General features: G+C 34.0%; 1 pseudogene; it reads right to left on the bottom strand.

Moving 5' to 3' along the window:
- Positions 1-29,903: 29,903 nt before the first annotated feature.
- On the bottom strand, positions 29,904-32,009 carry LOC129504343 (cytoskeleton-associated protein 2-like; annotated as a pseudogene).
- Positions 32,010-72,089: the final 40,080 nt, after the last annotated feature.

The raw sequence follows: 72,089 nt of genomic DNA, 5'->3' as shown, positions 1-72,089 counted from the left end.
GGTTTATTCTGAAATTCCACCCATGAATCAGTTAATTTATATGGAGATCTGCTAAGCTTATGATGCCATTTGTATTTCTTAATCCCTCTTTTATTAGCTATACTTATGAGAAAATTATACCATTATTTTCTTACAAGCCTCAAGCCTCAACTAATTTGTGTAATCAAAAATATTTTCAAGTGGCCTTTTCTTTCAAATTTAAGAATTATTCATACTGCGTGTCTCAGTTTGACTGAATATGGCTCATTATTCATACATGTGCACTTATTCTGTAGTAAGAATAAGTACTCAGCAAGCACAGTGTTAACAATACTCGAGGCTTGCTCTACTTGCTAGTAGTTCTTGGCCTTTATTTGTCACTGCTATGGCCTTTCTCTGTTATTTGTTTGCATTGCTTTGTGTAATGCTAGTCATTTATTAACATTATCTTTATAAAGACAAGGTTGATTTATGAGTAAAGGGAGAAAGAAATTTTATCTACTAACCTCTGGAATTCTGGCAACTAATATGACAGTTGTGGACATTTTCCAGCATTATATGGTGACAATAGAAAGGATATTTGGAAAGCAAAATTATGCCCATCAATTATTAATCTACACGCTTTCCTCATCCCCGAGCCTCTAACATTAAGATTTCATCTTCATCAATATTTGCGAAAGATGAATTTTACAGAGTTTTGTTATTCGAACTCTTCTCTTTGAATTCTAATTTTATAAAACTCCAAGGTTCAAATAACACTTGAAACATTTTATTGTTTCATTGAAGTTGTTATGTTATAGATTTGAACAGATTCAAATTCTGAGTCTCAGTAAAGCAACAGAGGCACACATTTTAAAGAGGTCTAAATATAAAAAGTGGATATTCATGAAAGAATATGTCAACTGGACCCTGCAGATCTCCAGGGGAGCATTCCAGGCAGAGGCATGCCTATTCAGCTCAAGAAGGGGGGGGGTCTCTGTGATTGGGAAAACATGGAAAAGAAAAGAATAGCAGAAGTCAAAGTCGAAAAGGTTAACAGGGACCAGTTTTTGTAATCTCTTAGAGCATTGTTTGATCATTTGGCTTTAATGAGTCATTTAGGAAGATGTTAACAAGTTTTGAGCATTCACTAACTGAAGACAGGCACTAAGTTCTATCCTATCAGAATCATTATGGGCTGTGATTGAGGTAGACCATAAACCAATTAGAATATTGCTCTAAGAAATGGCAATAATTCAAGTGAGATGATGACAGCTTTTAGTGTAGAGGTGATGAGAATCGATTGGATTCTTAATAGTTTTGAAAGATTTGCTGATAGATTTGATGTGGGGTGTGAAAAAAATAAGAGGTATCTAAGATAAATTTAGGAATTTTGGCCTGATAAACTAGAATAATGATATTGGCATTTGTATAATGAGGAAGGCTGTTAGAGTGGGTTGCATCTGGTAAAGGTGAGAAGATGTGGAGTTGGCAAGAGACTTTCTATCCAAACCTACCACTCTAAGGAAGGAAATGCAATTAGTTGACTAAGAAGACTCAGGAGACTTTAAGCCATTCAAGGTACTAAAGCTCAAAGTAAGGAAGCGTTTATGTATTAGCATATTCTGAAAGTAGATAACAGTGAATGAAGTATTAATCGAAATCCGGTTGATGCTAAAAAGACACAGAAGGATAATGGTTAGTATGGAATAATAATAATAATAATAATAATAATAATAATAATAATAATTATAATAATAATAATAAAACAGGAGAAACAGAGCAAAGGATTTTCAGGATGTCTCCAGCAATGGTCAGGGAAGAGGGTACCCTGATTATAAGACCTGTTTGGCATTCACTAATCATGCATTCAGCACATTGGTTGATCATTCATATTAGGTACTAAGGATATTATTTAAAACAAGACAGGAGGGCAGCCCAGGTGGCTCAGTGGTTTAGCGCAGCCTTCAGCCCAGGGCCTGATCCTGGAGACCCAGGACTGAATCCCACGTCAGGCTCCCTGCATAGAGCCTCTGCCTGCTTCTCTGTTCTCTCTCTCTCTCTCTGTCTCTCATGAATAAATAAATAAAATCTTGAAAAAAATCAACACAGGAATGTCCTGTCTCTTTACAGGGCTTATAGTCTAGACCATCACTGTCTAGACCATCAACTGTCCAGTTGAAATAGAATTCCAGCCTTAAATGTAAGCCACATATTTAATTTTAAATTTTCTAGTAGCCAAAATAAAAAAGTAAAAAAAAAAACATGAAATTAATTTTAATAATTTTACATAACCCAATATATACTAAATATGTATTATCATTTCAAAATTTAATCAATATAAAATTATTGATAATATCTTTTACATTCTATTTATTTTTTTGGTACCGCCTTCAAATTCTGACATGTATTTTACACTTACTTAGAGCAGATCCCCATTTTGACTTGCCATGTTGGAAATGCTCAGTGTGTTTGGTGGCTACAGAATTGGCCAACAAAAGTCTTTTAAACAACTGGAAGTTTAATCTGAATAATACTTCTGGAGCCCATTGTGAAAAAGTCCTGTGCTTGCAGTCTGAACCACATATCGGTCCTTGATGATCCATCAAGATAATACTACCGTTAGGCCGGCTTGAGCTTCTTTCATTATATATAATATCCAAAGGATTCACATGAACCGTAACTTCTGAAAACTATATGACAGTGTCACTGATTAATTGGATGTGTAAATAAAGTTGACTTACAATATCCATTCCATGCCACCATTGCTTCTGCAAACATATAGTCTTCTTTAACTTTAATATATATTAGCATATCAAATTGAAAATATATTTTGGACATTCTTCCTTTTAAGACCAATATGAGTTGGGTGGGAGATTGACTATGACTTAATCCTTCCAAAAGGATTTGGGGTTTAGAAAATACACTTCTATACCTAAAATTATTAAGGGAAGGGGAAAAGCAATTACTGAGAAATTTAAAAGCATGTTAAAAGCAACTTTGAATATTATAGCATATGTTAATATTATATAAAAGTTCTACCTTCTAATAGAAAAAAATAGTAAATATATATTTGGTTATAATGAAATAATTCGAGATTTTGAAATGGCTAAATCTTATACATTTATAAAATTAAGTTCTAAAATTGCTAAAAATTGCTTTAAAATCTCAAAATATACAAAATGTGCAATATTTCCTTTAATTCCAATTTATTGTGATAATTATGGACAGGGTGCTTATCCAAATCTGTGGAATACTGGTATGTGTTCTAACATCATCAATTAAATATGCCACAATTGGAAATAACGTGAAAGCTATTTTTTTTTTGAAAACTGTCTGTCATGTCAAACACAGAAGAAAATGGGGTGAACACATATAAAAAAAAAACTAAGCCTAAATGTAATTCATTTTTATTTTATCTATCTGATTGTCTACATATCTACCTACCATCTCTCTATTCACTAACCTTTTCCCCATCCCCAACTCTTGTTCTTACTTTTTTGTTAGAAATTTAAAACCCTGGGAAATTTCAACTAGCATAATTAATGCATGTGTGTGGGTGAGGTGGTCGATGTACATAATTTGTCTTTTCAAATCATCTATTTCCTGTAGTAAACTGGAGAGATTGTGTTTAAATTTCTTCATGGCTATGTATTTATAAAGATTGCAAGGTTACAGCTGACACTTGCATTTACTTAGTAATGCTCACAATTTAGGATAGAAACTCCATCTGTTTGAGTATGTAAAGGACACAGAAAAATGCAAGTGTTTATAAATTAAAGAAAGAAATGAGAGCCAGAAGACTGGGAAATTGTAGAAAGATTAATATATCATTGGAAATCCAATTTGCCTGAACAGAAAATCATATTTTCTGGGAGAAATATTAATACCAGAGATGTCTAAGTGGGTTATTTAAAGATTAGATTTCAAAGGATGGGGGAGTAAGAATAAAAACAAGGTCAAACAAATAAGGGCTAATATTGTAGAAACTTGAGATCTTACTGAGGATTGATTGTCACCTATTTATATACCTTCCTATGGTGGTAAAATATAAAATTGTCGAAAGTATTTGTGGAGATCATTAAGTATATTTTGTTCAAATTAGGCCAGAGATATTTAAGATACCTATGGTGCCAGATAATGGGCAAGTATTAGAATGGAAAGGGATGTGAACTTCATATACAGGTTCTCAAATCCTGGCTGTACAGGAATGACAGTGGTGGAGTTCATTTCTACAGAAATGATTAATGAATATACCATCTACCACTTCACATTATTTCATCCCTTTTAAAATGTTAACATATTTTCAGGAAAATTTATGCAGATGTTGGATGAAATCTGTCTTAATGTTTCCATATATTGTAAATATATAAATATGGTATCAGCATTCATGTTATGACAACTCTGCAGCAATTTTTAGGCAATAGACAGATTATGTTTTTCTTTTTGTAATTTCTAAATTGTTAAAGAGACTGTCTCTCCTCAAATATATTTTTAAGCATTTTGTTCATGAAAAAAGGACTTTGTTCATGATCAGTTTATTTGAAATGTAGGGTGGAATTTCATTTTATAAATATAGTCTCTCATTTTTGTAATCAGTTTCATCTAAGAATGCCAAGACAATTTGTGATACTTTATTTAAAAATTATCCAGAAGTTCCTCAGCTTTCAAATCTGCTCAAAAATAGAATGGTAAAGATACTTTTCCATAGCTAAATACCATGCAGGGCCGCTTTTTTCAACCATATCTTAGTTCTCGTGGTGTTCTTTTCCAGGAAAGTATTTGATCTTCAGTTATACCCATGCAACTTCTAAATATATTTTAAGGCCAATACCAAAAACTTTGCTAATTGTTTCAGATTTAAGTAGACTGAGCTTCCACTGAATATTTTCAAAGAAGATTTTTCTTAGCTCACTCTTTTGTTTTGAGAAATTCAATTCTATTTGTAGCTTACTATATTTGTATTTTTTGTCTCTTTACCTAGATTTTGAACTCCTTGTATCCAAGAACTAAACTTTTACATTTTTTTTTTCTTTATAGCTTCCAATAGCTAGAGTCAGTTGACTAGCTATCAGGTCTTTAGTTAATATTTGTCAACCAATTAAGACATTGATTCAACTAGTATATGTGAGGGGATAATGAATGGCATGTGAATAATTTTGCTAGTATGGAGAAAATGTGGAAATAAAATAAGACATTTCAAATAAAAAAACAACAATTTTTTTAGTATAGTTGATGCCCAATGTTACATTAGTTTCAGATGTACAACAAAATGATTCACCAATTCTATACCTTAATCTGTCTCTATACAACACTATTAAAATACAATGAACTATATTCCCTATGCTGTGTCTTTTATTCCCATGACTTATTCATCCCATAACTGGAAGTCTGTCCCTCTCATTCCCCTTTCCTCATTTTGCCCACCCCTCTGGCAGCCATCAATTTGTTCTTTGTATTTTTAAGTCTGATTCTGCTTTTTGTTTATTTGTTTTTTAGATTCTATGTATAAATGAAATAATATGGTATTTGTTCTTCTGTGCCTGAGTTATTTCACTTAGCATAATACCCTCTAGGTCCATCCATGCTGTTCCAAATGGCAAGATCTCATTCTTTTTCATGACTGAGTAATATTCCTCTGTGTGTGTGTGTGTGTGTGTGTGTGTGTGTGTGTGTGCCATGTCTTCATTATTCACTTATCTATTGATGGACTTTTGGGTTCTTTCCATATCTTGACTATTCTAAATAATAATTCAATAAACATAAGGATGCATTTATCTGTTTGAATTAGTGTTTTTGTTTTCTTTGGGTAAATACTCAGTAGCGAAATTATTGGATCATATGGTAGTTCTATTTTTAATTTTTTTGAGCAATCTCCATACTGTTTTCCATAATGACTGCACCAATTTGCATTCCTACCAACAGGGCACAGTGGCTCCCTTTTCTTTACATCCTTGATGACACTTGTTTTATCCTGTCTTTTTGATTCTAGTCATTCCGAATGGTGTAAGGTGATATCTCATTATGGTTTTTAATTTGCAAAAATTTAAAATAAAATCCCAATTTTGTGAGAACTTGGATGTAGTAAATAAGGAGAGTTACCAGTCAAATGAGTTTCAGAGTGTTTCTAGGTTTGGAAAGAATAGAGATATTGCCAACTTAAATGATTTGTAGATGACAATTATTTATTTTTGTCTTTTGAGTTTTTGGTACATCAGGCGGATTAGAATTAATTTTAAGTTTAGTAATTATCAGCAAGAAGGATGTGTTAAAGTTCTTATTAACTCACAACAGGATGTGGAGAGAAATGAGGGGCAAAAGCTACTGGAGAGCCTTATGGACCTTGTCTAGGGCATGAGGCCATGTTCCAAACTCCTCACTTGAGACCTCAATCTTTTCATTAAAAGAAGTTGTAAAGCCATACCTTGAGAACAAACAATAACAATAACATCATGAGAACAGGAAGGAATGAGAGACTGTGGCAATCATTGATGTTACAAATATACCAAGCTTAATCATAATACTAGACATACCACCATCTCAACACAGTAATATTAAAATTAAGATTTGTTGCCCATCATTCTGCTAAGATTTTATTTTATTTCATTGTCACAGTTTAATCAAGTAGGTATTGTTATTTTCCTCATTTCCTCATTAGAAGACTAGCAATCAGACTACTGGAGAAGTTGCCAAGGGGAAACCCATACTTTTACGTTTAATGTCCATAAAACATTGATCTGTCACAGCTTGCAATTACTAATCAATTTTGTCCTCATTTTAACTGTATTTTGGCTCTGTACCCTGAATTGTGAATGTTGATTACTTCCCGTAGCCAAAACAATAAGTTAAACAAGTGTGTATATATGTTCCACCTCTCCCTCTCCCTTTCCTTCCCTTTCTCTCTGTCTATCCCTCTCCCTTTCTCTAAATCTCTCTCTTATATTTCATAGAAGGTAAGGAAATTAGGTTAGTTAGAACTTCAAAACTCAGTGCAAATGTCTCTTCGGGAATACCTAAACAGCATAAAGGTATAATGTGATTATTTATCTTAGCAATTCCATTGAATAAAAAATATGTATATGATACGTGTTTCTGTGACATGTCTTCTTGACTAAGGTGTAAAGACATAAGAAGTAAATGAATGCTCTTTTAATATTTATCTCTACGCAGAGAAAAGTGTATATTTAACAATATAATGTAATTTAGCCATTCTGTCAGAGATGCTAGTGGCATAGAAAGCTTCTCAAGTGTTTTCTTACTCTTTTTGTTGGTTTGTTTTGCTCTAGCCTCCACACATGAACTTGGAAAAATACTTCCTTTAGATGATATAATCCATTTTTTCCCTCTTGCAACTTGTGGTATTGTATATCTACTTGAAAGATTGTAGTTCCTGAGGGTTAGGAGTCCAGGTTCTGAAGACAGACCGAAAAGGTTGGAAATCCAGCTGCATCATTTGCTCAGATAACCCTAAAGAAAATTTCTTATTTTCTACGACTTTAGTTTCCTCTCTTTTAAAATGGAGTGATTAATAATACTCCTTACACCACACATTGTTATAAGGATTAAATGAGCTAATGTAGTTATTATTCGTAGTGCCTGGCACATACTAAGCTTTAAATAATCAAAAGAGCATTTGGTCATAAATACTGAATGTGATCAAAATAGAAAATCATGCTAGAGGAAAGGTCCTGAATGGCATTTATCAAAAAGACAGCCCTTTGTCCTAGCCCGTGTAAACCTCCTATGGACTGAGATTCTTTCTTATAACTACATCAAAATGCTGTGCTTGCTCCCTGCTGGCATGCATACCCAAGTGATAGATATGCTCTGCTTTGCAAGTCACACAAAGCGGTGCAACCTTCCTCTTAAACCAGACCCCTAGGGAGGAGGGGTGATTCATCTTCATATATGTTAAAGAGACCAAGCAAAATGAAATTTAGGCCTTGAAGATGAGTCTACTCTATTTTTCTCAGGATTTCAGCTACAGTGTCAAATGCTAATTTATATACAAGTCTTATTTTCTGATGCCACGGAATTTTATTTTAGTGAGATGTGAGTATTGAAAGTGTAGATCATCTGTAAGTGTGGGAATCAGCATCCATGTCACATTCTGTGAATTGCATTCAGGAATATGCTATTTATTTGTCTTTCCCATCCTAAAGCTCCTAATAGAATAAAAAAATAGTATTTGTCAAATTGAATTAGCCTCTGTATACTGTATATAATACTAAAAAGAATAACAAAATGCTATGGATAGTTTTGGGAACATTCAAGTCAGTGGAAACAATTTCAGATTAGGGACACTTGAGATAATTACAGGAAGGGAAAGATCTTTCTTAAATAGATTAAGAAAGCAATTAGGCAGAAACGTTTTCTTCTTCTTGAATATTTTTGGCTTTTCTTGCACTCTTGTTATTTCTTTTACAATACATGAGGATGAGGCAAGACCATGGGTGAAGAATTTGTCTAAGTTCATTGACAGCTGCTGTTCCGTCTACACACTGTTGAAGTGCTTGTTTTAGACAAGTTGATGGGATGCAAGGATGGCAGTGAGTGAAAAAGTGATGTGCAGAGACCTCTAGAGACTGCAAAGCTCAACTACACTTAATACTCTGCAGATATGCTTCATGCTGTACAGTAATTGAGTTACTTGGGGAGCTATAACACAGCTATAAAGAGAACAAGGTACGATTCTATTCCTAGTGATGTGGTTAAAATCATTGTTCTCAAAAGCCTTATGCTTTTGGCTATTTTCCCCTTAATGAGTTAATTAAGGTAAAATATGCTTTACATTTGCTCTACTGCAGAAACAATGATTAAACAACAGATGTTCAGACCAAAAAAATATAAATTATCAATGTGTGCAGAATATTTATTTTTAGAAAAACATAGTGAGCATTTACCTGCTGCCATGACATAAGGATATTCTATTTACCTTCAAATAGAATATCTCTTTTGGTATTCTAAATACCATTTATTTGCTTTGGAAAAAAAAAAAAAAAAAAAAAAAAAAAAAAAAAAAAAAAAAAAAAAAAAAAAAACCTGGTATTGCTTTTAGTTTCCTTTCCTGGTATACGGACTCCACCTTTTGATACCTTTGACCTTTCCTGGAAAACTTAATTAGATGCTTATTGCTAGTCCTATAAGAATTTGTTAAAATGAAAATGCCAGTTTACAATATTGTAAATATATTTTACAATCAGTTGTGTCCTCATATTAACTGCTTTTCCTCTATACAGTAAATTACAAATGGAGGCTATTTCTTGCTACAAAGAAACAGTAAAAAGAAATAGATCAATTAAACAAATATAGCTTCTCCATCATCCATTCCCATTCTCCCACCTTTTCTCCCTCCTTTCCACTCCCCCAGTAGATTTCTGTGTAGTAGTGTATTAATTATAGTATATTAAGGATCTCAAAAAAAAAACAAAAAAAAAAAAAACAAAAAACAGAACCAGTAGGGAATGTGTGTGTGTGTGCGTGTTTGTGTGTCTATGCATGTGAAAGAGTGAGCTAGAGATTGATTAATTGATTGACTAATTGATTTTAAGGGATTAGTTCATTCAATTATGGGGGACTGGCACATCCAAAATTTGCAGGGCAGACTGACAAACTGAAGACCCAGGAAAGAGTTGATGCTTTAATCTCTAACCCAAAAACAGTCTGGAGACGTTCTTTTTTCTCTTGAATCTTTTAAGCCTTTTTCTCTTAAGACATTCAACTGATTGGATGACATCTGTTCACATTATGGAAAGTAATATGTCTGTGGATTAATTACATCCAAAAAAAAAAATACCTTTACAGCAACATCAAGATGGGCATTTGACTGGTATTAAGTTGACACGTAAAATTGACCATCATGCTGAGTAATTCTACAATTATTTTATGCAATCTGACTCCTCTAAATAAACCAGAACAAGTAACAGTACTCAAAACATGAATACAGACAGACACACAGACACATACAATTATATAACGATTAGTGTTTTTTAAGTTTCTTTGTATATAAATTCTAACGACAGTAAAATGTTTCTCACAATGGAGAAATTAACTAAATATCTTACAGTTATGATTTGCTGCTACCCGATGCTCAGTTTACCGTAGTGAAAATATTTTCTTACCATTCATTTCATTTAAAAAAATAAATCAGATTTAAGAATTCAATTATTGTTATAAGTCACACCCAAGTGCTAGTTTTTGAATCAAGACATATGTTTTTAATTGATCAGTTTTTTTCTATAGAAATGTTGATTGAGATATGTTTTTCTATGTTTCAAATAAAGATTGAAAGATACTGAATGCCAAATATATCACTTATTATTGACCAGGTAAAATAAAAATAATAATTTACTAATGCTCTTTTTTAAAATCTTAAGTAATATAACTAGTATTTTGTCTTATGCTGATACTAAATATGATTTCCTTAGTTAGAAATTATATTTTATTGATATCACCTGTGTAAAAATACTTGAACTATATAAATAGAGCTATCCCCAGCCACCAATATGCATTTAAATACAAACTTAATATAGAATACTAACTGACTTTGGCCTTTAAAATTTGTTAACACTATTTGTAAATAGAAGTATAGCATATTTCTAGAGTACTTTCACTAGCATTCTCTTTTGGAGGGCATTTGCATTCTCTTCATATGAAACAAATAGGATATTACTGTAGGGTCATTTGGATAATTAAAAAAAATTGCTCATACACATGAAGTAGTTTTCACAAGGTCATAGCAATTTAGTGGCACAACCAGAGATAAAATCTACTTTTACTAGTTTCCAATACAATGTTTTATACACTCTTAAAATTTACTAAATAAAGATCAGGCAGTTGGGGGAAAACAGTTTATATACTTTAATTTCTTAAACACCTAAGAAAATGACAATATAATCTTTTATCTATATATTATTGATAGTAATATATTAGACTCTATATAGATATCTGAAATAGCTAATTTATTATATCTAGAAGGGACACCTGGGTGGCTCAGCGTTTGGGCACTTGCCTTCAGCTCAGATCGTGATCCTGGGGTCCAGGGATCAAGTCTCACATCGGGCTCCCTGCATGGAGCCTGTTTCTCCCTCTGCCTGTGTCTCTGCCTCTCTCTCTGTGTGTGTCTCTCATGAATAAATAAATGAATCTTTAAAAAAAAAAAAATATATATATATATATATATATATATATCTAGAAAAACCCATAATAAGGTAAATGTCTCATAATTGTTCTGCGTTTTGTTTTGTTTAAAAGCTATGTAGATTAGTAATTTTAAAAGGTGAATTGTATTCATGATATATGATTAATTGATTGACTTTCCTTTCTTTCTGAATCTAAATATAGTAAAATCTGCATGAGAAGTACTTAAATACAAAACAAATAGAAGGTCAACATTAGGTGGTCAAATGAACCTTAATATACAAAAATGTTAAGTTAGAAACCAGAACAAAAAAATACATAGAAGTGAACATGATGATGATAAAATTAATAATAAAAAGTGTTGGGCACAAAAATTTGCCAAAATGGAAAGTGCAGGTCAGAAAATAGATCAGTTGTGAAAGATTAGGATCCAAAACAATAAGAGTAATAACGACAGCTTTCTCTTTCCTACAAAAGTAGGATTATTACATGAGCCCATGGAGTGTATACCCAGAGTAACTGATAACTAGAATAAATAATCATCAGGAAAAACAGTTTGCAACAATCACATATTTAATGATAACTGAAATCTGTTTGGCCTTGCCCAGGCAAAAGATACTAAATTTAAAAGAGTCCATTGCAATATAAATTCTGGCAAAGGTGTAACTAATAAAGAGATTTATTTCTGAAACCAGATACATGAAAGAATCAAAGAAGTTCATGGGAATAGACTTCTAACAAATGATGGAACTAACAGGTGGTTCCTGATGGTAGAAATAATAAACTTCCCTTAACATGTTGCTTAAGCTTTCCCTTACTCAGAGTGACATGCTGTTCCCTTTCAGGGAAGATCTCAAATATCTTATTTGCATTATTATCGTGTATTTGATTTTCGCATCTAGTTGAGAGTAAAAAAAGAAAAATGAAAAAAAGAAGCAGGAAGAAACTTACTTTGAGAGATATTGGCCAGATTCTAAGTACACACATATACACACTTTGGAGAAATCCTTAACTCTTGTTCTCATATGCTTACATCTCTGGAAAACTACCTTGCCGCTGGAGACACAGAGAGTAATTCTGACGCTCCAAAGTCACATTTTTATGTGATGCCATTGATTAGTTTTCACTCCTCTTGCATTACCAATTAAAGATGTAATGATGTTCCAAATTGTATTCATTTATCAGCTTCAGAGGTATTCAGCAACTTCGATGTGTTAACAACCAACCAACCAACCAAAACAAATAAACAAAAAGTAGAATAGTTAAAAGGTCCTTCTCAAGTTATACCAGAAGAAATCAAAGAGGTATGATCAGGAGAATGAGGTCTTTCGTAAAAATAGAAGGTCATGGTTTCTTGCCCAGTTTCCAGATCTGAGGAAGTTTTTGGACCTAGAACCCACTAATTTAAGGAGAGAATAGGTTCCCAGGAGAAAGAACAGCAAGGAACACATGCACGATAAGTGTTCCCCCAGTTTTCCCCAAAAGTTACTTTACTTGAGTAAATCCATATTGGATAAAAAGAACTACCCAAATATTTTGAGGACTATGGATTATAGGGTTGGAGTCGGCATTGATATCAGCTACTCAAAGAATTGTCATGACCCACTGGTTAGAATGAGAGCATATGGGAGGCAAGTAATAAATGGAGTCCCAGGTGACTCCCCATGGCATCACCAGAGCCACAAACAGTCTTCCCTAATCTCTGAATGAATAATTGGTGTAGACATACTTTGCTGTTGATGCAGCTCTCACACTTGTTCCTTGGCCTGTAGGGTAGGAACTATAATAGTAGACCAAGTGGTAGCCTTGGAAATCAATTTCTGTATCCTCAAGAGTATTGTTATTCAAGAGTAATTCATGAATAACATCACGTCTCAGAGTAGGGTGTATTAAAGAAATTAAGGCTACCTTTAAAGACATAAAAAATTCAAGCAAGTGTGATAACCCCTATCATGTCTCCATTTAATTAAAGCTGACAGATGCCAAAAATAGATGTTGAAAGATTGCAGACTTGTGCAAACTTTGTGACCGCAAAGTCTAGGTGGTAGATTCTGTTGCAATTACCATGTCAGAGGCAGTAGTATCTTTGCTAAAGTGAGTAGATATAACCACAGGTATAGAATATACAGCTGTAGAAGTGGAAAATATTTTCTAAAATTTCTGTGACAAGGGAGAATGTGAAACAATTGGCTTTAGCATGAAATGGAGAATGGCTTACATTAATGTTTTTCTTCCAGGGCTATGTTAACTCTCCTATCTGGTCATAATATAGTTCAAAGAGTTTTGGAATCTCTGGAAATCCTGTAGATGATCACTTTGTCCACTACAGTGATTATATCATATAATCAGGCTGGATAAGCAAGAATTAGCTAGTAATTTGGAAGCATTGGTAAGACAAATACATTTTGGTCAGAAGGAGACCCAAAGAGGACTTAGGAATCTCCATATCAGTAACTTTGTAGAGGTCTAGTTGGCAGGAGTATACTGGAACTTCTCATCCAAAGTACAACCATACCATTTTCCCACAAATAAGAAGGCATAATTCTTGTTAAGCTTATCTGGTTTCTGGAGACACCATATTCTAAACCTGAGGATACCGTTCTCGGTCATAAACCAGACGAGCAAAAGGCCACAAACTTTCAGTGGGATCCAGAGTGGGAAAAATTTCTGCATCAGGTCCATGTTGCAAAATCAATAACCCTTCAATAATTCCATACAACTTCACAGATTCTACTGTACTCGAGAGAATAGTGGTCAATAAACTTGCCATATGGAATCTATGACAAACCCCAGCACGAAAATCACAATGCCGGTCCCATGCTTTTTGAACAATGGAGTGCCATTGGCAGTAGAGAATTATACATCTTTTGAAAACAACTTCTGCTTTTCTACTGAGCTTCTTCAAATTGAGAACACCTGATCATGGGATACAGATTTACCCTGATTCTGGGATTGTCCATCATCAGATGGGTTTTGTCATCTCCATCAAGTTTTGGTAGGCCCAAGAATAATACATTATAAAGTGGGAAATGTTCAAGATTGAGTATGACCAAGACTAGAAGACACAGCAAACTGCAAATATGGGAAACCCAGACTCTATATGTAATCAATCACTGTTTCCTCAGTTTATACCTACCTATGGTTACATGAGAGGTCTGTTAGGAGGAAAATGGCCCATCTTGTTTTACAAATGGGTCAGCTCAAATGTGGGAGCAAGGGAAAAATAATCAGCAAAAGTGCCACAGTCTCATTCAGGGCTGGCCTTGAAAGACAAAGGCAAGGGAACTCTCTCTCAGTGGGTAGAGCTTTAGGTCATACACCCAGTAATTCATTTAGTGTGGGGAAAAAGAAGCGTTTCACAGTCAGAATATATGCTGACTCATTCTTAGTGACAAATAACCTAGCAAGAGCTTGGAAGGAGAACAATTAGATGAGGGACAAAATTGTTTAAGGTAGAGTCCTGTAGATGGACGTACGTATGGGAGAAGATAAGAAATGAAGATGCTTGTGTATATATATATACATATATATACATATATATATATATATATATATATATATATATGATAGTCACACAGTGAGAGAGAGAGAAACAGAGACACAGGCAGAGGGAGAAGCAGGCTCCATGCACCGGGAGCCCGATGTGGGATTCGATCCCGGGTCTCCAGGATCGCGCCCTGAGCCAAAGGCAGGCGCCAAACCGCTGCGCCACCCAGGGATCCCAGATGCTTGTATATTATATTCTTACCAGAGGTCACCCATGGGAGAGGCACTGAACAATCAACCAAACGAAATGACTTAAATGGAGCCAATCACAGTTGTCACCAGTGATCCCAGGACTAAAATGGTAGACACGTCTTAGAAGTGGTCGCAATGGCAGATATGGAGCTGATGCTCAAACCGAACAGCATGAGCCCTCACTTACCTAGGCTGTTCTAGCTACTGCTCCTCTAAATGTTCAACCTTCCAGCAACAGAGAGCATACTAAAATCCTTTAATGGCATCATTCTTTGAATATATCAACATGCCACTTTATGACAGACTGATATTTGATATTCCTTCCAACCTGAAAGACCAGAAATTTATTGTGATAAGAATACATACAAAGTTCAAATATGATTTTCCCTTTTCTGTATTCAAATTTCTCTGCCATTACCAGTATTTGAAGACTTATGAAGTATTTGATTCATCGGCATGGGATCCCTCATATTCCTGAGTTTGTCCAAAGGAACCACTTTAGAGTGAAGACCATAGTGAATTAAGCCATAACAATCAAAACAAAAAAGTGCCAGCCCAAAATTGCCCATTTGATGGAGCCTTGGAATGGCATGTTGAGGTCACAGTTGAATTGTCACCTCTGATACGATACTTTGAAAGAACAGAGAGGGGCATCTGGGTGGCTCAGTGGTTGAGCATCTGCCTTTGGCTCAGGTTGTGATCCCGGCAGGATCGAGTCCTGCATAGGGGTCCCCGTAGGGAGCCTGCTTCTCCTCTGCCTGTGTCTCTGTCTCTCTCTCTCTCTCTCTGCATGTCTCTCATGAATACATAAATACAATTTAAAATACGTACATACATATATACATACATAAATAAGAGAACAGAGAGTCATTCTCCAGGATATACCTTCTCAGAAAGATCTTTATGTGGCTCTTATGCTACATAGGAAGATTATATAGACTTACACATCAAGTAATGATAATAGTAGTAACCCTAATTATAATCAGTATAACTAGTCCCAGTAACTCCCTTGAGGAATTTGTCTTCCTGTCTTCCCAGCATTAAAGTCCTGGTTTCCAAAAGAGGAACATTTCTGCCTGCACCATAGCATAAGCCCACTGAGCTATGGCAACTACCAGGACCCAGGCTCATTTTTGTCCATGATCCATCCTGTACCAAGAAAGATGACCGTTTTCACAGGTGTAGTTGATTTGGATAATCAGAGGAAGAGTCACTAAAACAAAAACAAAAACACAAAGCAAAACAAACAAACAAACAAAAAATGGAGTCAGGGAGAAATAAATATGTTTGTACCCAGACAATGTACTGCGTAATATCCCTTCTCTAGTTTTGGTGTAAATGTACAACTGGCATGAGGATGGCATGGTGGCCAGAGTCCCAGATCCCTAGGGATGAAGATCCAGTTAGCCCATCAGCTAAGCCATCAGAGATGCTAGTAGAAGGTAAAGGGATGGGAGAGTAGGGACACAATGAGTATCATCACCTTGGCACTGAAATGGGCTGTCACCTTGTGGAATGTAGTTCAACCCTCTTACTTTCCTTGTCTAAATTTTCCTCAGGAAGAGAGACTCAGCAGAGTCTCACAGAACTACTTCCTGATTGTATATGTAAAATCGAATCTGAGTGGGGCAAGTCATGGGGGACACACAGAGACACTACCCAAGATCACCCTTGAAGGAAGGCTTGTTGCCACAGCTGCAGGGAGTGAGTGCTGGCAGCGGAAAGCCTTCAACTCTAGTCTCTTCAAGAATGGCCTCAGTTGCAGAGGGCTGCTTTGCCCACTCATGATCTGAGGCGGTAGGTGATACCTTGGCTCCAGTGAATGGCCCAGGTGGAAGTACAGAGTCTAGCTCAACAGGGACAACTCTCAGATGCTCTTTCAATTTCTAATCCCTCCCTGGCCGCCAAGGTATTGATGGAGCAGGTCAGGTCTGAATCTAACTTGATTTCTTTGCCTAGTTTTAGCTGCTTCTCCCTCCCTCCAAGGGCCCTTCCTTAATAAATATTCTTTGTTTTTTAATAATAGAAATAGTATTTTCAAATTCTAACTTTTTTTTAATAAATTTATTTTTTATTGGTGTTCAATTTACCAACATACAGAATAACACCCAGTGCTCATCCCATCAAGTGCCCCCCTCAGTGCCCGTCCCGCATTCACCCCCACCCCCCGCCCTCCTCCCCCTCCACCACCCCTAGTTCATTTCCCAGAGTTAGGAGTCTTTATGTTCTGTCTCCCTTTCTGATATTTCCCACACATTTCTTCTCCCTTCCCTTATATTCCCCTTCACTATTATTCATATTCCCCAAATGAATGAGAACATACACTGTTTGTCCTTCTCCGATTGACTTACTTCACTCAGCATAATACCCTCCAGTTCCATCCACGTTGAAGCAAATGGTGGGTATTTGTCGTTTCTAATGGCTGAGGAATATTCCATCGTATACATAGACCACAGCTTCTCTATCCATCATCTTTCGATGGGCACCGAGGCTCCTTCCACAGTTTGGCTATTGTGGACATGGCTGCTAGAAACATTGGGGTGCAGGTGTCCCGGCATTTCATTGCGTCTGTATCTTTGGGGTAAATCCCCAGCAGTGCAATTGCTGGGTCATAGGGCAGATCTATTTTTAACTCTTTGAGGAACCTCCACACAGTTTCCCAGAGTGGCTGCACCAGTTCACATTCCCATCAACAGTGTAAGAGGGTTCCATTTTCTCCACATCCTCTCCAACATTTGTGGTTTCCTGCCTTGTTAATTTTCCCCATTCTCACTGGGGTGAGGTGGGATCTCATCGTGGTCTTAATAAATATTCTAAACACTAAACTCTTTCAGAATCTGTTTCACATTGAACAAAACCTACAGCAAATCCTAATCCTTGTTCCACACATTTTTGCCTTATATGTTTTGAGGTTTCATTATTTAACCTGAATAATTTTATGAATACTGAATGGGTATGGTAAATTTTATCGTTTTTTAAATGAGCATCTTTATCATCTGTAGTGATTTTAACTTAAATTGCACTTTGCCTGATATTAATTTTGCTACCTGTGCTTTATTCTTTATGTTTGTTTATCCTTTTCTTTTTAAATATACACCTGCGTCCTTTCAGGTGTGTATTTTGTAGGCAGCGTATATTACGATCTTTATTTTTTTTTATTCCGATCTTTAAAAGTTTCAACTTAATAGTGCCCTTTTAATGGAGGAGCTGAATTTTTTTGTGTGTTTACAGTTGTAATTCTTATGCTTGGCATTATGGACTTATTATTGTGTTTCTCTTATTTATTCCCTTTCATTCTTGCATTTATTCTTTTTCTTCACTCTTTTTGTTGTGTGGTTTGTGTTTAGTTTTTGTTCATATTCTCCACTGATTTTAGAGGCATATGCCACTCTCACTCTTGGCAGTGGTTAACATAAATTTTAAAGTAGGCACCTCTGCTTTTCAAAGCCTTGCAGACAATATGTGGGGAAAATAACTTCATAACCAAAAGAGCATAACCAAAATATCTCTTGTGCATTTTAATTTACACTTGATCCTAAGAAACTCATTATAGGAAATGAGTTTTTAACAGTTCTTTCTTAGCAACATAAGGCAATGAGCAATTTAGATACACAAGAACATTTTACATTTTTGGATCCAAATTTTGTGATTTTAGAATTTTTTGTTTACATTTTAAAAATGACTACCACTAAACTAACTCAAATGTAGTTTGATGTTGAAAGGAATTTAGTTCAGTTTGTGAGTATTTATGCAGAATCCCTCTTGAAACCAAAATAATTTTACTGAAATCAACCATAGTTTACTTAACAACACATTTAGAAAATACTGCGTATGTTTTCCCAGCAAACAAACCATTCAGAACCCACAAATTTGATGTTTCTGCTAACCTTTTCATCAAAAGCTGTTTCAAAGAAGATGTGAGAAGATTAGCAAATGATTAGTTTAAACTTTCTATTTTAGTGTAATCAAATAGTTCACATTTCTAGATTGCATTTTTTAATAGAGCAGTATTATTTTCTTACTCAGCCCAGCTGTTTTTGACAGACAGAATAGTGTAATTTGGGAAGAAGTGGCAAGGGAAGTTTATAATCTAACTACAGAGATGGGAAATTACCTCCAGTATCAAATACGTGGGGAATCTACAAAATAAAACGAAATGCCATAATTCCCAGCAGTGGCATAAAAAAACTGGACGTGGGGAGCACCTGAGGGTTTGCTTTGACAGTATCATACAGTACATTCTAACTCATTTTTGTATAAAGAAATTTGAGGTTCTCAGGGATATTATTGATATAATGTGCATTTCTGGCATTATAAACTAAAAACTTTTGTTTACGTATCCATGATTCTAGTCAATCTCATTTCACTTTTATGTATTACTCTGAACATTATGAAAGCTCTTGGATATGCTCTAGTCTAAGTCATTAATAACAAAAAAAGTCAGACATGAAAATACTTGATGCAAAACTATCATCAGTTCTCTCTTTTTGCTTTACATTTTTACAATGTTTTATTAAAATATATTTGATCATATGGTTCTTTATTTGCTTCCACGTGGAAGTCATGTATTGTCATGAATAGAATTATATTAAAATCTATTTTTCTATTCATTCAATAAGTAGAAATAATTGCTAGTGACAATGCTTATTTTATTTTTTTATTTTTTATTTTTATTTTTTGTAAATTTTTTTATTGGTGTTCAATTTGCCAACATATAGAATAACACCCAGTGCTCATCCCATCAAGTGCCCCCCTCAGTGCCCGTCACCCAGTCACCCCCACCCCCTGCCCACCTCCCCTTCCCCCATTTGGGGAATATAAAAAGTAGTAACAGGGAATAAAGGGGAAAGGAGAAAAAATGAGTAGGAATATCAGAAAGGGAGACAGAACAATGCTCATTTTAGAGTCATTATTGACAACTCTATCTCATCTCCTGCCAATTTTTTTTCAAAAGTTATATATGAATTTATATTTTATTTATATAAATAAATATAACATTTTTCGATTATTTTATTGTGATAAAATACATTCACATTCACATAAAACGTATGATCTTACCATTGTAAGTGTATAGTTTAATGGTATGCGGTACATTCATATTTCTCTGCGACCACTGTCCATCTCCAGTAAGTAAAAACCTTACAAACCTGAAGCTGTATCCATTAAACAATTCCCCTTTCCCCCATTTCCCCAGTTGATGACGAGCAAGTGTAAACACTTCCTATCTCTATGATTTCGACTACTTTAAGTACATCACGTAAGTATTTGGATCATGCCATGTTTGTCTTTTTGTGACTTATTTAACCTAGCATGTTTTCAAGGTTCGCCAGTGTGTAGTTGAACATGATTGCACAAATATCTCTTTAGAGACCCAGTTTTCGATTCTTTTGGGTGTATAACCAGAAGTGGAATTGCTGGAACACATAGTAGCTCTACTTTTAATTTTTTGAGAAACTATCACACTGTTTTCTTGCGCAGGCTTTGACATTTTACATTCCCACAGACAGCACAAGGATTCCAGTGTATTCACATCCAATTTCTCCACATCATAACTAACAAATTATATTCTGGTTATGTTGAAACTACTGCCCAATCCCAATGAAGTCTTGGCATCCCTGTCAAAGACAATTTGACTAGAAATGCGAGAGTTTATTTCTGGGCTTTCTATTCTATTCCATTAGTCTATGTGTCTACATAAATGATAGTAGTTCATTGTTTTGATTATTATAGTTTTGTGCTTACTGGCAACTTGAATATCATCTCTAAAGAAATGTCTACTCAAGTTTTTTGCCCATTTTTGAATTAGGTTATTTGTTTGTTTTTTTTTCTGCTATGGAGTTTTAAGTGTTCTTTATTCTGAATACCAATCTCTTAACAGATATATGATTTGCAAATATTTTTTTCCATTCCATAGCTGTCTTTTCATGTTGTTGATAGTATTCATTAATGCACAATTTTTTTAATTGTTGTGAATCCCCTTTTGTCTATTTTTCCTTTTGTGCCTTTGATATCATACCTAAGAAATTATTGCCAAATCCAATGTTATGAGAATTTGCCTTATGTTTCCTTCTAGAATTTTATATTAGGTCCTACATTTAGGCCATGGGCTAATTTTGAGTTAATTCCTGGATATGGTGTTAGATAAGGTTATGCCACCTTCATTCTTTTCCATATGGATATCTAGATTTCCTAGGATCATTTATCGAAAAGAATCGCCTATCCCCAGGAAATAGCTTTGGCATTCTTGTCAAAAAACATTTATCCATTTTGTGAGAGTTTATTTCTGAGCCTCATATTCCTATTCCATTGATCTATATGTCTATCTTTATGATAGTACTACATTGTTTTGATCATTGCAGCTTTGCAGCAAGTTTTGAAATCAGAAAGTGTGAATCTTGTAGCTTTCTTCTTTTTCAGGATTTTCCTGGCAAATCAAGGTCTGCTGAAATTCCATGTGAATTATAGGATGGATTTTTTTTTTATCTCTGCAAAAGATGTCATTGGAATTTTGATAGGAATTGTACTGAGTCTATAGATAGCTGTGGGCGATATTGATATCTTGACAATATTAAGTTGCACAATGCATAAACATAGCTTTTTGCATTTATGTCTTTAATTTCTTTCAGTAATGTGTTGTAGTTTTAATTATACACCTTTTACCTCCTTAGTTAATTCACATTTTATTCTTTTTAATACTACTGTAAATGGAATTGTTTTCTTAAATTCATTTTCAGATTGCTCATTGTTAGTGAATAGCAATGTAACTGATTTTAGTTCACTGACTTTCTATCATGCTGCTTTCCTGAATTTTTAGTTCTAACTTCGGTGTGTGTGTATGTGTGTGTGCCTGTGTAAATTTTAGGATTTTGTATATATAAGACCATATAATCTGCAAACAGATAATTTTACTATTTCCTTATTAATTGGGAGAACTTTGTTTCTTAGACTAATTGCTCTGGCTAGAACTTTCAGCACTGTGAATAGTGGCAAAATGAGCATCTTTCTCTTGTTCCTGATTTTAGAGGAAATGTTTTCAATTGCTTAGCATTGAGTATCATGTTTGCTATGGATTTTTCATATTTGACTTTTATTATGTTGAGGTAGTATCCTTTTATCATTAATTTGTTGAGTGTTTTATCATGAAAGTATGTTGGATTTTATCAAATCCTTTTTCTGCATCGGTAGAGATGGTCACTTTTTTTTTGTCTTCATTCTGTTAATATAGTATCGTTAATTGATCAATTGTTGTATAATGAAGCATTTTTGCATCCCAGGAATAAATCCCACTTGGTCATGGTGTAACTCCTTTTAACATGCCACTAAATTTGGTTTGCTAATTTGATTGAGAATTTTCAAGTCAGTCTTTATAAGGGATAATGTCTGTATTTTTATTTCCTTAACCTGTTTTTTTGTCTAGCTTTGATATCAGGCTTACATTGATGTCATAAAGTAAGTTGAGGAGTATTCCTTCCCCTTTAGTTATTTGTAAAAGTTTGAGAGGGATTGGTATTAGTTTTGTTTGTTTGTTGTTTATTTTCATTTTTTTTAATATTTGGTAGAATTCACCAATGAAACTATCAGGTCCAGGAGTTTTAATTACTGACTCAATCACCCACCTACTTCTGTCTATTTAGATTTTCTATTTCTTCAAGGTTTATGCTTTATATGGTTTTGTTATGAGGAATTTGTCCATTTAATCCAGGCTATTCAGTTTATTGGCATACAATTGCTCATAATACTCTTCTATGGTCCTTTTTATTTCTGTAAAATTGGTAGTAATGGCTTCACTTGCATTTCTGATTTAGTTCTTTCTATTTTTTTTTAGTCCATGTAGCCAAAGATTTGTCTATTTTGTGGAACTTTTCGAGACCAGCTTTTGGTTTCATTGATATTCTCAATTTTCTTTTTCTAGTCTCCATTTTATCTGTCTCTTCTCCAATCTTTATGTATCTTTCTTTCTGCTAGCTTTGGGTTTGGTTTGGTTCTTCTTTTTCTTCCTTAGACTGTAAAGTTAGGTTACTGAAGAGCTTTCTTGATTTGTAATGAAGTGTTTATAGCTATAGGTATCTCCGTTTACACTGTTTCTGCTGTGCCCATAAGTTGCGGTATGCTGTGTTTTCATTTTCATTTATTTTAAATATTTTTAAATTTCCCTTGTGATTTATTCTTTGATCCATTGATTAAGAGCATGTTATGTATTTTCCACAAATTTGTGAATTTTTCAGTTTTCCTTCTGTTATTCATTTCTCACTTCATCCTATTGCAATCAGAGACTTTACTTTGTATGACATCTTTTAAAAAAAAATTAGTTGAGACTCATTTTTTTTTTTTTTGAGACTCAATTTTTGACCTAACACATGATCTGTCCTGGAAAGTATCCTCTGTGCACTTGAAAGAAGGTGTATTCTGTTTTTGAGTGTTCTGTAAATGCCTTTTAGCATCTAATTGTTTTTGTGTATATGTGTGTGTGTGTTGTTCAGGTCCTTTATTTCCTTATTTATCTTATGTTTGGTTGTTCTTTCCATTATTAAGTGTGGGGTCACTGAGTCTGTGGCTGTTGTAGAACTATTTCTCTCATTAACCCTGTCCATTTTTCTACTATAAATTTTAATATTGTGTTATTTGGTGTGCTGACAATTATAATTGTTATGCATTATTATTGTGTTGAAAAATTATTAATGTGTAATGACTCTTTTTGTCTCGCGCTCTTTTGATTTAAAATTGATTTTGTCCGATATTAATATAGTCATTCCTGCTCTCTTCTAATTACTATTTGCATGGAATATCTTTCCTCGTCCTTGCACTTTCAACCTATTTTGTCTTTTTATATAAAGTAAGTCTCTGGTAGAGAGTATATAGTTGGATCATTCATCCAGTTTCTGTCTTTTGATTGGAGAGTTTAATACACTTATATTTGAAGTAATTACTCATAAAAAGGATTTGCTTATTTAATTTTTCTATTTGTTTTCAGTATGCCTTATAGGTTTTGTGTTCTATGTTTCTCACATGACTGTCTCCTTTTGTATTTAACTGATTTTTTGGAGATTAAAATTCAGCTCTCATTCCTTTTATGTATATTCTAGATCTATTTTCCTTATGATTACCATGTGGATTACATTTAACATCCTACAATTATAGCACTCTAATTTGAAATGCTACAAGTTTAACATCAATAATAGGCAAAGACTCTGATCTTTACAACTCTATCGCCACTCTGTTCAGTGGTTGATGTCACAAATTATATCTTTATGCATGATGTGTCCAAGAACATAACAAATAATTTTTAGTATATTTGTAACTTAAACTATGTAGAAAGCAAATTCATGGGAGAAAGTTACAACAAATACTAGCTTTTGGACTAACAACTGTTCTTTTAATGTATTAGTGTCTTAAACCATGTAGAACATAAAAAAGTGTAGTCATACAACATTGTTGCAATCATACTAGGTTTTTAGATTACTCAAATATTTACCTTTATTGAGATTGTTATTTCTTTATACCGTCTGGTGTCCATTCATTTTGACCTGTAGGACTTCCTTTAGTATTTTTTGTATGGCAGTCCGGTGACACCAAATTCCCTCAGGTTTTTAAGAAAAGCTTTACTGGACCAGATTATTAGTTGACAATTTTATTCTTTTAATACTTTAATACTTTGAACATATCAGCCTGCTGTCTTCTCTTCTCCAAAGTTTCTGAAATCCATTCTTATATGTGACAAGTTGCTTCTCTTTTGCTGCTTTCAAGATTGTCTTTGACTTTCTTTTTTTTTTAATTTTTTTGTTTTATTTATTTATGATAGGCACACAGTGAGAGAGAGAGAGAGGCAGAGGCACAGGCAGAGGGAGAAGCAGGCTCCATGCACCAGGAGCCCGACGTGGGATTCGATCCCGGGTCTCCAGGATCGCGCCCTGGGCCAAAGGCAGGCGCCAAACCGCTGCGCCACCCAGGGGCCCCTGTCTTTGACTTTCAAATGTGTTTTGTATGGGTCTCTTTGATTTATCATAGTTGGAGTTCATTCAGCTTCTTGGATGTTTATCTATATGTCTTTCATCAAATTTGGGAAGTTTGGCCAGTGTTTCATCAAATATTCCCTCTGCTTGTTCACTTTCTCTTCTGGGACTCCCACAATGCATCTATGTTCCAATTCATGATGTCCCAGATTACTTAATTTGTAGTCACATTTCTTCAACGTTTTCTTTCTGATCCTGAAACTTGATCATTTCCACTGCCCTACCTTCAAATTAATTGAATCTTTCTTATGCCTGCTCACAACTGTCTTTGATTCCTTCTAGTGAAAACTGTATTTTAGGTATAGTATTTCAATTTTAGAATTTCTCTCTCTCTCTCTCTCTCTCTCTCTCTCTTTTGGTTTTCTATCTCCTTACCAATATTTCCATTTTGTTCTTGACAAAATGTTTTCTTGACATTATCCATGTCTTCCTTTAGTTCTTGAAGCATCTTTAAGACAGTTTAAAGTCTTTTCTAGTAGATCACCATTAATCCTTTTCATGCACATTTTCTGTTTTTTTTTTTTTTCTTCGAATGGGTCATATTTTACTGTTTCATCCTGTGCTTTCGAATTTTTTTTGTTGTTCTTGTTGAAACTGGACATTTCAATTAATAATGTGGTGATTCTGGAAGTCAAATTCTCCTTCTTTCCCAGGATTTTCTATTGTTTGTTTCTTGTTTTGTTTGTTGATTGTCATTTGTGCTGTAAGGATTATTAGCCTAACATGTAAACTTGAGGTTTTCTCAGGTCCGTTAGGAACCTACACCTTTTTCTGGGCATTCATGGTCACCTTCAAATTTTTGCCGTACATTAAATTGCTTTTGAGTGTCCCAGTTTTTAATATCTGTTTCCTAATGGGGGACTTTTAAATTTCCTGGAAGTCATATCAACCAGAGGGGGAGGGGCTTGCAACAATGAGAGGAAGCATAACATTAGCTGCTGCTTCTTTGTGTGCATCCCTGTAATCAGAAAGAGCAATCTACAATCAGAACACTGATCCCATATTTGGAGGGCAGAGTCTTTTTTGTCCACTCTGGTTCCCACTAATTGTGTGCAAGCTGCTCTTGAAATGCATGCACTGCTGCCTAGCATAGGGCTGGGGAATGGGGAGGATGTGTAGCTGCTACTGTACCACTATAACCGAAATAGGTTAAAATTGACTATAGTTTACTCTTTGAGCTTTCCCCTGGAATTTTCAGGGTTCCAATCATTTCTAGAGTTCCAAAATATTATGTGAGACAGATTCTGTTAATGGAATTATCATCTAGGTGGAAAGACATATTCCTAGTGTTTCCTACCTTGTCATCTTCCCAGAATCCTCTGCTATATATAATTTTATATAACAAATACAAAGTGTGTAATTAATATAATTAAGCTTTTAGTAGGTGCAGTAGGCTAATCAATCAGCAAGAAGAATTTATATTAGCTTATTCTATGAAGACAGTAAATAGAGAAAGAGGATATTGAGTACATGTAGTGAAAAAAATGATTCATTGTTGACAGGAGAATAAAAATGAAAACAAGATAAAAGGATGCTTTTGAGGGCCTCTTGTAACTTTTAATAAGTTTTGACCCTATGAAATGTTCTTCAAAGTTTATTCTTTTTCTTCTTTGCACTTGCCAATAAGTGACATGCTGATTTGTTTATTTTATAATACTTGTCTCTCCAACTAGAACAAGAGCACTGTAAAGGCAGGATTTTTCTCATTCCCTATTGTATCTCTATGGATTAGGTTCTGAGAAGATTATTTTCAGTGAGTAAATCTAAAAACAGATAAATTTACTCAATTCAGTGTGCTAAAAATGTATGTATAAAATGTAATCTCTTAAACATTCTGATACAGAGTTAATATTTTGTTGGCAGTGGGAAAGAACCAGAATTTATAAATCATTTTTCTACCCTAGATTTTTCCTTTTTTACATTTTTATTATTATAACATGTTTATTGAATATATTGAGTTACATTTATGAAGAATGAAACACTGTCTTCACAAACTAGATTTAAATAAGGGAAAGAATGTACTAATAAAACAAGTGACACAGAGAAGTTACCCTAGGTTTTTGCTATCACATAGAGGCTGAAATGTTTAAGAGTCAATTTCTCATTCACTATGGAGGATTATCACAATTTGATAAATGTTATATTCTCAGAGATTTTAATAAAGATTTTTGATAGTTTGGAAATTATCAACTTAAACTGTATTAAAGATTAAAAAGATTCAGTGTTTAATTCCACTTAGAGAAGTAAGAGGTTAGTTTTTAGATCTCTCAAATCATTTAGAATTGAAATCACACTTATTTCTCCATTAGACACCAAATTCTACAATTCTTCTTTAGAAAAATAGAAATTATTGTTTTAGACAAATTCATATTAATAAAAGCATTATTTTCTAAGTATACTGTGATAATATTATTATCTAGCCTGCTGAAAAATATTGGGATAGATTGCACTTTGGTGAATGTCACTGAAAGATTCACATACAGAAAAAAATAACATAATTAATTAATCCTAAATAAAAATGGGAACATGCACTGAGAATGTTCTTTGAAAAGAAAAATCTAAAGAATTATGTAGGACTTACTCATATATGGTTATTATACTAGTTTTCCACTAATTGCAAAAGAACCACTATTTTATTTCATTTCCCCTGCTGAAGCTCTATTTAATGTCTTTCAATCAAAAAAATACATACAGGTGGAGGAATAATGAGACAGGGTACTTTCAGATTTTACATTACCCCTTACTGAGTAACATAATATTTGAGCAAGTTTTTATATCTCTTAATTTGTGAGGAAATTAGCTCAAGTACATATTAGTGACAGAAAGGAAGTCGTCATACTGAGAACAAATAATTTTGTGTGAGACTCACAAAAGAAATAGCTTATTTAATCAGCAATTTAAAGGTCATCTGAAAGTTTGATAGTTTTGGTGACTTAAAAGAAATTGCAGTATGTAACATTTACAATATTTATTTGATTATTTGAATAAGTAGAAACGCCTTTACATTGACTTTACAGTACAAAATCATATCTGCTACAAGTCAGACTCTGCTTTAGAAAAAATAATGAGTAAATGATGAAAATGATTTGGGGGTTAGCAAAAAAAAAATACATGTACAGATGGTCTCTAACTTATTCAACTTACTTTTTTTTTACTTTACCATGGTCCAAAAATGATACACATTCAGTAGAAACTCTACTTCAAATTTTGAATTTTGATTTTTTTTTTTTTTTGTGGACTAGTGATATGTAGTACGATACTTTTTCATGACAATGAGCACACAACTCCCAGCCAGCCATGTGATCGTGAAGGTAAGCTATCAGTACCCTTACAGCCGTTCTATACTCATCCTTTTTCACTTTCAGGACAGTATTTAATAAATTAGATGAAATATTCAATACTTAGTTAATAAAATAAGCTTTGTGTTAGATTATTTTGCCCAAATGTAGGTGAATGTAAGTGTTCTGAGCACAGTTATAGTAGACCAGGTTCGATTATGATGTTCAGTAGGCTAGGTGTATTAAATCCATTTTGACTTAGGAGGATTTCGCTTACGGTGCATGGGTGTATTAGAATACAGCCCTAATGTGAGTAGAGGAAGATCTGTACACAATTTTAGTTTTGATATTTCATAGACTCATGAAACTGAAAGAAACATTAAAAGTTACAAAATTCAAAATTCTAATTTTTCAAATAAGAATCAGAGAAGTTTATGTTAATACTAGAAAATGTGCTCGCTGATAGATGCCACATCTGTAATAACTTAAATGCATGCAAAATTTGGGGTAAATTCCTATAGTTTGTGAATTGTGCACTAATGTGTGTGTGTTACTGCTATATTTAATTTTTTTTTTATTTTAACAAAGTTGTCATCTAGCTCTTGTTTTTAAGCCTCATGTTGTCTGCTCTATGGACATTTTCCTCTTCAGTATCCAAGCAATTCCTATTTGTCACTGGAAGACCAACCCCTATATGTCACTCATCTCCTAACATGGTTAGTAATTGCTCCCTGCTCTGGGTTGCCATAACATCGGGCTTAAAATCCTACGATAGTGCATGCTATTTTTTTAAAGGATCGAACAAAGGATTGTTTTAGATAATATTTAAATAATAACAAAGCTAAAATATAAACATTTAAATATAAACATGTTAAATATGTTACCTAGGTTTATCTGTACATTATATTTACATAATGATTCTGATTTTACCTTTCCAAGAGCAGCTGCCTGAGAGGAAAGAAAGATAACCTGTAGTAGCCTCTGGGGCTTGTATCATCTTCTCAGGCCAGGTGTCCCACAGCAGAGCACAGAATTGAAGTGAATAAGCAAATGTCCCTCTCCCCTTCTCCCCTTTGATTTTATTTAAAGCACTGTCAAAAAACAAATGCAAAATTAGATTTAGGTATAAAAAGCTAGATGATTACCCCAATTCAGAACTCTGTTTCATTAGAGGAGGCCTAGGACAGACAGGACACAAATTGTCCCTCACCTACAGGGACACAGTGACAGAAGTCCAAGTCACACATAAAGGTCATTTGTGGTCTGTGAGCAAAAGCACTGCTAGCATAAACTCTGTAAAATGAGGGTTTTTGACCAGACCGTCACATGGCCATCTAGCGGGGAAGGCTTAGCTTCTAAGCTCAACTGGGAAGACTCACCTTCTCTGCTAAGGCAGAGGCAGGAAGGAAAGTCTATCATACGTGGCACCAATCTTTAATATAAAAAAAGAACTATGTTGAGAGTAAAGTAGATCAAAAAAGTGGAATTTTTTTACCATACTTGTAGGGTAAATTAATATTCCATAGTTTAAAAATTACATATGCTATAAAACTGTGGCAAGCTGTAGCCTTAAGCAAATGAAACAAAGACAGTCCTGTGAGAATATTAAATTTGAGAGTAAGCCCAGTGAATTACCAAATCCTGAGAGCCCATAATCTCCCTGTCCATTACATAGTTTTTTCCATGTTGCCTAGACAAGGTTTTTTTTTTTTTTCTTTTTTCATGGAAGCTCTGAAATGCTTTTTTTTTAAAGGCATTGAGAAATTATGGCTCAAAGATTTTAAAGTCTAATGTTTATAGGCAAAGCTTCATTTTTATGGAATACAAAATACTCTCTTTCTCCCACTTCTAATCTCAATAAGGGAAGCCACTTCTAAGTCATGTCCTCCCAACACTTCTAAGTCATGTCCTCCCAACACTCCCCCCATGGTGGGACACAGCTCGTTCAGTCCTTGCAAATGCCATATAGGAGTGATGAGCTTCATTCATGTCTTGCACTTTGGGCATTACACTTATTCTAGGGTTGAGGTGATTTGTAATTTGATACCAGGATGATTATCCTGCTCTGCCTTGATTATTTGAAGTATTGGTGTAAACTCTTTTTTTGAGGGGAAAGACAAGAATTTTCCGATCCCGCCTTATTGGCCCACTCTTCTATTGATGTTATATTCACTTCTGCAACTACAGAGGCCGAAGTAACTCCTTCTGTTATTCTGTTGGGGTCTTGCCATTACGAAGAACGCCTTCTTCCAACTCTTTTACCAGTGTTTTCCCTCTTCCTACAGCCCAGGAACATCAAAGGTGCCTTTACTGGCCAACAACTTTGCGTCGCAGATCTAGAATTTAGCAAATGTTTCAGCCTCAGGAACACCGGACAATATGGTAAATATGTCATTAAAAAGTACACCCCCTTCAACGAGCTCCAATTCTGTTAGAGAGTTGTTAGTTTTATAGGACAGGTCAAGTTGTGCTTTCTTTTTCTTCATCTTCTTTTCCATACTCTTCCAGAATGAAATATTAATTTTCTCTGATATTTTTCTTTTTTCTTTAAGTTCCGTAAGAGGTCCTTTATAGATTGTTTCCCCCTTAGATTTCTGCCATTCTTCTAGCTGTTTCCTTCTATCCTCTGCTGTGATCATCTTCTTAATATTTGGATTAGTTTTTTTGTCCTATATGGGACTCTTTTTGCATTTACAGTTTGGTCACCAGCTTGAGGTTTGGGAGCTGTCTTATTGAGAAAATAATTCTAACTTTTTGCTGATAGCTGCCGCTGCATTTATTCCCACTGATGCCATTTGCTATTATGTTAGGGGTGCTTGGAATGACTGAATTAAAATTTCCAACTATCAAATTAGGACTTTAGCTTATGGCTTTTGTGGTATTTTGCAGTGCACAAGATGTCCGAGACCTAAAACAGATTTAGTGGATTTTTGATCCTGCTTCTTGTTTGAATATCTGTTGCTATAGCCTCCCTGAAGCACACTGGGGCATGTCCAGGGTTTGGATTGCTTTATATTTTGTTCAGTAACAGTGTGTGACTGTAACTTAATTTCATTTGGTCTTTTGTATTTATCTCTATTAACCTTTATGTCCTTGACGACTGGTTTCTTTGATTTTAGAGTCCTACTAAGGGGCTGAACATAATGAGAAAGAACTGTTTGGGAGTTTTTCGCCTGTTCTTGCAAGATTTGTTCCGCTCAAGAGTTGCTGTGGCTTTAGTGGTGGAATCCTAATTTGTGGTTCCCTAACAAATTCTTTATTAACTCTGTCTTTCAGAATAGCACTATCCCCTGAAATTTTGCCCAAGGCTTATTTAAGAGCCAAACTGCTCTTGGTTTGATTATAAGAGATAATCTTTGGTTTACCTATTGTCTGTAATTCAGTACTTTGGCTTCCTTTCAGTCTGGGAAAGTTTTAGGCAAGTCTCTTTGTGTTTATCTCTTTTAGAAAGTATTCAAGGATTCATTTTCAACATGGTTATTGTCCTCAGAGTCTGCATATTTAACATTTCCTTGATCTGCTACCTGCTTCTTTGCAGTTTTCAGTGCCTATATATTAAGTGACCCCACAGTTTTTCTAGACACTTCTTCGGTAGTGGAGGATCCAGTTTCATGCTGTTGTTGACTATTGCTGGGAGGCTGACGATTTAAGTTACAAGAAATTCATCCTGAAGTCTGTCTTTTGCTTGGAAGTTTTGGTGTCTCCAACTTTGGTTACTGGATCCTGTGATATTGGTAGGTCTGGGCTGGAGTTTAATGCTGATGGATCTTACAGCTTTGATAGGCAAAGTAATATGATTGGTAACATCCCTTTTGGGCATAATAATAGATTCAAAAGGTAGAAGATTCAGACAATTACTTTTAGGTTTTACATAAGGGCTTGGCATTTTGGCAATTGGTATTTGATCTTGGAGCTTTCTTTGCCATTTTTTTAGCAGCAGTGGCACAATGACTCTTATGTGACCGGTTTTCTTCCCTTAAAAAAAAAAAATGTTTAGTGTATCTTCCACAGGACCATCAGAGGGATCTTTCTGAAAAATATTTGGTCCTTAGTACAAGAACCAAGTTCAATGATAGAATAGAATCTAAAGATGTTAATTTTGTTGGATAGAAAAATTTTAAAAGAGATACCTGAGCTGAACCTGGATAAAAACCTATATCTGGTGCCCAATAGCCTACCATGACCACCATATTTAAAATTGCAATTGCCCTACCCATCAGCTTTATGTTATACATTTTTTTCATAGTATTTACAATCTTATAAAAAAAACTATACAGTTTATTTATTTGACTTATTTTTAATTTTATTTATTTTTTCTTCTTGGCCAAATTTATTTTTTTACATTTTTAAATTTAAATTTAATTTGCCAACATATAATGTAGTTTTTAAATTACTATACCACCCAATAGAATGTAAGCCTCCTGATGGCAAAGGTTTTGTCTGTTCTTTTTCCATTGATAGGTACCAAACATTTGGTTTAGGGCCTGTATAATAAATATTTATTACCCGAATAGATCTTGAGCAAGTTATTTTGCCTCTTTAACCTCTATTTCTTTGTATTTAAAACAGAGGTCATAAGAATTCCTAAGTGAGAAAGCTATTATGATTAATAAATGAGATGGTGCATACAACCATTACCATAGTGTCTGACACATCATACTTAATTAATTAATAATACTAACTCCCATTATTAACAGACTTACTATTTTCTGGGTTTTTAAGGTTCAGAACCTAAATTCATAACTATTAAATTCACAGAAATGAAAAAAGAAAAGTTAAGGGGTAGAACCCAGGAAGAATATTTGTAGGTGGAATTCGTTTTATATGTATATATATAGGAATATCTTCCTATATCTAGGAAAATTTAGTTTGGAATAGCACTGCTGATATATATATATATATATATATATATATATATATATATATATGTTTAACATATAGCTATAAATATACTATATATATTTGTATACATAAATATATATATAACTATATATAAGTTATACATTTTTAACTTCAGAAAAATATAAATTACATTTTATAATATAGAAGTAATATTTGAAATATTAAAACATTAACAAAAGTATTTTATAGAAAGCTCAAAAATTCTGAAAGTAATGTAAAGGATGAAATTTAGCAATTTTTAAATTATCAGAACTACTAGTTAGTTTAACACCAATTTAACAAAAATTATATTATAGTAAATAAAGTACTATTAAAAGTTAGGCCATTCTTAACTTCTAAAAAGTAGATCAAAGTGGTACACATAGTTTTTTTAAAAATAAAGGCAAATGTTATTGATGGAGTTAGAAATTTAGCAATTTCTTGCATTAACCTTTTGCATGACCAACAATACTCACTGGGGCTTTAATTGTATCTGTTTATGGCTGTTTTGGTGCTTGCTTTTACAAATACAGCATGTATACTTATATTGCTATTGTTTAATTCATCAAATGAAGATCATTTTGTTGTCTTTGGGCTGTAATGTATCAGATATTATTTCTCCACTCCAACAATCTCACCTCTTTCCATCTTCCAATTCTTGGTAATTTTACCACCTTAAAATTTTTCAATTGATTATCCTCGTTAGTTGTTTTTAACTGCTGAAAACTCTAATTTGTTTAATACATGTAAATATTATCTTTTGAATTTCCCTTTTGTGAGATGAGCATGTTATTGCCTCAATGCTTGACTTTCACTGTAAATGATAATGTGCATATTTTATTGTGTCAAGCAGAATTAAAGTCTTGTGTTTTCTCTGTAGCTTGACTCATAAAGTTGGAAATTGATGAATATTAGTTAATTAATATTATTATATAACTGTTTTTCAACTTATACCCTAAGGTGTAGGCTTTTTAGTATTTTTTGTTTGTTTTTCTTCAGGATTTTTTTTAAGATTTACTTATTTAAAACAATTTTGTAATAAAAATAATTTAATTTAATATAAAAATGATTTTATTTATTTATTTGAGAGAGAGAGAGAGAGAACGTGTTCTTCAGGTTTTTTAATGTCATAGCAGCAGTGCCATTCCAAACTAAATACTCCTAGTCTAAACATCAAATGTATTTTTAATTTTTACATTCTTCTAACTCTTAAAATCATTCTTATGTTCTGTTTACATCTTTTTGGGCAATGATTGTATGTTGTAACATTATAATCAACAACCGATACTTTTGGATTGAATTTGGTTTTGCTTGTTAATAAAACCATATGTTTTGATATATTTTATATGACAAGCAAGTCATTTCCTAAAAGTCAATTTACCATATCTTTTTAATTGACAGAATTTCAACTTGTCCGCAAAGCCAATTTTTTTTTTTTTTTAAGTTAACTGGCCAATGCCACGGTTCCCTACTGCTGATGTTGGAGAACAACTGCTGCAGGGAAGTTGAGAATTAAGACCATAAGAAAATAAAAATCTAGTTCTTGGTTTTTATTCTCATTTTTCTGAAGTCAATATGTACATCATTTCCTTGAGAAGACATTTTCATGCAAGTAGATGTTCGGTGATATTCTGTTAATGAAAAATGTTCAATATTTCATGTGATATAGAAATCTAGGGGATTCCTGGGTGGCTCAGCAGTGTAGGGCCTGCCTTTGGCCTAGGTCGTGATCCTGGAGTCCCAGGATCGAGTCCAACATCAGTTTTCCTGCTGGAAGCCTGCTTTTTCCCTCTACCTGTCTCTCTGGCTCATTCTCTCTCTCTCTCTCTCTCTCTCTCTCTCTCTGTGTGTGTGTGTGTGTGTCTCATAATAAATAAATAAAATCTTTAAAAAAAAAGAAATCTAGATTTTATTCCCTTCTCTCTCTCTCCTGCTTTGAGAACTTGCACTTGTGTTTCTTAACATCTCTACTCACTGGTGAGAAGTATGAGGCAATTCTGATGCTTGCTTCTTGGGGGTCTATTTGTCTCTTGTTTTATCATCTTCTGTCTAAAAGGGTTTAAATATTCTTTTCACCCTTAATGTGTTACATTCTAAATTAATTTTCCTTTGTGTGACTTATTTATTTATTTATTTATTTATTTATTTATTTATTTATGATACCTAGTGCTCAGTGAGTTTCTTGCCCTTTTATAGAATATCCTTTTTGTTGTGGACATTTTTGTGGTGTTTTCATTCTTCAAAAGTGCTCCCTTATGCTCTCTTCTTCTTTCCCAATTCTCTGTACTACTGTTAGCAACTTAGAATTTCTGCAGTCATGAGCATATTAAGATTCTCTGAAAATACTTTTTTTTTTAAGATTTTATTTATTTATTCATGAGAGACAGGAGAGACAGAGAGGCAGAGGGAGAAGCAGGGAGCCCCATGTGGGCTGTGTCTCCAGGATCACACCCTGGGCTGAAGCCAGCGCTAAACTGCCGAGCCACCCAGCCTGCCCCTCTCTGAAAATTCTTAATCACACACACACACACACACACACACACACACACACACACGCCTCCTTATGATAACATTATTTGCCTTTGAAGATAGATTTTCTCTTTGTTTATTCTGGCCTTTCTTTCTGGCCAGACTTTTCAAAATCTAATTTTAGATGTTTAAAGTTACATTTTTTTAATCTAATTTTTTTAAGAATGTGAGAATAACAATTTTGACTGGAAGCTGTATGTTACAAGACAGAACGTGGCAACCGACAGCTCCTTCTCTAGCGTCAGGTGTTAAATAGTGTTATAATATAGAGGACTCTGATATGAGGTGGGTGTAGGCCCACAAACTGCCCTACTCGTACCCTGAGAATGTATTTAGATTCTATGGAAGATTTTGTGTTAGGATGCAGGGCCTTCTTTTCATTCTCTTACTAAATTGTCTGTACCTGTGTGTAGGGTGTGGTAATGTACACATAGGTTTGTAAGAGAGAACTTAATTAATCCTAAATTTCAATAGCATATTTTACCCCTGTTTTCTTTATAGGTTCATAATGAGTATTCTAAATTGGCAATTTCCATTCCCATTTCTCTTCTGTATATGTCTAGAAGAAAGAGAATTTCATTTGTGTGTGTGTGTGTGTATGTGTGTGTGTGAGAGACAGAAGGGGATGTCTGTATGTTATTAACACCTCCCTTCAATAGTACCATTAGTCTTCTCTTTCTGAAACTATTAAAATGAATTATGAATATTTTATAACAAAATTAAACATAGTCGTTTCTTGTTATATGGTACAGAAAATCTACAGTGTCATAGGAAGATTTTTGAAAATTTACTTTCTAGACAGCTCATATAATTACATTTAATGCAAAGAAGAAATTATCTGTCATTTTTTTCCTCCTATTATGTTGAATTGCCAAGAGTGTTTCTAATTAAACAAAGATCATGGAAACAGCAACACTCCAATCCATTATTTATGCAAACATTTGTAGAGCATAAAATTATAAATTAACATCTAAAGTTTTACAAATATTGTCTAACTGATGTTTACATATCAGCATTAGATTTTATGAAAATATTGTTCGCACATATAATTAAATACCAGAGTTACTACTTGGCATGGGGAGTAAAAGTAGATGAGAGTAAGTTATTTATGGTAACTATTATTTTTTTCAATTTTTCATTAAAAATGGTTCAGGTAAGTGCAATTCAAGTGTTAAGCCATGATAATTAAATTTAATGACTTCTGACAAAAAGTTATTTGAGTCTGACTACTCTGAATTGACATATTTCTTTTTGAAATGTATGTCTCAGATTGTACTTTACCTTCTAAATTATAGAATCATTAAATTGTTTTGATATTCATTGGAGGTATATTTAAGATATTTTTCTTATAAGTTGCTTGAGGAGCTACACTGAAAATTGTAATTTCAACACAAATCTATATTTTTGAAGCTAAAATATTGCCTTACTGTTTATCAAAAGGAGTATCATGGGAAAATATTGCATAGTAGCTTAAATATAATCTGAGTAATACCTAATCACTGTATATATGGTTCTAAAGAAATTTGAAAAGATAACTAATAAACGTTTCAATAATTGAGCTAATTTGGGTGGAGGATTTTTAGTTTCTTAATTTAATTTCTCCTTTCTATGTCTTAAATTAATTAAAATATTTAAAGCAATGACCCAAAGTTTTAGAACTCCAAGAAACCAAAATAATTCATAACATTATTAAAAAATAAATCTCCATTTGTTTACTCCTCAAGATGAAAAAATAAGACGTCCAATATTACATACATTGGTTTCTTATTTCTCCCCAAGTGATTTTTCCTTCCTTTATTTCAACAATCTAAATAATGGAAATCACCACCATCTCTTCCCCACCGCTCCACCCCTGCCAGCTTAGTGAGGCACCCTAAATATTCACTCACAGTCACCTTGCTTTCTTTCAAGATGGAGCTGATATGGTCCCAATACCATTTATGAATATAGATGCAAAATTCTCAACAAAAATTTAGCAAATCAAATGTGACTTTTATATATTTCTATAAATATATCATTTTCAAAACTTTTAACTTTGAATAACTTTTAAATATATGTATATAAATAATTTCTTTGAATATAAAAATACACCATGATGAGTGACACTTATTTTGAGTATGGAAAGGTGGTTCAGTACTTGAAAATCAATCAATGCAGTACACCGTATAAACAGATTAAAAAGAGAAAGGCATGATATCAATTGACACAGAAAAGCATTTGACAAAGTTCAATATTCGTTCATGGTTTAAAAACTCTTAGTGCATTAAGAATGGAGGAGAACCTCCGTAATATCATAAAAAAAATCTAGAGCTAACTTCATGCTTAATGATGAAAAAATAAATGATTCCTCTCCAGAATTAGGGACAGAGCAAGGATCTCTGCTTTTAGCACTCTTATTCACATAATCCCAGAACTTCTAGCCACTGCAATAAGAAAAAAAAAATAAGAAATACAAGGAAAACAAATTGGAAAAAGAGTAAAAGAGAATAAAACTGCTTGCAGATAATATGATTGTGTATGTAGAAAATCCCAAGGAATCCACAGAAAATAAATTTAAAAAAATCTAGAACTGAGTCATTTAATTCAAGATCATTACATGAAAGCCAATTGAATTTCTACATACAGACAATAAACAGTGGGAAAACAAAATAAAAAATTCAATATCATTCCCAATTCTACCAAAGAAAAGAAAATAATTGTGTAGAAACCTAAAAAAAAAAATCTACCCGAGATTGTAGGCTAAAAACTATCAAATGGTGATGAAAGACTTAATATTTGAAGAGACTACCATATTCATTCTACACTAATCAAGACTGTGGTATTGTCAGAAGTCAAGCTGCAGACTTGTTGAATACTTTTGTTAGTTTTATAGTCAACAAACAACTTATATATCTACCATGTAAAGAATTCTCAAAATTCAACACTGAAAAACAATACAATTAGAAAATGGGTGAAAGATTTGCATAGGCATTTTATTTTATTTATTTTATTTTTTTAAAGATTTTTTATTTATTTATTTATTCAGAGAGAGCGAAAGAGAGGCAGAGACACAGGCAGAGAGAGATGCAGGCTCCACGCAGGGAGCCCAACACGGGACTCGATCCCAGGTCTCCAGGATCACACCCCAGACTGAAGGCGGCGCTAACCGCTGCGCCACCGGGACTGCCCTGCATCGGCATTTTAATAAAAAAGAAATATAGGTGGTAAATTAGCACATGAAAATATATTCAAATTCATTACCAGGAAAATGTAAATTAAAACCACAATAATGTGCTACAATATACCAATCAGAATGGCTAAAATAAAAAAAAAAAACAGTGATAACACTAAATGCTGGTAAGAATGTGGAGATATTTGATCACTCATAAAGGAGAATTTAGAGTGGGCCAGCTCCTCTGAGAAATAGTTGAACAGTATCTTTTATAACCAAAAATTGACTTAACATATGACCCAGCTATTTCCCTTCTCGGCATTTATTTCAGAGAAATGAAAATATACTTTCAACCAGAGTCTTGTCATAAATGTTCATAGCCGGCTCATTTTTAATAATTTGAAACTTGAAATTCCCCAAATGCTCTTCACTGAATGAATGGTTCAATAACTACGGTATATCCACACCATGGAATTCTATTTGGCAATAAAAAGAAACAAACTATTGACATATACTACAACTTTAATAAGCCTCAAGAAAATTATGTGGGGTGGAAAAGCCAATATCAAAAGGATACATAGTGCATGACTTCATTTATGTGACACTCATTAAATAACCTAATTACAGAGATGGAGAACTGGTTAGTGGTTACCAGAGCTTAGGGAAAGAAATAGGCCCGGGTGTGGCTATAAAAGTGTAGCTTGAAGGAGATTTGTTATGATACAGATCTTGATTGTGGGGGTATATGAAGCTACACTTGTGATAAAATTGTGCAGAGCTAAATGCACGCACACACACACACACACACACACACACACAAACAAATGAGTCCATGTATAATTGATGAGTTCTGAATGAGATCTATGGATTGTGCCAATATCAATTTCCTAGATTTGTTGCTGTACTCAATTTAGCAAGATATTAAAAGAAGGAGAAGCTGGATAAAGGGGTGCACAGGATCTCCCTACATATTTCTTTGTAACTTCTGGTCAAAAATCTGTTTATTTTTAAATAAAAATGGCATTATTTGAACAACTTGGAATTAATTTTCACATAAAATGTGAGATAGGGATCTGACTTAGTTTCCTACAGCTGCCATAACAAATGTTTATGAACGGGGTGATTTAAAACAACAGAAATTAGTTCTCTCACAGTTAATGGAGGTTAGAAGTCTGAAATCAAGGCAGTTGCTGACTTGATTCTGTCTAGAGGCTATGAGGGAGAATCTGTTCCTTGCTTCTTTCCCAGCTTCTGGTGCTTTGGGGCAATCCTTGTGTTCCTTCACAGCTACTTCACTCCAGTCTCTGTGTCCTTTGTCACATGACATTCTCCCAATGTCTGTGTGTTCAAATAACCCTTCTCTTATGAGGACGCCAGTCATTGGAATAGAGCCTTCCCTATACCTATATGACCCCGTCTTGACTTGAATACACTTGCAAAGACTATTTCCAACTAAGGTTGCAGTCACCTACTCGAGGTGGGTTGCATCCTAAGAATTGATAATGCAGCAGAAATGACATCGCACTAGTTTCTCAACTTTTAAAACCTCTTATCACCTGACCAATATATTCAGGTTCTCACTTCTATGAAATAGCTATTTTGGATATATTTTTAACATTCCATAGCATATCAATTTTAGCTACCATTATAAGTTACATGTTTGCTCATAGTCATGTCCCACCCGACTTCTAGCTTTTCTAATTTGATAGATTTTTTTGATAGATCTTTTAATATGCAGATTATGAAACAGTCTCTGAAATTTGCAACTGAACTTTATTTTCTCCAAAATGCTTTTGTAATTGTAATTAGTACTGTGATTTTGTATTTTGTTGGTCTCAAAAATGCCTCATCCAGCTTTCTCCATGATTATGAGGTCTGTGTTTATGTTGATATCTGCATCCATGTTTTTATATATATTTTTCCCTCCAAAGGGAAATATGAATATACAAAAAAATACACTGTTATATAATTAAGGATGTGAATGTATCTTTAAAATAGGTAAATGAAATAAATGACATGTGGGCATTGTGATCCAATTGTGCCTCAAATGTAAACTCTTAATAGATGCTTATCTTCATAAAAAGCAACAGTAAATACAATCTGAATTATAATTGCGCAGCATTACTCATTTTATTAAGATAAAAATGAAAAACAATATAAGAAGGGAGATGGGGAAATACTTTATTTCTTATACTGTGATTTCCAAGTTGTAGTTGTTTGCAAAGAAACAGTAATAAAAAAAAAAGATTTTGTATAATAAAATGGAACTAGTCAACAGAAATGAGAGAGATTCTGATGCTTCTATGTCTATTTCCTTTCTCTCTTTCCTCTGTGGTCTTCACAGTCATTTCCCTGGGCTGAGAAAGTACTGCATTTTCCCTTTGGTTTTCTCATTCCTTCTTCTTGGGATCTTGAATTATCTCACTTTCTGGTAAGTTTACCCAACAGGGCCTGCAGAAATACTTTGTAAGATATTATTTTTAGAATGTTGATTATATACAATTTAATAAATTTGCAATTTTAGTTTACCATTTTTGATTCTTATGACTTTGATATTTCCCTTAATGCCATTTTAATTTCATTATGTTTGTTATATTCTGGCTGTCTTTATTGCTTGTTTTATATCCTATGTTAATTACTTTGTTTCTCTTCTAAACTAATTTTCTCCTTCACTACTCAAGGGAATTTTCTCTCTTATACAGTACAAGAAAAATCAACAACTTCTCCAAAATATAAACTCTAGCTTCAAGGAAGAATAATTCAACTCACTGCAAAAATATATGTTTGGTAATCATTATATCTTTACAAAGCAACATGCAAAGCACTCATTCAGTTTCAAAAAACAGATAAGGGACAGTTAATGACATTCTTTCTGGAGCTTACAATCAACCTAAATGCATAAGTACACATTTAGTTGTTTTACAAAGTAAAATGAAGGGAATGGGTAAGTTTTAGAGGCATAATTTTCAGAATATGGACAGCAGGGGCCCCGGGGTGGTGCAGTCAATTAAGCGACCAAATCAGGTTTGGGCTTGGGTTGTGATCTCAGGGCCATGAGATAGAGCCCCATGTCAGGCTCCACACTAAGCACAGTGTCCATTTAAGACTCTCCCTCTCCCTCTCTCCCCTGTGCTGCTCTTGCTCTCTCTCTCTCTCTCTCTCTCTAAAATAAATAAGTAAAATCTAAAAGAAGAAAAAGAGGGAAAAGAAGAAGAAAAGCAAACACAGAAAGGATAAAAAAAATGTTTAGGTTTTCTTTTTTAAAATTCCCCTGGCTGTTCGGGGTCTTTTCTGATTCCACACAAATCTTAAAATAACTTGTTCTAAGTCTCTGAAGAAAGTCCATGGTATTTTGATAGGGATTGCATTATACGTGTAAATTGCCCTGGGTAACATTGACATTTTCACAATATTAATTCTGCCAATCCATGAGCATGGAATATTTTTCCATCTCTTTGTGTCTTCCTCAATTTCTTTCAGAAGTGTTCTATAGTTTTTAGGGTATATTTTGAGAACCATTTGAATGGTAAATGGTTCTCCAACCTTTTATTTTCAGGTTGTAGGTGTCCTTCTGTCTAAAATGAGTCTCTTGTAGACAGCAAATAGATGGGTCCTGCTTTTTTATCCAGTCTGAAACCCTGCGCCTTTTGATGGGGTCATTAAGCCCATTCACGTTCAGAGTTACTATTGAGAGATATGAGTTTAGTGTCATCATGATATCTATTTAGTCCTTGTTTTTGTGGATTGTTCCACTGAACTTCTTCTTAAAAAAGAAAACCATATCTGGGGGCATCACAATGCCAGATTTCAGGTTGTACTACAAAGCTGTGGTCATCAAGACAGTGTGGTACTGGCACAAAAACAGACACATAGAACAATGGAACAGAATAGAGAACCCAGAAGTGGACCCTGAACTTTATGGTCAACTAATATACGATAAAGAAGGAAAGACGATCCACTGGAAGAAAGACAGCCTCTTCAATAAATGGTGCTGGGAAAATTGGACATCCACATGCAGAAGAATGAAACTGGACCACTCTCTTGCACCAGACACAAAGATAAACTCAAAATAGATGAAAGATCTAAATGTGAGACAAGATTCCATCAAAATCCCAGAGGAGAACTCAGGCAACACCCTTTTTGAACTTGGCCACAGTAACCGGAGAAGGACAAACAGTGTATGTTCTCATTCATTTGGGGAATATGAATAATAGTGAAAGGGAATATAAGGGAAGGGAGAAGAAATGTGTGGGAAATATCAGAAAGGGAGACAAAACATAAAGACTCCTAACTCTGGGAAATGAACTAGGGGTGGTGGAGGGGGAGGAGGGCGGGGGGTGGGGGTGAATGGGTGACGGGCACTGAGGGGGACACTTGACGGGATGAGCACTGGGTGTTATTCTGTATGTTGGTAAATTGAACACCAATAAAATTAAAAAAAATAAAATAAAAAAAATAAATAAAAGCAAACGTAATGAAGACAGAAAAAAAATGTTTAGGTACATATAAAGACTTTTTGAATAATATAACATTTCAATAGGCCTAAAACAAAAGAAGTTCCTAATAGATAACACAATTGAGTCTTTCCAAAGGTTGCCCTTCTCTTCAATCGATTTTAGTTCTTGAGAAAGTTATTTTACCTCCTTAAATTTTAGCTGAAAGTGAGTCCTAAAGACCACCTCCCTTATAAAGCTGTTACGAAATTTAAGTGAGAGCCATGTAAAACACCTTGAAAACTTTATATACTGTGTGTTCCCAAATTTTTCTTTTTTTTTCTTTTTTAATTTTTTTTTTTTGGCAGAAAGTGCTGTGGTCATCACAGGGTTAATGCCAGTATGAACAAAGGGAAGCATCCCATAAATAATCTACCTATATAATTTTCCTTATTTAAAATTAAAGGTTGGGGGGTAACTGGGTAACAGGAATTAAGAAGGCCACACAATATGATGAGCCCTGGGTATTATAGTATATGTTGCCAAATTGAATTTAAATTAAAAAAAATAATTAAAAAAGAAAAAAATAAATAAAATTAGAGAAAAATGTATAATTAGGTATGTTGCTGAAAAGGCCTTTACTGACAATCAATACCCATTTATCATAAAAGCATATAGCGAACTAAAAATAGGACACTTTGAAAAGCTAATAAAGAACAACATAGTATTTAATGGTGAAATCTTGAAGCATATTCTTTAAAAGTAAAGAATGGGAACAAATATCTCTTCCTACCACACTCAACATTATATCTGAGGCCTTAGTCAACTCAGGAAGACAAAGATAAGGACTATTACAGGGACTGAAGAAGACATAATGATAATATACTAATATATTAGTAGAGTAGATAAGATTTTAAGTTGGTTCCTTGGCTACAAAAATCATTTTGCCATTAATTATACCCTTATTCACTATATTAAAAAAGAATAAGAAAACACACTTTTAAAATAAAATTTACAATATGATGTATATAGAAATGCACTTGAAAACAAGTGCATTTAAGTGCATTTTCTTTTTTTTTTTAATTTTTATTTATTTATGATAGTCACACAGTGAGAGAGAGAGAGGCAGAGACACAGGCAGAGGGAGAAGCAGGCTCCATGCACCGGGAGCCCGACGTGGGATTCGATCCCGGGTCGCCAGGATCGCGCCCTGGGCCAAAGGCAGGCGCCAAACCGCTGCGCCACCCAGGGATCCCTTAAGTGCATTTTCTAAAAAAAATTCTGGAGCCAATAATATTTATTAAAGGTATTCTCTTTATAATATTTATCAGTGCACATGATTCTAACAGCAAATATATTCTCATCATTCATTTGAATACTATATAACAATTTACTTAAAAGCATAAATATATGCTTGAGGATTGCATATATTGCTTAAATCCTCTGCTTGAGGATTTTCTCTCTCTTCTGTCCCTCTTCCTTCTGCACACTTTCTATCTCTCTCTAAGAAATAAATGAAACTTTAAAAAAGAAAAGAAAAGAGAAGAAAAGAAGAGAGTCAACTAGTCATGTGAAAGATAGTTTTCCATTTTAGAGTGAATCTTTACTTTGCATGATATATAAAATCTCTGGGTATTAAATAGTTCTATGTAAGATAACAAAAAAAATTAGTAGAGAATATGAATATTCTTCATACTTCATGTAGGGTATGGAGTATTTATTAATATATCTGAAAACAGAAAACGTCGAAAAATATGATAATCACGGTCTGAAAGATAGCATTAAAAAGACTGAAAGCTAAGTTCTAAGCTAGAAAAATATTTTTGAAATGCATACAACTGGCAGAGAATTAGTATCACAACTTCAAAATACTCTCCTATCAATAAAAAATAAGATGGAAAAATGTTAAATTGCAGAAATGGCAAAATGTACAAACTCACTTTCTTGAGTGGGCTATAGAACCTATAAATATGTGAAAAGTTTTCCAACTTCATCAGAAGTTATGGATAAGTAAAATTCAACCACAATTAACTACCTGTCATGCCCCTAAACTAGACAGGAATTTAAATGTTCATGAAAAACAGTGCTGGGAAGGACATAGAGAAGTAGAAACTCCCATCTATTATCGCTGGTGAAGTGGAAGTTTTTACAGCCATCTTGGGGAACAAGTTGGAAATTCTTATTGGGTTAAATATGTGCATACCCTGTGACGCCCACACTCTATGGCTCAAAGTATATAACATAAAGAAACTCTCCACAAGTGTACAAGAAAAAAAAAACACATAGGAATAACGTTTGTGTCAGAAGGTTTTGCTAGAGCAAAACAACATTAGCAATAATAAAATCCCAAACTAATGCATTTGGTAAAGTCATCAAGTGGAAATCTACCCAGTAGTGAAAATGGTGAACTTGATTCGCAGTTATTAAACTGGATAAACCCAAAGCATATGAAGTTGAATAAGAGAATTTTCAGGAAGGCTTATACTGTAGGGTACTATTTATATGGAAAATTATTTAGAGACATGTACATAAGTAGCAAATGTATAATATACATGAAAATAATAAAAATTTAATTAAGGATTATGGTTAGCTCTGACAGGAGTGGGTAGTAGGGGGGATGAATGTGAACTGTGATTTCAACTGTGCTTATAGAAGTTCATTTCTTAGTCTGAGCAGTGGTTACCCATTGTTTATATTATTTTAGAATAATATATTTTTATCATAACGTGTATAACATATGATAACATATATCATATATAATATGATTACTTATGTAATTCTCTTTCTCATGCCTGAAATATCTCAAAATAAATAATATGTAACACTTACTGAAGGTAGAGTATTGCCAAGATTAAACCACAGATCATGGTAATTCGACATGGTGTAGCAGACAACACATTTAAAATGCACACTAAAGTGGTAACTGGCCAATCCCATGCAGTTAAATGGTGTGTTTGAGCCATAGTTTAAATATTTTTCATTCTACCTCCTATGCTGTATCTTTATCAAATAGAAATATTTATATGCCCTTTTAGTAGTTTACCTATTATATATATATAAATATCGAATATTCAAATAAAAATGGAATATTTATTTATTTATTTATTTAGTCTTTATTTTACCAGGCAAAGCTCAGGGAATCTTGAAGATTCCAGGGGTAATTGGGTCTAACTTTGCTCTCCAGGCAGTCAGTCACATAGTAGTTGTAATAAAACTTTTTTGCCTTTCAAATGATCAGTTAAATCTTCTTTAAATGTCCAGCATTTGAACAACCTGGGCACCTGGGTGGCTCAGTTGGTTCAGCATCTGCCTTTGGCTCAGTCACGATCCCAGAGTCCTGGGATTGAGCCCCGCATCAGGCACCTCCCTCATGAGGGCAGAGGGCTGCCTTGAGAAGGAGACTTCTCCCTCTGCCTCCTGTCCACCCCCCACCCCCAACGCTTGCGCTCTTTCTCTGTCAAATAAATAAAGTCTTTAAAAAAAAAAAGAAAAAAAAATATCTACCATGTGCCATGTCACTTTATCTCCAGGTTAGGCTCCTGTCTTGTAACCGTTGCTAATCATTTCAGACTGGAGAAGAGAAACATTCGGTTCTTCAACCCTGCAATACTCGAGGGTTGACTCTCTCAACTTTGTCTCCCTTAATAATATAAAGGAGTCCCTTAAGAGTGTTATAATTTCCCTTACCTTAGAAAGTGACTAGCCGTACTCTGACTTCTCTGTTTTACAGGATTTTGCTAAACACAGAACAAATACTCAATATGCACCAATACTCTGAATCTTTTTTTTTTCAGATTGTATTTATTCATGAGAGACACAGAGAGAGAAGCAGAAACATAGGCAGGAGGAGAAGCAGGCTCCTTGAGGGATCATGACCCAAGCCAACCACTGAGCCACCCGGGCGTCCCATGAATCTTTTCTTACATGCATCTTAGTGCTGCATCCTGATGATTCAGTCTGCTATTCAAAATAAGGAAGGTGCCTCCTCTCAGGACGAAATCCATAGGCATTCAGAATGGTCCAGCTTTGGACATACCATCATAGCCTGTCCTACAACACAGAGTCTAACAAAAACTAGGCTGTCTCAAACCCGTGGTAATAGAATTGCTTACATTTATGCCAAAAATGTATAAAGTTGGGAAAGCACCAAAATCCTCATGTGCATGCGCCCTGGATGACTTTGAGGAGTTCATGCTGTGAGACCTACAGTTCTTAAGATTGTCTAAAATGGAAAAAAAAAAATGTCAGCAGGGTCTATGATGGTTCCATGTGTGCTAAATATATTCATGACAGAACCAAGCATGCTTTCCTTAGTGAGAAGCAGAAAATCATTGTGAAAGAGTTGAAGGCATAAGCACAGAATCAGCTTAATGAAACAAAGAAGGTTTTTTTTTTTTTTTTTTGGAGTAATAAAAACCACAAGGAAAAAAAAAAAAACCCACGAAGGTGAAACTTTGATCAGATAGTCTGTCAATGAATCCTAAGGGTCACCAGATTTCCACATGAAATTTCCGACTGATAATTGTTGATCATTATTATTTACCTCACAGACTTTCCATTCAGCAAATTCCACATTCATGAAGCATCATAGTTTTAGATACCAAATTTTGTATCACTTAAGAAACAAGAAACACCAATAATATTGGCTTAAATTATCTTTTCCTCTCACAGAGCACTATTTGAAAAATTGACAGTTCAGAGCTAGTTCTGGGGAAAAGCAGATCACGGCTGGCATGGGACCTCTGTAGTCCTTCAGGAACCCAGACATCTATCTTTCTCCTCTGCCATAATTACCGTGAGGTTCTAACTTTAAAGTCACAAGAAGGTACCTCTAATTCCATCTATAATGCCCACATTCGAAGCAACAGAAAAGACAGTCAACAGGATAACTGTCCTTCTAATAAATTATCAAAAGTCTTAGTTGGCAACCTTAATCTACATCTATATGGTACTTTCAACCAAAAGTGAAGCATAGATCTGTAAGAATTTAGCCAGGCTACCTAGAATAAAGTTGCCTTTTTGCCATCCTGATATTTATTAGTTTTAATTCTTAATCAGAATTGGTTCCCATGTTTTCTGTGCTTGCAGAATATCTTAAGTGTCATCATGGTGGCTGATTGAATTCACCATTCTGCTAACCTTGAGGCTTTCACTCACCTTGATCTCCATCCCTCATACACCTGGTCACAGGGCATCCCATACATGTTTGCTTCCACGTGAAATGGAACTAGAGGGTATTATGCTGAGTGAAATAAGTCAATCAGAGAAGGACAAACATTATATGTTCTCATTCATTTGGGGAATATAAATAATAGTGAAAGGGAATAGAAGGGAAGGGAGAAGAAAAGTGTAGGAAATATCAGAAAGGGAGACAGAACATGAAGACTCCTAACTCTGGGAAACGAACTAGGGGTGGTGGAAGGGGAGGTGGGCGGGGGGTGGGGGTGACTGGGTGACGGGCACTGAGGGGGGCACTTGACGGGATGAGCACTGGGTGTTATTCTGTATGTTGGCAAACTGAACACCAATAAAAAATAAATTTATTATTAAAGAAAAAAGAAGAAGTGTTCTATGCTCTCCGAACTACCAAAGTTCTGGGGTTTGCCTTCAAGTGACTTAGCACCATGTGAGAACGAACCAAGGTTCTTTCTGAAGCTTGAATGCTTTCCCAATCAGTTCATGGTAAATTAACCTATCACCATCTGCAGGACCAATGGTGGGCCCTCCGGCTCACAGTGGGGATAAGCAGGAATGGTTGTATCCTTTCAAAGTGATAGGAAGGCTGAACAGAAAAACTCTAGCTTCCATTTAACTAAAAACACATTGCTCCACTTTTGAATGCGTAGCAGTTAAGCCATTGTTTTTGACTTAATAACAGTCTCCTGCCAAAGACCAAAATGCATAGCCGTATACTAAACATCCACTAGTTATGAATTCCCTCTTGCATCCTATAGGAGATTTTTTTTTTTTCACTGAATACCCACCTTCTATTGATTCAGCCTTAAGGACAACAGTAAAATAATTTGTTGTACTTCTCCCTCTCTCCTCTACTTTTCCTACCTTTGTTCTGGAAACAACAACAACAAAAAAAACATCTACTTTTCTTTCCTATTAAATGGGTATTGTTGACAATCTATTTTAATGTTTTGTCGCTATATTTTCAATTGCAATAAATCACATGGCTTAAACTTAGTGAAAGAAGGATAGCAAATGCATTTCTTTTATGGAGAAAAAAATATTATCTATTTAATATTTTGAAGTATCTCATATTAGTGGCCTAGGAGAAAAAAATGCTAATTATTTAATATTTTGAAGTATCTATTAGTGGCCCCAGGCCTTTGGAGACTAACTTACCTACACAGGCACATTCATCCTCAAACTCATCATTCTCTCTAATCTCATAAGAAGAAATAAGTCCAGTCTGCTCAGATCCTCTTTGTATCATAGATTTTGCTGACTCAGGAGTCCATAGAATACCAGTGTATTTTCTTCAGTCTGGTTCTGTTGCCTGCAGAAAGTAGGAGTCAGCTTTGATTTCGATGTCCACCGCTTCTTCAAGGGACTATAAATGAGTGAACTTTTGGACAAATGAATTAAAGGAAGAAATAGAAAGGCAATTCCTTTCTGAGTGGCGACTGCTTCTTTCACACAGCATCTGAAAAGATAGATCTCTTGCTGTTACGAATAATAGGAGCTTTTCGGTCTATTTCCTGTCCACTAATGACAATTTCTTCTTATTCTAAGAGAAAATTCTTTCGGCATCTCATGGCTTTCAGTTCAGTCATTCCTTATATTGACTAACAGTGAATGATGATTTGTCTAAATTTCCTCTCTGGCGATTTCTCATTTTGGTCTCAGATATCAAAGCATTATGTCAGTGTGTAAGGCATATCGAATTAACACACATCACTCTTGTATTAGCTTAAAATAGTTAACACTTACAAAACAATTGTAACAAGAAGACATTGTAAGATGGGCTTTATCTGTATTTATCCCAGGTAATACTTTCAACAGCCCTAATACCCTTATCTTCCAGAGTGCAAGACTGAAGAAGAGAGAGGTTAAGTAACTTTTTAAAAGTCTCATGGTTAGAAGGTGGTAGCTATCTAGAATTCAATCCAAGCAGCCTGGCCCAGAATCTGTGCTTTAAACAATAACCATACTGCCCTTCTCATGTTGATTACTGATCTCATATATTATTTTACCTCACCAAATAAAGGTATAAGAAGGATGCATTGGCCAAATAAGTTCTATTTAAGAATGGGAAAAATTATTTTGAATAATTTACTTCAAACAACAGACTTCTGTATTTCCATGCACTACTGGATTTTTCCTTAAAAATATATGACAGGGATAGATTCAGGAAACTTAAAGGCAGAAACGTATTTATCAATCTTGAAAACATCACAATGATTGTTGACCTGAGAGAAGATTCTAGGAAGTGATACAGCTAAAATCTGCATAAGCCATAAATAGTAGGGGAGTATGTGCCAACAACTTGATGGGGGGGGGCAACAGAAAGAAATGGTTATATCAGCAATTAGAGAGACAAGAATATTTTACAAACAATTGTAAGGAGAAATGATAGACTTCTTACAGAATAAGAGGAATTAGTACCACTAAGGAAGAAATTAGATGTAGGACAGAGTATGTATGAGTGGTAGAGACAAGTCTGCAAAGAGAGAGTCTTGGTATTCCAAGCTACAGTAAAATATCAGTGTCTACTGAATAGCAATTCTCTCAAGATTATTAAAAGTAGGAAGATTATGGAGTTTTCTTAATGGCATGATGGGAGGCGATTCAAGCGACAAACAATTTTGGAGTGTATCGTGGAAGAGTGAAAGTAAACAAGGGCAGAGACACAGGCAGAGGGAGAAGCAGGCTCCCCATGGGAGCAGGCTCCCCTGCTTTTTTTTTTAATAGCCCCCAAACAAGTACAGCTAACTCCAAATAGGTTGATCCAAAGACAGCTCCCAACAGCCTGCTGGCCCTACCCCAATTAAAGTAACTTCCAGAAATAATAATTCTTCAAAACTGCATTATCTACACAGAGGATTCTTTACAAATAATTTTGTCAGGGTTTGATAATTTAGCCACGGGCCAGATCCAGCCCAACTCTGGTTTTGGTAACTAGTATTTTCTTGGAACACAGCCCTATCTGTTCGTTTTTGTGTTGTCTGTGGATGCTTTCCATTACCATGGCAGAGTTGAGTGGTTGTGACAGAGATTCTGTGACCCACAAAATTAAAAAAAGGCTTTTTAGGGGGAACATTTGCTGATCCTTCACCTACACGATCTAAGGATACAGTAATTTGTCTAGAAGTGCCATTAACTTGGAAATGTAGGGGCACCTGGGAGGCTCAGTGGTGGAGCGTCTGCCTTTGGCTCAGATTGTATCCTGGGGTCCTGGGATCAAGTCCAGCATCGGGCTTCGGGCTTCCCATGGATCTCCCTGAAAACAGGGAGCGTTGGGGTATTTATTTTTTGGAATGGTATAATGGGAGATCCTATAGTCCTCCCCTCTGCATACAGGGATATGTTCTAAGGCTCTCAGTGGTTACATGAAATCACAGAGAGTATGGAACCCTATAGATACGGGTTTTTTTCCCCCTATGCATATATACCTGATAAAGCTTAGTTATAAATTAGGCACATCAAGAAATTAGCAACAATAACTAATAAGATAGAACAATGATAATAATATACTGTTATAAAAGTTATGTGAAGGTAGCGTCTTTCTATCAAAATATCTGATTGTACTGGACTTACCTTCTTCTGGTGATGATGTGAAATGATAGATCACCTACAGGAGAAGATGAAGTGAGGTGAATGTCGGGGGCATTGTGATAGGGTGTTAGGCTACTATGGACCCTCTGATGACTCTTCAGAAGGAGGATCATCTGCTTCCAGACTGGCTGATTGCAGCTAACTGAAACTGTGGAAAGGGAAACCACAGATAAGGGGTGCAGGGGTTGTGGTAGGTCAAATGAGAAACCATTTGGCAGCATGGTGGAGGAAAGACTGAAAGTTACCAACGTTCTGAAATCACAAAGCACCTGGTTTTCTCTTCGGCAAATTGGAGGGGCACATATAGCAAATGGCTGAGCTACAAAGATGAATTTCACCTAATGTGACATTTTTATTATAATAATTTCAGTTAGTAGAATTGATTGCAATTTTAGTGTCCAGAAAGCAATTAGAGACAAATAAATGTCAAATTGAAGGTAATGTAACTAATGCGAAAGGATATGATTTTTCAGTGCTATGCAAAACTACAGCTGACCCTTGAACAACATGGCTTTGAACTGCATGGGGCCACTTAGATGTGGAATTATTCTCTAATGTTAAAAATATGTATTTTTCTAAAAGATCACACTAAACCTGGGGGAAAAAAGAAGGCTGTCAACTAGTCTACATCGAAATCTGGGCTGAGGAAGGACACAGAGCCCCAAAAAGAAACCGGTAGCTGGAGCCAACCCCAAGGTTCCAGATGGCCACCGGCTAAACAGAGCCATCAGCCATGTCCATAACCACCACAGAGGTGCAGCAGTGACAGGAAAATGACTGGCCCCCATCATGTCTCCTGTTCAGAAAGGGAAAAGCAGGAGCCTGCTCTGTAGACAAGTTCTTATGGTCTCCTGCTCCTTCATGGCCTTCTCCCAATGGCTATCATTGAATTCCTCAATGACCACACTCCACACCCACGAGGGCAATGTGAGCGATTCCAAGTCTCTATGGTTTGAGCCAGGAGTATAAAAACTCTGAATGCCACAATGTCTGTTGTGCTCTGCGTTCAATGTGTACGTGATTATTCTCTTGAATCCCTTCTGGAGTTTCAGGGGAGAAGCTGCTGATGTGTCTATTGTGTTTCCATCTACAAATGCTATAGTTGAAGTCAGAACGTGCAAGTCAGCTGAGGTACAAATTTCAAATCCAACTACTCTACGGTGTCCACCTTCTGTGTGTTTCATCACATCCTGGTGTTGCAGGGTGTCCAACAGCAGCTTGGTGGTGATCTCAAAAACGTGCCTCGGCCACTTCTGGAAGTCTCTCAGTGCTCCTGCTGCTCACTCAGGTCCAGCCTACATGTGGGGGCCACCAGAGTTTGGGAGAAATAATCAGTGGTGGCAGAGGCAAGAGCTGGGCCTCTTCCAGTGCCTGCCTCTTTGCTATGGCTTCCTGACCCCATTGGTGAGGCACTGTGGGGGGCGCCTGCCAGGGGCTAAGATGGGGTTCCAGTGGGCCTTGGAGGTCCCAGTCACTTACTGGCCACCTGTCTTACTGGCTTAGTTTGGCTTCCTTGCCTGTACTTTTGTGTTATGGTACTTTTTCACCATCATGAATCTTCATCTAAAAACTACAATTAGACTTTTGTTGAATTCCTAAGGAAGTAAATGGCTTTGATGAAGTTGGGAAATGCCTTTAAAGACTTTTAAGAAAGACATGTGTTCTCAGAATGATTTGGCTTGGGCTTTGTATATATATTTTTTTAATTCTTTATTTTAAAAAATTCCCCAATTTCACAGAAAACATTCCTCAGAGATTTAATAATATTCTTGGGGCTGATCCCCTACTGACTTGGTACAAATTAGGAAGGCAGCTATACTTTCCATATTTTCCAATTTTGTTTCCACAGGCTCTGGATTCCCCCACTACAATGCTCTTCTTAGCAATTGGGAACCAGTTCCCAACCCACTGGTGTGAATGGCCATCTGAATTTTAGATGGGCCTGGAATGTCCTTTGATCACCAGTCTAACTGTTGTCCACAGCTATTATTACTTCACAAAATCTTTGTTATATTTTGTAAATGTCCTTCACTCCTTCTTTTGGGGACAGGGTGAGGTATCCTGCTGCTAGAAAGGGTCATCCTGAGATTAAAAAAGGGAGTATGTTTATGTGTTTTAGTAATCCCTAAGAGATTTTCATTTAGCAGAGAACTAGTGCTGTAATAGTTTAACACTGACCATATAGAAACCTAATATTTAAACAAAATAATAGAGAATGCTGCTAAAAACTTACTTGTAGGTTAAAAAAAAGTTTAGCATGCTCCCATGATCCATCAGGCATCAAGGTCTTAACAAACAAACTCTGCTAAGAGGAGGGAAACCAGATTGGTCTCATTATGTGTGTTACTTTTCAAATCCCCAAAGATCACAGTTGACAATGAGGAAGGAAATTGGGACTGGCAGTAGAGAGTATTAGCATTTTATTCAGCACTTACGATCCTCTAGATGTTGTCATAGTTGAAGTTTTATTTCTTACTATAAATCTAGGAAGTCAATATTATTATTGCCAATATTTCCCTGTTTTACCAATACCTATGGATTATGTAAGTCATGCGAGGTGAGATAAGTCCTTTAATTCTAGCCTCAGTGCTGATATTACTCAAAGGGACAATTGCAACTAACCAACTCGTCATGCCTTTACTCCGTAATGTTATCATTCAGGGTGAATCCTCTAAATCAACTGTAACCCTAATCACTCTACATTTTCAGTCCTTCAGTCAGGTTCACCACCTAAATCTCTCTGCTAACCTCTCTTGAACTGACCACCTTTAAGAAGCTAACTATTATATTCATAATTTTTTCTCTGAGCATTTCCATCAACTCCTGATGGAATCAAAATTCCATCCCTCCACTCTCCTACAGCCTTTACAAAGGGTGATGGTGTTGGTATGTACATAGAACTGGAAATCTCATGTATTGCTGGAGGAAATATAAACTGGCACAACCAATCAGTCAAATGAGCCTCATGTAAGATCTTTCATTAGGTATATTACCTTAGGTATACAACTAACAAAATGTTGTTGGTCTTAACCAAAATACAAGTATTAAAAATCTATAATATTTATAGTTTAGAGTATTTTTATGTCTAGAGAATCCAAATGTCTACAACATAATAGAAAAGATAAATAATATGTGGTCTAATCATACAATCGAATTCCATCCAGCAAAGACCGTTACAGCGGTATCGATGCATCCTATGAAAAACATGTTGAGTGAAATAAACCAGATATGATATTATATATATATTCTATATATATAATGTTATATATTTATAATATAATATAAAATATATTATATTATATATCTATTATAATATATGTTTATTATATATTTATATAATATATATTATATATATTCGCTATAATATTATATTATATTATATTATATTATATTATATTATATTATATATATTATATATATTTTATATATATTCTATTATTCCTCTTACATGAAGGAAATTGATATCATTTGTGGTGTTTAGAAGTCAGGATAGTGTGACTCTTATGGGGAAAAGGTTGGATAATAACTAGGATGGACATGAGTAAGCTATTTTGGGGTACTAGTAATGTTCAGTTTCTTGATTTTGGTCATTTACATGGATTCACATACCTATAGAGAAAGGAATATTATTTATTACTTTAGGAGGTGTCTGTTTTGTTTCAGTGTTTTGATAAACAAAAGTTTCTAATTAATTGAATTTACCAAACTTTGTATTTATGGTAAGCATCTTTGTGTTCTGTTTAAAAAAATTTTGCTTATTCCACTGTCAGGAAGATATTCTTATATCTAAAGATATTCTTATATCTACAAGGTTTTTAAGATAACTTCCACTTTGCAATCTGTAATACTTCTGAGCTGCATGCATGTATGCACACGTGTGTACATGTGTATAGGTTTAGAGAGGTCAATATACATATTCAATAAGTGTCACTTTTGTTGTGAGTCAGGAGTGGATCTGTTTCTATACGTATTTTGTTTTAATTCGTGCCACTACCACACTATCTTTTTAACACAGGTTAAATAGTTGTTACTATTTGGTATTACAATTCTATCAGTAATACTCTTCTTTAAGTTTTATTTGTCTTTTCTGGCTCTTTTCACTTTTACAAGAATTTTAAAATCTTTACAATTCATTTGCAAATTTCCATTTGTAGGGTTTGAATAAATTTTGACTGCTATTGAGCTGATTCTATTGATTACATCTTGGAAAGTCAATATCTATAAAATATTGAAACTTCCAATCTATATATTTAGGTCTTCTTTAATGTGCCCTTTTAATATTATATACTTATCAGTGTCAAGATCTTATGTAATTTAGATTTAGTGCTAAGAATTTATCATATGTAATGATATATCTTTTTAAAGATTTACTTATTTGACAGTGAAAGAGAGAGAAAGAGAGAGTTGGAGGGAGAGTAGGAGGGGGAAAAGCAGAGAGTCAGGGAGAGGAACAAGCAGATTCAGCACTGAGCTTGACATGGGACTTGATCCCAAGGACCCTGAGATCACAACCTGAGTTGAAACCAAGGATCAAACACTTAACCAACTGAGCAACTGAGTCATCCCCATATGTAATGATATTTTAAATAATATTTAAATTCTGATTTTCCCATCATTTGTTCCTGGTGTATAGAAATTCTATTGATTTTGTATGCTGAACCCATGTTCAATTTTTTTTTTCTTTTACTTATATTTTTTTACCTGAATACAATGATGAGGATCTTAACTACAATATTGACAAATGGGACTTTTTTGTTTCATTCCCAAGCTCAAAGAAAATGTTTACTATTCATTGCACATGATGTTTGCCAATTTTGCTGTAAAGTAACAGATTAAAGCAATTATCTTCTATGTTGGTTTACTAAATAAATTTTTAAAAATCGTGAATAGTGGTTGAATTTTCTCCAAAGTTTGACTTGCAATTCTGAAGGAAAGCATATACATTTTCTGCTTTTCTCAATTAATATAGTAAAGCATATTGGCTGATAAGCTAACGTGTTTCTGAAACAACCCTGGTTTGATTATGATGTGTTCTCTTTTATGTATACATTTTGATTTTACTTGCTTATAACTTGATATAGTTTGTTTGGTTGTTTGGTGTGTGTGTGTGTGTGTGTGTGTGTGTGTGCATGCACTTTATCTTTCTGACATCCATGGGATCTGTAGTGATGTCATTCTTTAATTTTACTTTTTCTTAACTTGTTAACTTGGCTACACAATTATGATTTTATTGAACTTTTCAATGAATCAGATTTTGGTTTCATTGATTTTCTCTAATTGATTTCTTGCATTCAGTTGCAATTGTTTCTGCCTTAATTCTTATTATTCCTTTTCTTCTGCCTAATTTAATTTTATCTTGCTCTACTTTTCTAGTTTCCTAAGTTGAGTGCTTAGATTATTAATATTAGATCTTTCGTCTTTTCTAATATATGTATTCAGTTTGATAAATTTCCCTGTAAGCATTGCTGTTACTGCATTCCACAAAATTTTAGTTGTATTTTATTTGTATTTAGATTAAAGTATTTTTAAGATTTTCCTGAAATTTGATTTTTGGCTTGTGCTTTTCAGAAGTATATTGCTTGATTTCCAAGTACTTGGGAAATTTTCCAGCTATTTCTCAGTTATTGATTTCTAGTTTAATTCTATTGTGGTCTAAGAATAGACAATATCGTTTCTATTCTTTTGAATTTGTTAAGGTATCTTTTATCTTATGAGTTCTTTTATATCCTTTTAAAATTTAGTATTAAGGTTACTAGGCATCATAAAATTTGCTAAGAGACTTTTTTCTAATCAGCGGAAGACTAGTATTATATTTTTGTCTCTGTAAATTATTGGAAAATTTTTTAAGATTTTATTTATTTATTCATGAGAGACAGAGAGAGAGAGAGAGGCAGAGACATAGGCAGAGGCAGAAGCAGGTTCCATGCAGGGAGCCCAATGTGGGACTTGATCCCTAAACTCCATGGTCAGGCCCTGAGCTGAAAGCAGAGCTCAACTACTGAGCCATCTAGGCATCCCAATTGAAAAAAATTTAACTGATGAAATATCTGGGCCTCATTTTCTTTATGCCAGCAATTTGTAATAAGATATTCAATAGCATATAGTGTTCAGATTTTTCTATGTTTTGTTCTGCCAATTTTGTTTAGTTGTAGGATTTTTAAGGTATCTGTCCTTTTTTTATTTTATCAAATGTATTATTTTTAAGTTTTTATTTTCTTTTGATGTCTGTAGAATCTGTATTGATGCCCGCATTTTTATTTCTAATAATAGTAATTATTCTTTTTCTCTCCTCTCACTCACTTTCTCTCTATCTAGCTTTTCTAGAATTTCATTATGTTGTACTAATCAGTTTTTAATCTGTAGGTATTTCTTATTGTACATTTGTTTTCTTTTCATTTGTATATGTTCCTATTTTTACTACTTCCTTCCTTGTAGTTGTGCTTACTTTTTTCTTTTACAGAATGTCTCTTGTGTCCCCTACACTTTAATAGTTTTCTTTTTGTTCTATTTCTGTGCTTTAATTTAGATATTTTTACTGACTTTCTGTTCCTGTGCATCTAACATGTCAATAGTCCATTTATTAAGGTAATTTCAAATATGGTTATTTTCACTTCTATGATGTTTATTTGATTTTTTTGTGCATTCAGATCTTTCACAATATTCAATTTTTGTGGACAACCCAGGTGGCTCAGCCGTTTAGCGCCGCCTTCAGCCCAGGGCCTGGTCCTAGAGACCTGGGATCAAGTCCCACCTCAGGCTCCCTGCATAGAGCCTGCTTATCCCTCTACCTGTGTCTCTGTCTGTCTCTTTCTCACTCTCTCTCTCTCTCTGTCTCTAATGAATGAATGAATAAAATCTTTTTTAAAAAATCTTTTTTTTGTTTATGTCATCCATTCTTTCCTCTATTATTTTAGATATATAAGTTTTGAAGTCCTTGTTTGAGTAGCTCTAATTCCTAAATCACCTCAGGATCTACATCTATGACATGGTTTTATCTTGAATGCTATCATATATTGACAACATTTTGTTGCCTTGCAATACATCTAATGCTCTTTATTATACATTGGACATTTTGCATAAATTAGCCACAGAACATGATGTTATTTTTCCTCAAAAACCAATCTTTATTTATTATAATAGGAATTTGAGGCTGATCACTTCAGTCTTGCCAGAAATGAACATGGACCTGAGTTAAATTACCATTTAGCAAAATTACATCTGGTTCATCTTTAGGATGTGGCCCTCTAAGAATTTCAATTGAAATCTATTAAACCTTCTTTCCCTTAGCCTTGCAAGGCCGTGGGCAATTCATTTCAACTCTTCATAACGTTTTCAGCAAAGCTTTTTAGCTTTTTCCCCATGCTTATTCAAAATTTAGTACAAATTTTGAGAGGGAACAGCTGTGTTTTGAGACTGCTCCATTCCTTAATTCAGTCACTTCAACCCAGAGTGGAGTTCTAAAATCTCTACTCATTTCAATGTAACCCAACATAAGCATCTGCCAGTAGGCCAGTCTGTTTTCTTGTGCTTTTGTTGGATCTATAATCATTATACAGCCACATTCTATCAGTATTTACTCTAGAGCTTTCATCTCTTGGATATTTGACTTTCATGGACAGTATTATGTTATTTTATAGTTGACATTTTCAAAGAGATTTTAATATATAAAATAAGTCAAAAATATATATATATATATAAAATAAGTCATGTAGTGTAGCAAAATTTTCCTGTGAATTACAGGTATGCATCTTCTGTTTTATATCTTTCATATTCAATTAGAACATACTGTCTGAAATGATCCATTTACAGTAGGATTGTAAGATAAAGTAATTTTATAAAACTAAATATAATCTATGAAAAAATTATTGGTAGTAATATGTATCTGGAGCTAATACATAATTTCTTGTTTGGAAAAATGACATTACGAAGATGTCATTTTATTAAAATATTAATTTAAATGTAAAGTTTCATATAATTTACAGATTATTTGAATGGTGCCCTAAATTCCTAGTTCTAAACTTATACATGCTGTGGTTACCATGGATTTATTCTAACAACCTGATTATCCTACTCTTAAATAAGGTGTGATCTGCAAAATTGAACACTAAGTGATGTCATTGAATGACTGATTAAAGTCATGTCTTAAGAGGTCCTGAGTGACTGGCACATTCCAGATCTATAGAGCAAAACGTGGGTATTCTATCAGTTTTTAAATGAATACTCAACTGTTATATTTTGTTCTTAAGTAGATAAATGAGGATAGAATTTAGAGAGCAAATAGAAGGGCTGTTTTGTAGTAGTAAAGAAAATTTGTCAAGTATAGAAAAAAGGAAGTAGACACAGAATAGCTCAAGTTAGGTGCATTATGTGGAGGTGAGAGCTTATTGTGAATGTTTCTTCTTCAATCTTCTTGGGGAAATATCAGACACAATCATCAGCTGAGTGTGAGGATGGGTTAATTGGTAGTAGAGAAAGAAGAAATTATTAATTAGTCATCTCTAAGAGTTCAGTAGTGAGTGGACTGCAAATATATAGCATGAATGCTGGACAAAAATGAAGATAATAAGATTGATTATCATGAATTTAAAGTGAGATCTGTCAAAAGTGTTCAACCATGATCAACTGCATGGGTGCAGACAAGAAATAGATAGAATGCTGAATGTAAGGTTTTATTTTACTTACACAAGTGTGATGTATTAAAGTAAAATGAAGCAAAAACAAGCAAGCAAGGAAGTTGAGCATATATCTATGTACATAGTTGCAGTTACTAACTAAGATGTAAGCTTGTTAAGGAATGAAATGAGACTGTGTGGTTGGTGAAAGATAAAGGACAGAGAATCAATAGAAAGTCAGTCCAAATGTGAATCAAATTTTGTTGGAGTTAGTCACTATAGGGAATGAGATAGAAACTAAATGTGGTTAGTCCGAGAGGTAAATGGCTGAAATCAAGATTATGAAGGAAATCTAGTTTGTTATTGATCAAGTGACCATATTATTTATCACACAATTAGGGGCATTTTTAGTCACAGGATACATTCCATGTATATTCACCCAAGATATTGATCTGAGGTGGCCAGTGGAATAAATAGGTCAACTGGGCATTTAGAGGGCAAGAGGGAAAAGATTTGTGATGGAAAGATCAGCATTGGTATAACCCACTAGTGATTAGCATAAAATTTTCTTGCAGATAGAGGTTAAGCCTGAAACAAAAATCTCCAAAGAAAGTGGGAGAAACCATGGACCAGCAGATGACTGCAACAAAGACTAAAAGTGAACCGTGTAAAATTAAGAGCTAGAAGTGTCAGACTTTTTTGCTTTTTGTTTATTTAACAGCTATGTATTCAGCAATCTGTATTCTCCACTATAACTAAATGAATAAGTATATTTTAATATTTATTGTTGTAGCAATGATGTCAAGTAATTACTTAATTAATATATGCTGAATAAAGTAATCAATTAAATGAAACATTGCATATGACCATGTATTTTTCATGTGATGCCATAAATATGTTTGGATCAAATTCTATAATGATGAAAATTATTTCCAAAAAGAGGATATTATTATTACATGATGTGGATTCATTTTATCTTAAAGTAGGCTTCACAGTCCGTGTGGAATCCAATGCAGGGCTTGAACTAATGACCCTGAAATCAAGATCTGACTTGAGATCAAGAGTCTGACACTCAACCAACTCAGTCACTCGGTTGCCTCGCTGTGGAGTCATTTTAAACTGCAGACATATCTATTTTTACCTCATGACTCTGCTACAAAAATCGTAGGTTGAAACCACCTAATTTAAGCAAATCAACTTCAGGCATTATGATTGCTTTAAAAATGGAACTGGATTCATCTCAACGGAGTTAAGGGAAAGCATGGACAAAATGCAATCTATTAAGAGGGCTCGGCTAGGGCTCAGCTACAGAATTTCACATAATATCAATGTCTAATAATTTTCAGGTTTAACATTAGGCAACATCACTGTACAATCAACCATGGTAGGAATTAGTCCTATCACATTAATAATGAAATGTGTCCTTTTCTTTCTTGAACTAGATAGCCACTCATAAGACAAATAAGAATGTCTTCTTAATATTACCCAGATTCACCTCCTGACTGGTTGCATTTAGTGAGAGAATTACAATGATGTTTTACTTGTAATATTTTCTCTTGTTAATGATTATGGAATTGGAGTATGTGGATATCTGACATTGCACTTAGGTCAACAGTTGCTCTCTACTTTGAGAATCCATCCCAAAAGGAAACAATCATTTTTCTTTTGCTAGGTCAAGGAACACTACATTCATCAAACCAACATTAAAAAGGTTCTTGCATCAAACTTCATATTTAATTGTTTAAAACTATATTCCTTTGAGAGTAAAGTCTCTCCTTGGATGAGCCTGGGTTGCTACAGGAGAAGTGAAGGAGAAATTCATGAATGTCCCTTGTGTCTTCAGCCTTCATTTAACAGGAGAAACTCTACTTAAATCCTTTTCATGTGGAAGTTTTACACATTTGTGTTGAAATACTGTGTTGTTTGATGTCCTTTAGTGGCGTTTGTCTTCATTTCCCTTACTCCTACTGCTGTATGTTTAGTGATAGATAAGAGTGTCAAACTCTTGGATTTATCATAAATAAAGGACCAGTTTGGGCTGTTTATTTATTCTAATGTTGTTGGTTTATTGCTTCTGAATTCTAAGAACTTGGTATATTCGATTTAAAATAGATGTAATTCATAAGATAAATGCTATTTTTTTAATAAATGTGAAGAGTTATATTGTTGAACTTGAAGCAGATTTACTCTGACTCTGAAGAGATTAGAATTACATTTAGCAAGTAGAAGTTTCAGGAACCTGATTTAGCTCTATATAACAAATATTGTGTGTGTTTTTTTAAAGTATAGTACTGAATAAAAAAGAAATGAGATGCTTTCTTTGATAGAGAGTTCTTTGTCACTATATCTATTCTGCAGGGATGTATGGGAACTTTACTGAATTCATGGTTAGAGCAGAGAATTTTACAGATTTCTTCTGAGTCTAAAACTCTGTGAGTTGTCTTCATCTAAATTAGACTATTTAATTACTTGTTTAATGAACTTAATGTATGTAATTTGATTTTATAGATTATATGAATAAGCCCCATCTGCTTATCTGATAAAAAGTCTAAACCCTTACATTGGTTACCAAGTTGTTAATTTTATTACATACACCTTAATTCATTTCCCTACATTTTATTGATGAAATGGGAGTAGATGTGTTTTAGATTAACTTTTTTTAATTAACATTTTTTAATAGATGGTAACATTTGCTCACCTTGAATGAATAAACCCCTATTTGTATGTAAATGGAACATTATTTTTAAAATTTCTATTTTGCTTCAAATGTTCAATTTAAATTAAAAAAAATCTTAAAAATTGGTTCAATTACCAAAATAGGTCTTAAGAAATAGTAAAGTAAGTCCAGAGTAAGGAAAACTCTTTTGTTCCTATCATACTACTTCCTTGAGATTTAAGTGACTTTCTTGTAAGGAAGTTTAACTTCTTGCATGTCCACTGGGATGCTATGAAGCCATAAACCAAAAAATCTATGACTACTTCCAAGATGGCAATGTGTAGACTTAATTCTATTGTTTAAGTTGACACATCTCACAACACTCAAGCATTCTGTGAATCAGTGCTACCAAATCTCTACGCTTTCAATCGCTGTTTAAGTAATCTACATGTTTCTTTCTAAGAACTAAGGCTAAGGCTTGACAGAAATCCGAGGTATAAGATCATTTACCTCCAAGAAGCTGCTTAATCAAACAATCAAGGGATTTGATGACATGAACACAGTCCCTAATATCCTATAAAATGATGAGAAAGTTGAGATCTCACCAGTGTTGTATTTTTGCAACCCTTTATGGTTGACATATCTTACAGAAGACAGAGGAGTACTAAAATATAAAATCACTCGTTTTAATCTCTGCCAGGATTATTTCTTTTTAAAAGCATATTATTTGAATTTTCAGCTTCCAGTACACCAAAGGATAGTACAGATGCCAAAACATTCAAAAAGATAAGTTTTCAAGTGTCAGAAAGGTATGCAATTTTTGGATATTATCAGACTCAGCAGACAGCCAGTCTGAGAAAGAAATGTGTGATCTCCACATACTTAAATGCTTCACAGAAGCAAAAATAGTAAATTGATTAGAGAAGCTACATTTTGGAATGATAGCAATACAATTTATTCTATCAGTGAATGTTAAAGAATATTTTCTCTAAATGCACACTTTCTGTTTTTAATTATTTTTCACATGAAAATAATATAAGTTTCACTCTAAAAACATAATTTGTTTCAGGCTAGATATTTTTATGGTGGAATGGTTAAAATATTGTAATGTCCTTAGCCATTTTTGTGTTGTTTTGATACATCTGAGTGCTTCTACAGGCACTATCATACTAATTGATATGTAGTTCATGATTTCTTATATCGTGTAGTAATTATTTTAAAAGCACATTTTAATTGGTTATGTATTGACTTATCATTTACTCATAAAGGTATTTAATAATCCAGTATATATTGGGCATGGGCTTAGGCTACAAGATAAATGTGTTTGAAGTTTTGGCCAAAGGAAAAAAAAAGTCATTAATGTATAAACCAGGAAAGTTATAAAATAATTTTAACTTTTCTTCAGTTAGATCAAATTATTTATTTTATTCCTACAGTCAATACTGTTGAAAGATTATATATTTGAACTGAATTACTTTATCCAAATTTCTAACTTAGTGAGTTTGATAGTTTAGGGCAGGAATTGGACCTTTCTCTACCCTTATTTCAGACTTGCTTCCTCTAGTATGGATATTTAAGGCATGTGATAATAACCAAAACAGATGATATAAAGGTGACATATGAAACTTCTAAAAAATAATTTTATTTACTTGAATTAATAATTCTAGATACTTAAAAACATTTTCCTACTATTTTTATTTCCATCATCGGTCCCACTTGTGTCAAAAAACATTTTAATCACCTGTTTAAAGTAAGTCATTCTGGCTAGGTAGATTGATGGATAAATACCCTGACCCGCCCCCCCCCCCCCCAAGAAATGGGAAATAATGCAAAGTCAAGTGGCAGAGCATGGAGTGCTAAGAAAGAGGAAAAAAAAAGAGTTGGGGACAGTAATTCTATCTACCACAGAGCTATAAAATCCTGTTAGTGATTATTTTATATTTCAAAATAAATACTTCCAGGATTAAGTGAACCCTTAGGGTTTATTGCTCTGAATAAAAACAGGAATCTTTACAGCACAAAAAGAAATTAGTCAAAATCTCCATCAGAATTTTAATTGAGCATGATCCTGCTCAACTGGCTTCACTGCATATTGAAATAGTCCCAGGTATCCTACACAATGAGTATGACCAAAGAGCTTATTAATTTTTTCAAGTTTTTATTTAAATTCCAGTTAGGCATATTAATTTTTTATAGTCAAGATATGGAAGCTGGCAATGATTAAACAAAAGTTATGTTGCTCTCCTTGATTGGAAGTATACTACTTAATTTTACTACAAGAAATTAGATTTTAATAAGCATTCTTCAATAATAGAAAAAAGTCTCAATTCATTTTTTAAATGAGCATTAACATATATAAGGCCCTTTGTATTCATTGTAATAGTTCATCAGTATATGATCCTGTTGGATTATATTGTTGCTGTTACTGTTATTCTATTTTCCAGGCAAGGGTAAAAGAAACACAACCACTGTAAATTATTTGCCTCAGTTCAAAGTTCTACTAATGTGTTGATATAAAAGTCTAGATAGCAAAATATAATTAAAGCTATAGTTCAGCTTTAGACCTATGTAGTAACAAATATATATCATAATTGAAATTTTGATAATAGTAGAATATGGGGAAATAGGCAGTACCATTTTGACAACCTGGCATTTTATTTATTTTTATTTTATTTTATTTTAATTTTATTTTATTTTATTTTATTTTATTTTAATTTAATTTAATTTTATTTTATTTTATTTTATTTTATTTTATTTTATTTTATTTTATTTTATTTTATTTTATTTTATTTTATTTTATTTTTAAAGATTTTATTTATTTATTCATGAGAGATACAGAGAGAGAAGCAGAGACACAGGCAGAGGGAGAAGAAGGCTCCATGCAGGGAGCCCGATGTGGGACTCGATCCCCGGACTCCAGGATAACGCCCTGGGGCGAAGGCAGGTGCTAAACTGCTGAGCCACCCAGGGATCCCCTCTGGCATTTTAATTAAATTGAACAGGCACATATTATTTCATGCAACATTTCACCCAGTAGGAATTTTTTTCACATCTTTACTGTAAACTGTACCTAAAGATGCTCATTAATTAAGGTTCTTTAGAATATTATTTGTAATAACACACAAAATATAAATAACACAAACATTTAGTAGAGGGCTAATTAAATTCTTGATAACTAATGTGTACTTTAAGTGACTCTAAAAATTAAAATAAAAAATAATAAATGACTCTACCGTTGTAATACAAGGTCTTTAGGATATATGGACATATTAAAAGATTTATGTATTTATTTTAGAGACAGAGAGCACAAGTAGGAAGAGAAAGAGAGACAGAGAGAATAGCAGACTCCCCACTGGAGTGTGGAGCCCACCACAGGGCTCTACCTCAAGACCCTGAGATCATGACCTGAACCGAAATTGAGTCCAGCACTTAACTGAGACACACAGGTGCCCCTTTAGGATATATTATTAATATATTATTAATTAAATTAAAAGGCAGTAGTCTGAAAATGTGAATGGTACGTTCCCACCTTATAAAAATGAAACATAATTATAGGCAAATGCTATGTATTAATACATATGACGTTTTTTATGTTGTTTATGTTTTGAGAATGGAATTATGGATCTAGATTGGGAAAATGGCTCACATTTTTGTACATATTTTTAATATTTAGTATTTAATAGGTGCAAGAGTTATTTCATGATAAAAAGGAGAAAATAGTAATAATTTCAATAAAAGCAATTCAGTGTTATATGCCAAACACTGTACTAGCATTTTATATTCAATGTAATTTAATCCTCAGACCACTTAAGTTAGGTAACATTATTATCGCATTATCCTCATTGTAAAGAGGAGATGAAGTAGAAGGGCAAAGAAGTTAAACACCTAAAAACACCAATTAAACAGCCAGAAGTGCTAGGTTGAGGAGGCCAGGTATATCTCATTCCCAAGTTTGTGCTTTTAAGTACTTCATTCAAATTTCAGAAATCAAAATAATATCTAATGTGGAAGAATAGAATTCATATGACAAGCTCCTGACTTACTTTTCATTTAACCTTACTTGCCTGACACTTACACAGAAGGAACCAGTGATTTTGTATAAATTAGAGATAAATTGGCACCCGGGAAAATTAAGTAATTTTTTTTTCTATGTCTGTAGGTGTAATCTGAGTATTTCATTCTTTGAAGAGAGATGGAGAAGAACCAATGTTGGTTTACAAATATAAGGTTCTCTCATTTTCTGGCATGACCTGTGAAATGTCTTAATTTGTATACTTATGTCTTTCCAATCCTAGTGCAAAGAGCTCAATACATGTTGATCCTAAAACAAGTAATCATTTTAAATATAAATTATTTTTATTTTCTCTGTAAGAGACAAACATTTTGACACATTCATCTGTTCTTTAAAGCTTATCTTAGTAGTGGAAGCATCTGTGAAAAAACCAAACAGCTGTGAATCTAAATATAGAAACAGATTCAGGCTTTGCAACATAAAGGTTGGAAATGTGCTGCTGCTCAACACATGAAACGATAAATGACAGTGCTATATGTTATAGAGATTGCAATTTTAGAAATTCAACTTAATGCTAATTTATCTCACAGGGAGATGTTTATTATTCATAGTCACATATATTGCCCTATATTTTTCTAGTGGGAATATGTCCACATGTGACATACCTCAAAAGAAAAGCTGATGAAAGATATATTTAGTTTTTGTTTGTTTTCCTCTTTCTTTTTTAATACATGTGATCTCTCAGGGCACAAAAATGCTACTTTTTAAATGGTAAAAGAAGAGCAAAGTTTAAGGAAATTCCAGCTAAAACAATCCAATTAATATGAACCTAAATTAAGCATTGTATTTTAAAGAATTAAAAAAATTAGAAACAAACTTCCTAAAGAAAAATATTCTGTTTGTTATCTGAAAATAGGGTTGTATCCATTTCCCTCTTTATTTCATAGCCAACATAATCCCATATGAATTAAATTCAGAGATAGGATTATGTGAAAAAAGAATTTGCTTACAAAAATGCAATAATATTTATTTTGCTATATGTGCTAAGATAGAAAAATGTACTCATTTATTTCAGCAATGGAGACTGAAATATCTTAAAACTGTATCAATCAACTAAAAAGTCATTAATCAAACACCCTGTTTTTCCAATCATTCAGATTTTTTGACATTTCTCTACAAAAGTGATAATGAACATCTGGTTTTATATGGTTAATGAGTGTGAAATGATATTGAATTTCTTTTTACCCAGGGCTCCATGACATTTTCCTATACACATTTGAGAAATAATGTATAAAAATATAGCTATTTGTAATGCAGACATTAATGTGAAATGGTCACGGTGCAACTTTCTAGCGTTGTCATTACTGGTGTATTTTTCAGGGTTTGGAAAAACTCTTACAGATTTAATCCATGTGACTACCAAAAGTATGTTAAAATGAAATCCAGGGGCTTAGAGCAGTAGAATACCAATGTATTTACCCATTGTTATCATAGAAATTGCACTAGTGGAGAGAATCCTATAAAAAAGCTATGGGAAAAAAATTGTAAAATATATTTACAATTTATGATTTAAAATATATTACTGTACCTTTTCATGGAAGAGGAAGACTATTACAAATGTATATATTGGGTGATGCATTTATTAAGGAGGGTAAAAGAGTGGGGAAGAAAAATTAAATTCCATTGAACACTGTGTGCTTTATATGCCTGAAAACATAGCATTTGTTTTATACTTTATAATTTAAAAGTAAGGAAATTTAAGGGACAAGAAGTTAAGTGTCTTTCCCATGAACACATAAGTAATAAAAAGCAAAATTTGACCCAACTCTATTTCATTTCAAAGCCCTTTTTCTTTTTCATTTCTCTTGATAGCTCATATTAAAACAGCATGGATTCCCGGAAGAGAGAGTAACAGTAGAAAATGAACACAGGAAAAGGTTTAGAAGCAGTGCCAAGTGTATGTGGCTATTTAAAATATAGTAAAAGTATTGTTGTACATTGGACAATAATTCTGTAAATACTCTGGTATATTTAGTCAGCCCTGTATTTCCTTAAAATATGGTTGAGGCCCATATGCATAAGGACTACCAGGGGTGTTTTTTTAGAATCATATTCTGGGTCCTACACCAAATCAATTAATCAAAATATTTGATATTGAAATATGGTCATTTAGAGATTGTAAAAGTAATTCTGTAATTCACTGTTGAAACACAAACACACACAAATAAGCATGAACTGGGTGTCCATCAATACAAATGAATTATTGAAAGTTATCAACTTTCTAATTTTGGATAAAAAGAAATGTTTTTGAGCGAAAGAGATAATGACACTGAATTTATAGTAAAAACCTACTTAAGTAAAAATGCACATGCATGCTTGTTTACAAATGTGTTATGTTTTGTGTATGAATGTATGTTGAGCAAGCATGATTCGTGAGCATAATAAATACATATTATATTCTTGCATCTACTAGTTATTCTGTAGTAGATCTTTCTCTGGCCCTGGGTAAAGACTTAATAGATAATCTTATGGTCACTTAAAAATCTTGAAAAAGTCTCAATCAGAAACCCAGTCCAACATATGAAGCGATACTTCAATCTACAAGTTAAGCCAAATCTATGAAGTAAAGCCTAAATTGAAGAGAATCTGTAGGTAGGGAAGAAGAATGCGGTGGTGGGCTTTTGCTTTGTTCCTCTGATGCGGCTCACCTGGATCTAACTGAACTGTCAGCACCTTTTGAGCTTTCTTGTGGGAATGGAAAAACAAGAGAAGTAACAAGGATTTTCCTATTTGCTGATGGATTTCTTCTCTTTGGGTCTGGCAATGTTTAAAGTTGATTTATCTGCTTAATGAGGTAAAGACAAGGAGGAAGATGGCCTTAAGTGGATGGGAGAGTTGAGATACGAACTTTTCACACCTTGGCCTCGAAAGAATTATGTTGGTCAAAACTTAGCTTCTACTTCATAAGAAAGAAATTAATGTCTGCCAGCCATGTGAGAAGTGACATGCCATCGGATGAGCCAGGGACTGAAGCACTTCCCAGAACTTGAGACTCTTAGTGTTCAAAAAAGAAGAGTCCCACACAAGCTGGGACAAGTTGGCCATCCTACTTTTAAGTCTAGAGCCTTTTCTTGGAAATTTAGAAATAAATAAATAAAGTTGATTTCTTTCCCTCTGCTTTTTAGATTTATTAAATACTTTTCTACTCCATTCCTTTGGTCTCACTTCAGCCCTGGTTGTCCATTTCACCAATATTCCAGTTGTTAAAGTCTTCTGGCTTCAGTTCTATCGGACTGTGTTTTTTACACAATCTTTGCACTGACAGAATTTCTTACCCAATCTTTTTCACTGAGAGGTTTTAGAAATGTAGGGTCTTCAGCTTTTTCAGGCATGAGAAAAACAATTGTCTTACATGCTTTCAATCAAGCTCTCTGAGTGATGTCAAGGAAGCATCACTTACTAGGCTCTGGAATTATAAGGAGTTGAGAAAAGGGAATTAGAAGGAGGTGGTGAGAAAGGGGAATGAGGTGGTAAGAAAAGGAATCAAATCCTGGCATCAACTCCCTGAAAAATAAATTCCAAAAGTCCTAATTTGTTATCCAAATATTGATTTTTTATTTATTTTTTTTAAATTTTAATAACAATCTTATATAGTAAAATGTGGTCAACTTACTTTTAATATTATTTATTTGTTCTGTCATTAATTTACTTATTTATTTATTTGTAATTCAGTATATGGAAAACTGTCTTACACATGCTTTGGGGTATAAAGTCTGTAGTACTAATACATGAGAGAAATGATAGCCCCATTTTTGCAACCTGATATATATGTATGTGTGTGTGATTATATGTTCATTTAATTCTGAAAGAAGGGGAAAAGAGAACAAATAAGGGAAAATTATTCAATAATCCTCTAGTGATATTATTTAATATCATAATATGTTTTTAAGTGTTAAAAATCTTTTTCTCTTGTTCAACTTCAAATGATAATGATTTTTTTTAATTGAAATTGTACTAATGGATCTCATAGGAATGAAACATAAGCAAACATCATTCATATATTGTTTTACTCTCCTTCCTTAGAAGTGGATTTACTGAAGACATTTACCATATAAGTTAGGTATACCTGTCAAACATTTCTCTGTGAAATATTTTAATAAGATATGGAACATACTTATCCTTAACCAACATGGCTATTTTTAGCACCATGGCATTTTCTTTTCCCCTCCTCCTTTCTATACAAATGTAATTGTTGATTGAAAATAACTTAATTTCTAAAATTTTGTCTTATTGTCATACAGTCTATATTGAGCTAGACTGCATATTTAACTATCCATGAAGATAATATCTATCCATGAAGATAATATCTAGCTCAGTAATACAAAGATATCAATCATGTCCATGAACAAGAACAACTTGTTACTGTAGTGAGCAAAATGAGAGGGTGCAATGCTAAATATATGTAAGACATTTATGTAATTTTATTACATAATTTAAGAATTGCAAGGTAAATTACCTTTCCTAAAAGTCCAGTACAATCATTATTTGGATGAAGCCATTTGTGATTATAATAAGTATATTATGGTACTGAAAGCTTTATGTTAGGATTCCATTTTCTCCTGACTTCACATAAAATTAAAGATGACCTCTATTTTCTTTACCTTTGTTTATAAGAGTAGTTATAGATTCAGGAAGTTGAAAAGAATAGCAGAGAATAGTCTTGGGTAACCTTCACTCAGATACCCAAATGGTGATACTTTGCATAACTATAATTACAAAAGCAAACCAGCAAATTGACAATAGCAAAATCCACAGGTCTTATTTAGATTTCATCCGTTTTACATTTGCTCATATGTGTTTATGTATGTTTAGCTATTCATATATGAATTTGTATAACTATCATTA

Source organism: Nyctereutes procyonoides, unplaced genomic scaffold, assembly GCF_905146905.1.
Source record: "Nyctereutes procyonoides isolate TBG_1078 unplaced genomic scaffold, NYPRO_anot_genome, whole genome shotgun sequence".
NCBI classification, from domain to species: domain Eukaryota; kingdom Metazoa; phylum Chordata; class Mammalia; order Carnivora; family Canidae; genus Nyctereutes; species Nyctereutes procyonoides.
The sequence above is the reverse complement of the archived record's forward strand: the minus strand, read 5'-3'. Positions and strand labels throughout refer to the sequence as shown.